Consider the following 72,089-nt stretch of genomic DNA (forward strand, 5'->3'; position numbering starts at 1 on the left):
TGTGTGTCATTTTCCAGCATCAGGGCATGCTAAATTGCCAGGGTTAGAGAAAAATTACAGGACAGGGTGCAAAGTGGTGCCTAGTAATAACATGCATTGTGATTTGACATGTTATTCATATGCCATTTCAGGAGTCCGGCCCAATACGAATAAATGATAAAAATATGAATATGGTTTATTTTTCCACACACACACACACATATATATACATACATATATATATATATATATATATATATATATATATATATATATATATATATATATAGATAGATAGATAGATAGATAGATAGATAGATAGATAGATAGACAGAGATGAGGCTTTTTAGAAACAAGAAATAACATTCTATACTATTCTCTATACTAACCCAATCAAAAGATAAATGTAGAACTCCAGACATAAATGCAGATAAGCCAGAGATCAAATGTATTTTATTAGAAAATAAGGCAACACATTTACAAGATTTAAAAGTAATAACAATATTGCATTGTTATACAAATTCTATTGGTACAATTGGATATGCCATTTATTGCATATTAACAAGTGTTATATTTTATACGAAGACCATGAGCAACATCCAAATTTAAGTCAAGTTACGTTTAATCCAATTTATTCTAGAGTGGTCAGATTTCAATTGAAATCAAATTACAATCCAAATTATTGCAAATAAGTCTGATTTAAAGCCAAAAAAGATCTGTATCAGTTGATGAAGACAAATTCAGTCAAGTAATTTATTCTGGAAAAACTGATCTTTCGTCAGAAAAGAACATGCAGAACCAGACTCAGGAACGGTGACCGTCTTCTTCAAATGGCTGACAAATACAGAGAATTTAGCGCCAAGTCAGGAGGATCTGCTGCAGGAGACAAAGAAAAAAGAAATAGTGAAAAATTTAAAAAAAGGATTAATTTAGTTGTTTTTTTTTATTCCAAAACATAGCCAACCACAAACCATGTTTTAGCATTGTATTGGTAACTCTAGCATCTTTAAAGCTGTTTCTAATCATATTTGCATTGTGAGTAAGTTAAGGTTTGTAAATGTCATCAGTAAAAATAAAAGTCATCAGTGAATAATTTATGTCGTTGACTTGGTCCTGGTGAGATTCTCAAAGTCTGAGTTAACACACTTGAATTATATCCATTTGCAAGACCCTTTTAGAAAAAAGTACAGTAATCCATTTCATATAACCAGATTAATGCTTGAATTCTTTAAGTAAATATATGTTGTTGAATTTAGCAGTGGCCGACATAATCCCAGCTCATTACTATTTTCAACTAGTGAGCCACAAAACTGAAATATTTTTGTAATATGCCTTTATATTTCTGCAACTATAGATAGCATTCTACTGTGAAAAAACCTCAAATTGAAGGATAGGTGGAAAAGAAAAATGCCTGTTGCTGAATTTGCAGTTAAGAAACTCTCAAAGCTGTGTTAAATACTATGAGGTAGGACAAGGTGGATAGGATGGTCAATTGAGGTCCTGACTATTCAAATTAAGATATTCTTTTCAAGAAACATGTTTACCTCTGTAAAAACAAATGCACCTACATCAAGGATGGGCAATTCCAGTCCTTGAGAGCTTGTTATCTTTCATTAAATAATGAGGTTACTAGCTTGCACTCACCAGATTTTAATTAATCAATCCAAATGGTGTCAGATTGAAGAAATAATTAAATTAAGTCAGAAAATGCTGCAGGGCAAAATCCAAAACACACAGGACATACTGGCCCTCAACAAGTAGATTTAGACTTTTGCTCTACATGGTTTTAGGATTTCGCAGGGAGGCGATGTAATACCAATTCCATGTCAGTAGGTGATACCATTAATAACGTCAAAATCTAAGAAAAGAACATCCTGAATATAGCTAATGTTAGTGCTTTGAAAAAAAATTATTATTTTTTTTTTTTTTATATATAACAATGCTTTGTCTGTAGATGAGATGCAAAAATACTGCTAAAAAATCTATTATTTTATGCAATATTGTCAGTTTGGTCATAGCTGCAAACCTGCTGTTGAAGTACTGTGATGTTTGTGTGTTGGTATTTAATGGGGGTGGAAATGTTCGGCTACATCAGCATGGAGTATGCATTTTCTTCCAATATTTAGATATCAGCTGACCATCTTGGAATGAAATTTTAATTCTGCGTATGTGCCCCCAAGTGTTTAAATATTACTATAAAATACTTTCTCAACTAATCCAACAGTAAGTGACAATGTCAGTTTTACGTTCAGTCTCAAGCAAATGACAATAAATTTGCTTCAGAGGAGATACAGGGTGTCCATCATGTTGAACTATTGGAACAGCACTTTGATATTTGGGTAGTAGTTGTGACTTTACCCAATTGTTATGATCAGGCACCTGTGTAGGTTATGATCAGGCACCTGTGTAGGTTCCTCATAAATGAGACTAAAATAGTTAAAGCTATATGGGGTTGCAATCGTACACCCATATAGATTGAGCTGGTTCTGAGTAGTGGTCTCATAGTAAAGTACTCAATTCTTCCTATTATGGTGTTTATTCTTCTTTAAAAGCAATGACCCTGATGGAGGCCATAAGCAGAAACACGTTGGTCAGCAGATAAATTAGTTTCACAGTATTTAAAGCGTTGCTGGAGTTTTCATTTCATCTTTGACCCTCTCTTTATGCACCTTGAGAGTCGGTGAAGTTGTGCCAGAAACACTTGTGTCTCTGTTAAGGTTGATTAATATTGTTTTTATTTTTGCTTGATTAGTCATCAGTGGTGGAGGCAATACATTTAATTATTGGTTCTTAGAAATTACCTATGAATTTTCAACTGAAGTGCTGTAGTTTAGGTGGATTCTAAATAAATGCCAATGCCAAAAAGAGAGGACCCTATGGAACGGTAAAGAACTGACCTTCAGATTGACTCTCAAAGATTAACATAATTAACAAACCTTAATATTGCTATAAATATGTGTTGGATCACTTCTCTAAGTAGTTAATTATTATGATGCCTTAAGGAGAGGAATATTAATAAAACCGCAATTTAACACACAATTTAACTTTTAATTATTTTCTAAAGACTGTTATTGTATTTTATTTCTATCCATTGTGGTTCTGATCTTAGTTTAGGAGAGTTTATTGATTGAGTCGATAGATTAAGTGGATCCTAGAAAGTTGTTTTAAATCATCGGTTGTTAAAACGGGAACCAAATGTTTGGTACAAATTGATGCATTGTTGGCATGAAATACCGTGTCACCTTTTTCATTTTCGGACCCAAAACTTATCAGGCGTGAATGGGCTAAAATTTGATTTAAAAAAAGGACATTACGACCAGCATCCATTCTCACAGCTCACAGTCCTGACGTTTCATCAGCTTGTTAGACAATTTCTTCAATCTGACTGAATTAGTGCTCAAAAAATTAAATGAACACGATGTAGAGCAATTTCTCTTGAAGTCACACATTAGCTGCCAGCAACTGTAGCTACTGGTGGTAGGAGATAGGTGCTGGTATTAAGTCCTGTAGTGCCAATGAGGGATTGGGTGACGCAGGGTTTTTACCGTGGTTCCAGGTGTTGTCGTTTCTCTTAGAGCAGCAGCGTCATTGATCAGGGGGGATATCTGGCAGGAGGAAACGTCTCGTTAAAGGCAAATATTTCACAAGCATTTCTGGCGTCCAACAGAAATTGTCTCGTAAAGACTTTCCATTCTGAGTCAGATCGAAGACAGAGTCGTTCTGTTTCTGAGATCCGTCTTTTGTCGGAGAGATAATAGCTTTCCAAGCTCAGACAGAGTAATGTTTCTGAGATAGAAGCACAGCTGGATTGTAGCTCCATTTTGTTAAAATGTATTGATTATAGTTGAGTCAGACCAATTCCTTTGACTATCAGCTGAACTGTCCTGTATTCGCCCTATTTTCGTCTTGAGACAACCTAGAAAAAAAGAGCAGAAGAAACGAGAGCCTCCAATAAAACTAACATTAATGGCATTGGGATATGCAAAGTTATGCAAATTGTATGCACACTGTCAACCTACATTGTGGCCGTTCTTCATTCGTTTCAAAAGGTGCGGCTGCAATTAGATGACAGTTGATTGAAATCACGTGCGTTTTATGATTCGGTTACTTTTGTGCGTTGACAGGGTGTTGTGCAATTCACTGACAGTATATTTTCACTGCACGCAGAGATTAACTGCTATTATTGACCCTGATGCAAACCAGCAGGTGATGCATTTCAGACAAAACCCTCTCGCAATCTCCGGGTGATTTGCATACGATGTCATTTACCATATTCCCTTTTCTTACCTAATGATTTATGCTTTAATATAACCCGCAAAGCAATATGCGTGTCGTACTTTTACAGCGACTTAACAAGACTGAGCTGGAGAATTTGAAATGATAGTTTAAGGGCTCCAGGGAAAAAGAGAAGTCTTATCAGTTAAGACTTGCTTTGTATGTTGGGACACCCCACCACCACCACCACCACTCTCCTTGGAAGGCAGAGGTGCAGTTGATGAATTCTTAAGCAGATCTTGCTGATAATTGTATTTCATAACTGTCATATAGAGAGGGACTGTCCGCTGAGAAGCTATTTGTGTCACCGCATCCCTTTCCTCCCTCTGCCTCTCTCCTTCTCCGCAGCCTCTTCAATAAAGCTCAAATCACGACAGGGATTGTTAAATCTACCTCCGAGATTATTAAATCCAAATGGAGAATTTATGGGTGACACTTCATAACAATTAATCCCAGATGCTTGATTAATAAAGTTCGCTCAAACATCTCCCCCCCCTCCCCAACCCCCTCCTCCTCCTCCACTTTATCCATGTTCCCTCCGTCGTTGTCGCCCTCTCCGTCACTAAAGTTGTCCTGTTTGAGTGGGATGGAGGAGGAGGAGGAGGGGAACAGACGTACGGGTGGCAAGATGGTTGTCAGGGACGACATGGGTGTCATTCTTTTTGATTAATGGAGCATTGTGACCCCGCCTCTAACCCCTCCACCCCACCCCCCTCTCGGCTCTCTTCTTTTTTCAGCATGCCCACTCACCTCTGCAGAGCCCCCAAGCCAACCCCCCCCCCCCCCCCACCTCCATCCCAGGTAAAAATAGATGTGGGCCAACTTATGTGAACCATTTGGATTTATGCAGGCTATGATCTGATAGGATGGAAAGCTGAAAAACAAAGAAAAGGGAGGTAAATGGAGACTAGAAAGAGGGGTGGAAAGATGGAAAGAAGAAACGTCAGAGAACAGGAGTGATCCAATGAAAAAAAAAAAAGATCAAAGATAAGAAGAAATACACGGGGCAAAAGAAAAGCCGGAATTCAGGAGAACGTCACCTAGCTAACCTTCACATCATGTTAAGTCAGCTGAGATTAATTAGCTGAGTGAGACTGAGCAATTAGGTCAGTGGTTTAAGTGTGTGTGTGTGTGTGTGTGTGTGTGTGTGTGTGTGTGTGTGTGTGTGTGGGTGTGTGTGTGTGTGTGTGTGTCCCCTTCTGTTTTTAGCTAAATTGCTGCAGTAGAAATGATATTTCAAGCTGCCTCCAAATTTATTGGTAACCCTGGTAAAGATGTGCTAAATAAATTCAAACCCGTACTGCAGCAGCAAAAGCCCAAAATGGATTTTTTTTTATACATAAAGCTTTAATTAATGTGCATATAAACAGATAATGCTATGGAATGAATGCAACCAAATTGTTTTAATACTTCTGTGTTTCAAACTTGTTTTGAGTTGACTTCCTGTCTCCCTGCGGTATAAATATGATGCGACTCAGGAGCCCATTTCTCTTAGCTAAGCATCAAAATGGAAAAGACAAAAGGAGATGTGTATGTACGTGTGTTTTTTAAATGAGATTTAAGCATCCTCATTAGGTGGCACCCAGAAAAGAACAGTAGAAAATAAATGTAAAAGAAATAATTCATAAAATGGTATCAATCCTTTTTTGAGGTGTTTAGAGTGTTTTATAACTTTAGGTCAGTAACCCATGGCTTCTGCTTTGTCTGGTTTATAGATATGACAGTAGTTGTGGGTGTGATTCCAGCGTCATCCCCTCCTTTGGGCAAGGCATGTGACCCTATGTCACTTATTGAGTTTTGGTATGAATGCATGTATCCTCGTGAGTGCGGGTGGGTGAGTGGGTTGGAAAGCATAACCCCCAAATTCCACATCCTCCCTGACTGCTCCTTTCCGTTCACGTTCGTGCACACACGTTCGACGGAGCAACTACATTTTCATTTAACTGATGAGAACGGCTCCACATTCTCCGCAACTACTCCGAATGTCAGCAGACAAGTTTTCCGTTGTTCACCATCAAAATACAGAACAAGTCGAACTTTCTACTCCGTTCCGGTCCATCGGACTCCAGGCAGGTCCAGCTCCATAACTGCAATCGTATCAAACAGGAAAGAGAATGCTAACAACATCTGGTTTGTCAAAGTAAAATAGGGTAACGAAAGATCTGTAACTATAAATTAATATTGGATACAAATTACTGGTTTTTCACCAAACAAGGAAGCAGATTTGTCATTTAATATATAGGTTTTGTATATAATTACAAAAAGATAAATTTTTGGTGGCCAATGTACTCACCCATACTTTATGGGAGTAAACATGCGCAGAGTCGATGAATCATCAGCAACAGAGAACTTTTAAAAGGTTGAATGAAATGTTTTTGTTTTTGGTTCCTCTATATATGTATCCCCTTTTTAATCGGGTGAACTCGTACATCTCGCACATGCTTTCCTCTAACTCCAAGGTAGGAAGATGGAGTAACTGCGGATGTAGTAGGCGTTGCTTTTCACAGACTCACGGAGGCAGTGTGGAACGGAGCGGACACGTACTGGAGCAGAGGATGTGGAATATGGGGGCAATGGTCCTTTGAGCACCCTGTATAACTAATGATTCTGTATAAGTTCAGTCTATTTAATATTTTAATTTAAGCATGTTTTTTCTAAACCATTTTGATACATTTTATATAACGGAAAAACAATGGAAGCTGCTTTTTCAGTTTGTAAACAGCGGTCTTCCGTGATGTGTTCAATCACTTGCCTAAGTGAAACCAGAACATTACAATTTAAAAGGGTACTTTGTAATTAATAGCTGTTCAGTAGAAAATAATAGGAAATACAAACCCGGCTCTGGGAGTTAAAATGTGAAATGCTCATTGTAATAACACAAAGCAACCATAGTTGCTTCAAAAAACAAAAAACTGTCAATTATAGGTTGTTAGTGTAAACGGGTTAATAGGTGTAGACTGTAAAGGCTTCTTACTGGTGAAACTGATGGATGAAACTTTTTCTAACTGAAGTGCTGCAGGAATGAAATTAATCATATTTGCCCTGTTCCTCATTGTGTTTTTTTTTCCTTAAAACTGTTTTTCTCCTTAAAAAAGGGATTGTTTCAAAGTTTTTTAAGCTACAGAAATAAATGTCATGAAATTGATATCGGAAAAAGACACTTGCTAAAACTTGACCATGTCAACAGTTAGAACTTTAAAACAAAAACAAAAAAGCTATGGAAACAACAATGGACCAGGACCTAAGTTTAAATAGCCACCAAGCACATAGAGTAGTTTGTTTAACCAGGTTGATGTTTCCCTCCTTTGCAATGCTAAAATGGAACAAAAACGGTGTCTAACATTTATGCTAGCCTAGTTTTGGCATGTTCTGCAAAGATTTTCATTTGCTCCAATGTTATTCTAAATATATTAATAAGGGTTTAAAGCTAGGTAATCACAAGTTAATCAGGCTCCTGAAAATAGTGTCAACTATTTTCTGTTAGTGCTCGTTTGTACCACACAAGTTATTTGCGCAACAGTAACTTTGAAGATATTTCGGTATGAAGGTGATCCTAACGTTATTATTACTTGTGCCCTCAAATTAAGGTTTGGACCCCACTAAAGAGGTAGAAAGACAACTTTGTGAGGTAAACCATATATATTTTCTGTCTGATCTGTATTCATACATTTATATTAAATCTGTTTTAAACAACTGGGAAAACCTTGTCATAGGATTTCAGTGCTCAGTTTGTACCGCACCAACCCGAACCTGCCACTGCTGTCAGTCAAACTTGCTGAAAATGAACTTATGACCGATGCACATTAAGTAGATAACTTAATGTTTCTAATTAATTACATTTTGCCAAGTGTTTGAGGGTGAATTCTGACCTTTTTCAATGTTGCCTTAGCTTACAGTTTCACTAATTAATGTGAGCGAGCCTAAGCTGCTGTTTTCCTTGCGACGTTGGACTTGGCATCTGATTCGAAGCTTCAGATTTGGCAGCTGATTAACTTTCTGGACCTTTGCACTGACAGATTTAAATCAGATGCTAATTTCAATGTTGATCTGAAAGATCAGTAAACTAATTTACTTAGGATCAGAGCCATTATTACTTGCTTGTGTAGCCTCGAGTTGACAAAAGAAACCAAAAGATTATATTTATGTTCCTATAATCCATGTGGACTGGCTAAGTGCAAATACAGTGCGAGTCTCTGCAATGCTTTAATTTCCATCATCTTCTCCTTTTTTTATATAAAAATAAAACAATCACTAAGAACCCTTCCTACAATCTGTCCCCTGAATATGTCTCGCTGTGTCGAAAAAGAAAGTACACACTGAAGAGCAACCCTTCCATCGTATAGTTATCTATTTTTGTTACATTTAATAACATAATCTGTTAAGCTCTTCGTTATGTTTTTACTGCTATTAAGTGAACAGAACGTTTACTGAACTTGAGAAGAACGGAGTTGGCCCACAACATAAATATTCTCCAGGCAGAAACCGAGTAAATTGATAAATCACGACTTTAATATAAGCGAGGAACAGAGCTGCTCTAAGTGCTGTTCGGCACTGCGCATGTCTGCTACTGAGCGTTGGATTTTTGCCGGTAGCTTTTGCACCCGAACACTTAGCAGACAAAATACAACTACAATGATTTATTTCCAGTGCATGCTCTATTTAACTGGACTGGATATTTGATATCCCAATCGGATGGCAGACATTGTGTTAAATTAGAAGAACTCCTGGAAGAATCTGAAGCTTTAGTTTACTAGACTAAACCCTTGGGTAAGTCTGGAGGAAAAGGGATGGCTTCCTGTTTGCAAAGGAGGTAAAAAGTGAGAGTAGGCTACTGAAGTAAAGGAGGAAATTAGTTACATTTTTTACACATCTGTCAGTAAATATAGAAGGCTCTGTAAACGGCCTATTAGACTTTTCTGTCTGTGGTAACAAAAGGTGACTTATAAAAGACGTTTTCATCCCCTGCGTCTGGTCTTAAGACGGCATCAACGGCAGTTTTCCCAATAATAACTGCACAAACATTTCAAAGGTCGTCTTTAGATCTCACGTATTGGTTTTTGCCTCAGCACTGTTCAATTCTGAAGAACATCTCACCTTTCACTTCGGAAACTTTTTTTATGTTGACGAATTTATTGCTAACAGCTATCATGCCTTACACCTGGAGCTGATGCTTGTCTGTGAAGCAACTAAAAGTAAAGTCTGCTGCGCGGCGTGTTCTTATAGATCCATTTAAAGCAGTACGAGGATAAGAAACCCCCTCAGACAAATCCTTGAACCAGTAAAGGCTTACAAAAGATCATATTTAACAATGATGGCTATATATTTTCCTTTTTGCAATTAAAGAGTCCCTCTGTGTAATTTAATGCTTCTTTTCAAGTGTCGGGTCCCCAGAGACTTGGCCTGTAGCTATGCCATCGCTCTTGGTGATTATCATTAATGAATGTCGGCGAGGACCATCCCTCAATGTGACTAGAGAGGAAACACAAGCCCTAATTAAAGGTTCCTATTCATAAATATACGCCTGGAACTGCACAGATCGAGCGGCGCCCAGGCACACAAGTCATGTTAATGTCAGGAAAGCACATTTTTTAAGAGCATTTTCTTCCCTAATGTGCGGCACACCAGCGGCTGTGACAGATTTCAGCAGCCGAAGCCCCAGCAAGGGGATCTGTGCAATTTGAGATCCGCAGATTTACATTTAAGCATAAAGCCCAAGATTAGGATGCTCTAATTTGACACGCTAGAGGACTGATGACAAAGGAAAGATTTGACTACTAGCTCTTGTCTTACAGCTTAGCTAAGCATTATGATACATTTTGAGCATGTTCTCGGAGACTTTTTTGATTTCCAACAAAAACAGGTTTAGCGGCGCTCCTAGAGATGAGGCATCGTGTAAGGTTTAGAAAATGAAAATGTTTAACAGGTTTACAAGACTGGAGTTGGAAATAATCCTAATTGCTTGTGTTCCCTCATACATTTTAATTATTCAAATTCTTTCAAAATGTGGATCGTGGTAAACACAATTGGTTGTATTTTGACATGTGACAAAGACATGGGTTATTCTTATGCAGAAGAGATCATGGTAACAGTGGAAAAATATATTCCACTTTAAATAAAAAAATAGAAACTTATTTGGGGGAGAAAGAGAAAAATGAAAAATAACACTTGAAAAGATAAACATTTGGCTTCTTCTCTTTCATCCTTAATGGCAAAAAATGCTAATTGGAGTGCATGTGTCAGTGAAAACAAAAGCCAAAGGAGGAGAAGAGGGGTGTGTGTGTGTGTGTGTGTGTGTGTGTGTGTGTGTGTGTGTGTGTGTGTGTGTGTGTGTGTGTGTGTGTGTGTGTCAAATAGAATTGGTGAATGTGTCACTTTGTGCAGCCCAGATGGACTTTAAGTAAAGTTGCTCCAGGAAGCAGAAATTATGTTGTATTAAAATCTTGTGCTATGGTGTGATGAACTGGAGAGCATTTCTTTTTAGTATGACTTTTCAGCAATATTTTGAAATAGTTCACATTGTTATTTAAGCTGTGAGCACTGTATAAATCACTATTAACCAGTTACAAACAGGTACAAGCCACTTTTTATATGCTAAAGAGGAATCAAACTCCAAAAAGGTCAGCTTTAACTTCTTTCACCCTGTAACTAATGCACTTTAAATGCATATTATTGGTTTATAAACTGTTATGAGCTCAATTGTTGCTGCTTTCTTAAAAATGCAGTACGACAGCATTCTTTATGAGGGATTTTTAAATAATTAATATCATTACTATAACAACTAGTCATGGGGGCCTTTCCATGCAGTAATGCAGAAAACATATTTGGGAAAAGGCAGGTAACATTTATCTCCCCTTTTGCTCTTTGAATTAAATCCTTGTTATTGGTTTATAAAGTCTTTCAAGTGTGTATATTTCCAAGTTTTATTAAACATCTATTGCAGTTAGACTCTTCAGATGCAGCCCCACCTCCTGGAAGCTGCATCTGGAATGGAGGTCCTGAACACAGCGCATTTTGATGCTATGCTCCCAACCTGTCCCGGAAAATAAGAACCATTCTTCTCGAGGTGAGATTTGTGGATCTTCCGAGCTTGTTTCTTGGCTAGATGTTCCCAGTTTAGCCTCACCGTTTCTTTCAAGATATCAGGTCTTTCCTGCAGCCACCAGATCCAACTCAGTACCAGACGGTGATCAGAAAACACCTCTTCCCCTGCTCTTCAATCGTGTCGTCAGATCTGACGACACGATTACAAACATCGACTTGGCCACAAGCGGCCTTGTACCAGACAACCTTATAAACCACCTTGAGCTGGAACAACGTATTTGCTACGGACATCCCATGCCGTGCAAACACAGTCCAATAATAAAACACCGCTCAAATTCAGATTGGGGAGGCTGTTCCTCCCAGTCATACCGATCTAGGGGAACACCATCATAGCCACCATGAACGCTCGAGTCCACATAGCACCCAGTTCAGTATACCATTGGGAAACGTAAATAAAGCAGAGTAAACTGCTGTTTAGTGCAAAAGCACAGGCAATAGTTGCATGCATCTTGCAACATAAAGCTATTAAGAGGTAACCCTTTCACTCACTAGGGTGAACCTCAACATCAAGGCCCTCAACTTGGGTGCTTGTTAGTATCCCCATATCTGCCTCTCTACGCAGCCTTCTTACTAACAGTTTATTATTCATTTACAAGTAGACTCTAATTGTGAAGTGATACTTTTCTGTCTCAACGAAAGTTTCTTGTTCCATATCTTTATCCCTCGGAGGTTTGAATATTTTAATAAACTTGCATCTGTCACTACAGCGCTGCACTTCTCTGCATCCTTTCATCCAAAGTGACAAAATAAGAAAAAGTGGTTGTATTAAAAAAAAACACCTTTGTGGGGATTACAAACCTTTAATTGGATTGTCAAACCTGCAGCATCACATCATCCCAAGTCACCTTAAACAAGTAGTGGAAAAGTAAATCTCTAGAAAATATCCAAAAAAAAAAGTCTTCTTTTTCCTTCTGTTGGTCCCCATGCTCGCTGTATATGGCACTTTAATTATGCAGCCTTTATCTCGCAGATGTGGAGATAGAGCTCATGTCAAAGTTAGAGTCTATTCTTTATTAATTTCTTAGTGTATATTCTTAGTCTATATTCAGCCTGTCAATGGATGGAATCTGATAGGACCCATCACCGATTCAAGATTACTCAAGATTAGAAAGAGAGGTATTACCACAGGATGCAAAAGGAGCTGTAAAGGAATTCAAAGTTTCTTATGAGGAGCTTTTTGAGAGTGTCAAACCTGTGAGCTGCCTTGAAAGGAAATCGGCGGTGCCGTGTTCAAAATCAGAGGGTTGATGCAGCAAAATGCTCAGGTAATTAGCCACGGGCCAACATGTCCGACTCAAGATCAATTATTCATTAACATTAAGAGGAGGGCATAAAATAGCTCATTTCTCTCGGATTTCATTTCAATACAATTTCCTCTAACTGGTCCAAAAATACATGTATTTTTAGCAAATATCTTGACAGATTTATTTGGAAATGGAAAATGTGTTTCCTAAAAGCACCGAAGAAGGTTTTTTTTTTATTATTCATTATCCGCTGTCAAACGTGGACGCAAACAAATTAAATCAGTTGCAGCGTTTTCGCTCAGGTTTGTGTTTGAATAAAAAAAAAAAAAAAAAGAACGGATCATAAAAGTAGGATAGCGTGGACCTTCTGATGAAAACTTATGTGATAAAAAGAAGAGAAAATAGTTTTAAGGGATGATGAGAAGGTATGAAAGATAAAGGGGAAGAAACAGGAGAGGGAGAACTTTGAAGCATTTTTTTTTCATTTGTCTTCATTTGAATGCGTGTTTCAGCGTCGGACGCCACACACAGTGGCAAGCGCGAGGAATCCAACAAAATGTGAGCGCACGGACATCAAGGCACAAACATGTTGGCTTTATTCTTCTGCCTTAAATGCTCGTTAGGCTTCACAAAGATTTTTGTTAGATGTTCGTAAGGTTTTGTTATTTGTCTTGAAACAAAATTCAAGACAAAATGCTGAAAACAGCTCCAAACTTGACAAAACAAAAAAAAAAAAAAAACTTGTGATTTTTATCTATTTGTCTTTTAATCACAGCTTTGCTCTAATTACCCATCAGTGTGAGAAGGAGCGTGTTTACCACAATGTGACGGTATTGACTTTTTTTTTTCTCTCACCTAATCCGACATCCTGCATGCAGGACTTCTCTGCAGTACCTTTTCTCCTTTGCGTGTTCGTGTCAGGGCTGCGGAGACAGAGGACAGAAACAAAACAGGCTCAGCTTTAATGTATGTGGATATATACATGACGAGGACACGCATGTTCTTACTCGCTCTAAGGGGACGAGGGGGGGCGCGGTGGTGCAGGAAACCAGGGCTGCGTGTCAACATGCTGTCACCGTGCCATGAAGGTTACATAGAAGGGGGGGGGGGGGGGGGGGGGCTTCATGTGCAAAAGCAGAGGGTGACGGGGATACGACCAGAACGACTGTTCAGGGTGTTTGGCTGTTGTTTTGGTCCATATGTGGACACGGACGGATGAATTAAAGGGAGTGTGTGTTTTGCACAGGTCACACTGAGCATGCTAAATGTTTAGTTGTGGAGGGTGGGGGGGCTGTTTGTTGCAGAGAACTAAAAATGTAGGTTTCAGGTGAGAAAAGCAGCGCATACAAAGACACTCTCCACTATTGTTGTGTCAAAAGCTGCCCTCCTTCGGCTTTGCTTTTGATTTAATTGTTTTAATAGTTGTTGTTTTTTTTTTTTTAAAGTTCCTGTTCTCTTAAACTTCTTAAATCGTTTTTTGACTCATGTAATTGTGCTCATGGGCAAGTTTAGACTTTTTGAAAATCATCTGACGTTTGCCTTTCTTGAATGGCATGCTCTCTCGTCTTTCCCCTTTTGAAGAGAATCTAAAGGAATGAGCTTTTATCACTTAGAAAAAACTAACCAATCACTAATTACACGTTAAAAAACACTGATATACTTTTTTTTTAAAGATACAAATTACACAAATAACAAATATGCAAACAATGTTGTGGCTGAAAATTTGTTATTATTTATTTTTTTAAAGGGGATTTCCGGATTTTTCACTGATTAAATGTATTCAAATCAAATGCTGGCTAGTTCCAAAAAATTTTCAGAGTGAATTTATGCTACTACATGGAAAGCTGCATGTATTCTATGGCTTTTTACACATATTTACCAGGGTGCAAATAAACGCTGAGCCCGGCACTACAAATATAAAGTACATAACGGCAAACCGTAGAAGCATGAAGAACATTAGAGAACCTTTGCATTATTATTTTAGTCGTATAAACTGTGCATGCAACCAAAGCAGCCCCCCTCACCACACGCACACACACAATCATTGTTTTAATTGCAATGGAAGGTCCATTGACTTCCATTCATTTTCAACCCTGACTATGGCCTCACAATGACCCTAACCCTAAACCTAATTATTAGCAGTACATACCTACACCTAATTATTAGCAGTACATACCTACCCCTAACCTAAATCTAATTAACACATTAGTCCTGAACCTAACCCCAAGCCCACAGATAGTGAGGACCAAAAAAGGTAAAATAGGGGAAAATATCTTCTCACTCAAGTACAAGCACGCATGAACCCACTGCAGACTCCGATCAGGGTTAATACATTTAATTTCCCGTCTGCTTTCTTACAAACTCTTAATGGGAGGACTATCAAATATGATTATTTGCAATCTATATTTTCCATTATTAGATACATTTGGCAGAGAAAACAATGTGTTTCTTAAAAGCAAGAGAAAACATTAGCTTTGTGATTTCTTCCTTTATTACAAGCATAAAATAAAAGCCTTTTAACTGTATACAGTAATCACTCATAAGGAGCATTAAGAGCTCAGTTACCGGTTTTAAATGAGGAAATTTATGATTCAAGCTCCGAATAAACCACTTATCGGGAAAACGCAGGTTTTGAACGTGTGCTGGACCCCCAAACCTGATCTGATCCCGCAGCTTTTCTGCCTCTGCAGGCGTTTGATGGAAACATCAGTGACGTAGCTTGGCTTCATCAATCAGCGCGCGGGCCGCTTTGACAGACACATGTTGGGGCGGTACTTTCGCCGCTTCTTTTCCTGCCACATTACAAGCTGCGGCATTGGACATCTTTCCTGTGCGCGCACGATCCGATTACGCGACTCAGACGCAGACACGCGGCGGCCAGCAAATCTGCTGAGAGGTGCAAAAAAAAAAACAGAAACTCACCAGAATTAGAATCGGGGAAAGTTTTCGACTCCGTTTCTGCACAGCGGAATCCACGAAGCTGAAGGAATAAGAAAGGGGAGGAAAAAAAAGTCCGATGCGTGATACGCACAGCGCTAGATTTCATGCCATCCAAGTGCTTATTTCAAGAGAAAATAATCTGATCTCCCCTCTACTCTTTCTCTCCCTCTCTTCTTAACCACCCTCTCCGCCTTCACACTGCCTCGTTTGAAACAACATATTACAGCTCAAGTTGGGTGCTCTTTATAAACACTTTATGGTGTATAATAGTTAGGACGGAGAGGAGGCTATTAATGGAGTCTCCAGAGGCTTCAGAGCCCCTCCCCTTCACCAGAAGCCTCGCTAAAAAGGTGTAACGAATCGATCTGCAGCCTCCTTTGTTGCTGTAAAGAGGTCACTGAAAATATACTCAATGTTTTCTTTTTCTTTTTTAAACTGGGAGGCAGAGCAGCTCTGAATAAACTCTGGAAACTCGTGCGTAAAAGGGGGAAACACGTTTTGGGATTTTCTTCTTTTGTTTGTTTGTTTGTTTGGTAAAAAAAAAAAAAAAAAAAAAAAAAAAAAAAAGCTTAAAGAATGTTCCATTAAAAGTACAAGTAAAGTTTCAGTGATCATCTCATTAGGCTTCCAGGTTAAAAATAATAACAATAAATAACGGGTCAAAATGAGACTTTACACTGTAAAAAATAAAATTTTGAAGTTTTTAAATTTTAGCCATTAAAATCGTTTAAATTCACATCAAGCATGTTAGTTTTTAAAAGTGGCAATGAGTAAGTTGCCCACAACATAAATGAGCAAAATTTGACAACATTAGCTGGTTTATTTCCTATACATTGTTAGGATTGAGTTTGGAATTACAACTTGGTATAGTTCTCTTACAAATCAATATATCAACTTAGTAAAAGTAAGAAACTGTAATGAAACTTGTGGTTGGGAAAGCTGCTGTTTTGGAAGAAGACTTTAATTTCATATCCTAGTTTAACTAGTTTAGCGACGGCGCTAATGCCAAAATCCAACTTACTAGCACCGCAGTAGTCATTGCTAGTGAATATCATAGCTGTGGTTTTCAAGGGAAACATCACCACTTTGTTAGAATATGTTCAAAAAGTTTGTTTCTATTTCAATAATGTTTTATGTGTTAATCACTGGCTGGTTCTTATATAATTTTTTTTCTTTTTAACATGTATTTGTAGTCAAAAATAGGCTTTATATTAAGCCAGAAATGTGTCGTTTAGCTGTTAAATTGACAAAGTTTCTGCCCAGACATCTTGATTAGCACATACCAAATTTAAGAACAACAATTTTCTGGGGATTTAGAATGCAGAGTATAAAATTTTGAAAGTTCATAAATATTCTTACTTCTCTGACATGTTGGTGTTGAAATACATTTGAACGGTTCTTAAACATAAACAAAATTATTTCTCTTAATTGTAAATCATTCTTAAATGTTTTGATTAGAATTTAACAAGATATTTTTTATTCAGTCAACTGTTATTCTCATTCAAAGTGGGCTGCAACTAGCAGAGAAGTGTAAGGCTGACATGTTTTATATGTCAAGTGAGTGAAAATGTATAGAAGTTATTGTCTTATTAACATGGGAGTACAAACCCCATGAACAAAATATCTTAATAAAGACCTAGAAGTTTAGCAGGACACCAATAAAATTCAACTCAATTTATTTATTAATTTATATAAATAAAGCACTAAATCAAAGTAGATTTAATGTTATTTGGACTTTACAACAACATCCAATACACAAGAAGTTCTAAAGAATTATTCTCAGTTAAAATCAGTTTATATTATAGAGCACCAATTCACAACATGTCATCCCAAGGTACTTTACAGAGTATGTTTACTGAATTATACAGACAGATTGGTTAAAACGTTCTCTATCAAAGGAAACCCAGCAGATTGCATCGAGAGTCATTCACTTGCAGCAATCACTCCTCTTGGATGAGCATGTAGCAACAGTTGATAGTCACTGGCATTGTGCCGTTGACTTTGCAGCAATCGTTCATACTGCGAATGTAGTGACAGAGAAGAAAACTCCTGAAGAACCAGGCTCCTCTGCCACAAGTCCAAGTTTAATTCAGATCATTTCAGTTCATAACAACAAAAATGTTGATAAGGCAAAGGACTTTACAGCCATGTCCAATTCACAAACAGTTCAAATCAGTTTATTTATAGAGCGCCAATTTACCAGATGTCATCTCAAGGCACTTTGCAGAGTACGTTTACTAAATCATACAGACGGATTGGTTAAAAAGTTTTCTATCTGTGGAAACCCAGCAGACTGCATAGAGAGTCAAAGATACAAAGTTATCTATTTCAGAAAGTCCCGCTGATTGAATCCTTGCCGTTGCAGCAATTCCTCGTTCTGGGTAGGCATGTGGCAACAGTGGGAAGGAACCACTCCCTTTAAACCAGAGGGATCTTCCAGCACAACCAGGCTTGGTATGAGCGGCCATCTGCCGTAACCGACTGGAGCCTGACAAGAGGAGGAACAGCACAGAAAAAATCCCAGAGGTGCTGAACAAAGAATATTTTCTTTTTTTTAAAAAAAAACAAAGAAGATAATCAGTTAGTTGCAGAAATAGTGGCTTCATAAAGTGCATTTTTAAAACCAGCTGGAATTTAATGATATCCACAAGGATCTTTTGGCTGGTAAATGTATACGTGGTTTCTATTTAGAAAACATGATTAAAATCTTAGCAAATAAAATGCATACACCAATATTATTGGAAAAAATTCTGACAGTTTGCCTGGGATTAGACATTTTATAATTGGTAGTTCAGATTAGAAGAATACCCGCTGATGCATTTGAAGTGCACTTAAGGCGAGAGGATACAACAGTCAGACATGTCAGCTCTAAGCAGCATACGCTGAGAAACATCACAGAATGCAGGAAAAACAGCAAAACTATATATATATAACCTGTGTATGATTCGAGAAAACTGGTGTAAAAGTAAATCAACCACAGCTGTAAAACTAGAATAGCCAAACTGAAACTGCTTTAGATGTGCAGGTGCAGATATCATTAAGTTAAAATAGGCTAAACGATGAATAAATCATAACGTTCCTCTCTCAATGAAAATAAATGATCCTAAATCTTTCTAAAACAAGAACTCAAACTGATAGTAAAACAAGCTTTGTGTTGTGTCTTCCGGCCCCTCGCATCCTTTTGTCTGAATGCCGGATCCAAGGTGCGCCCATGCACCTCTCCTCAACCCTGCTGAGGAAAGGTGAGCACATCCCTCCTTACAATAATTAGAGTTGCAGATTGACAGGTGGGCTCTGACTGTCAGGGTGACGCTTGTCGGAGGGGTGGAGTAAAAGAAGGCGAAGGGGCCCGGAAAGGCAGCTGGATGTGTCTTGTCTGTCAGTACGGGAGCCGTCTGAAGGCGATGTGCGCACGTTTCTCCGCTCTCTGCGTTTGCCGGAGGACGCTCCTCGTTGTTACTTTTCAGTCGAAGTGCGCTCGAGGTAAATAAAACAACAGGAAGCAACAAGAAGAACAGGCCCGCTTCTGCCCGATGAGTTTCTGAGAAATTCCAAGTGTCCGTGTTTTGACAATCGGACGCTGTTATGTGAGTATTTCATTATCCAGGTGGGGGCGGGAGTGAGGAGAGGGGAGGAAAACCAGGGGAGGAGGAGGAGGGAGGGAGGGGGGTGACGAGGGGGGGTGTCTTGGCACTCTCAATACTCGCGTTTGACTGACTGACATATACACCCCTGTCCGCTTTAAGGGTGTCACTCTTTTTTTTTTCCCACCCTGATCTCCTTTTCCGATTTTTCCTCTTCGCAGCGGAGCTCTGGAGATCGCGGAGCTGCGGCTGGAACCTGACCGGGACCGGAGAGAGACGCCACACCAGAGCCCGCAGTTCGGACTCCTCTCCTCCGACAAGGCGGCGCGATGTGCTCTCTCCCTCGGAGCGGCGCGGTAGCCCGAGCCCGGCGTTGATCGAGGAGCGCGTTTAAGTCGGATGGAAAGGCAGCTGATCCGAGAGCCGCACCGTGCGCTTTACACCGGGTGTCCAACCACAGCAGCCCTGCGTGGAGTTTTTTTCTTCTTCTTCTTCTTCTTTCCCCCCCTATTATCGGAAGAAGTTAACGATTCTCATAATCGTCCGCGTGCATAACAAAAAAAAAAAAAAGACGCACAGGTTTAGAAACTCTTTACCCTACGGGGGGGATTTACACTGTTTAAATAAAAATCACCTTCATTCGCTTCCAGCTCTGTCCGCTGTTTTGATCTCTGCATGAACAGTCAAGCGGAAAATCCCGCAGCAGCATGCCGAGGAGAAAGCAGCAAGCACCGCGGCGGTCAGCAGGTAAGCCCCGGCTCTGCAAACACACACACACACACACGCACGCACACACACCCAGAAATCCACACGGATAGTTTTCTTCACGGAACTTCTTTGTTTAAGTTTCTTATAATAAACTTTATTTCTCAGAACCTCTCATTTCACGCATTCAACTTTTCTAGTTCAAGTTCTGCAAAAAGAACTGATGTGTTTTTTTGTTTTTGTTTTTTTTTTGTTTTTACCCCATGCCAGTATAGCTACAAAGGGATGAGGGGGGGAAAAGGGAAGAGAAATAAAAGTCGCGTATTTCCAGCTCGCGTTCCGCTCTTGGATTGCCATCCTTGATTTGATGCCTGATTGATCGCCTGTCATGCAACTTGCCTTTGATCTATTCATTCCTGATAAACATCAGTAAATCATTCACCGCGCAGAGACACGCATGCGTCAGACTCTCTGTGGATTTTTTTTTTCAAAAAAGAGGCGTTTTGTGGTGATGAAGGGGTAACTTTTTTTGACCTTCCCACCGAGGAAACAAACCAAACCAAAAAAAAAAAAAAAGACCAAGAAAAGTTCTCGTGCGGGTTAAACAGTTCGCGATTAAAGGTCCATAAGAGGGGAGGTGGAGAGGAGAGGGGAGGGAGGAGGGGTGCAGGGTGCTGGGGCGTAGCGAGATCACAGGCAGATGATCCTCAGACGCTGCAGGGTCACTCCAGTGTCTTCCACTGACCTCTTGAAGAAAGAGGCGGCAACGATGCGCAAAATAGCGCAGTTTTCCTGTGCAGTGAAATGGTGGCGACAAAACTTTTTGGCTGTATCAAAATTCCAGAGCAACAACATGTGGAATTCTGCAAGTTTTGATTGAAAACGTGCCAAATAGGATGGAAAACTGACGCTGATTAGCTCTGTTTAATTACTTTTCCCCCCACCTAAACGCATGACGCCACAAGACGCCAATAGCTACATGGTTACAAAAGTGTGTTTTCAGTATGTCCCCCCCCCCCCCCCCCACACACACACACACACACACCACGACAGATGAGAGTGCGTGATTGACTGACGCGTTTCCACAACGACCAGAGAAAGAGAGAGAGGGGGAGAGAGGCGCCCTTTGAAGTTTCACGCGTAATGACCAAAGCAGAATAAAACAGCTGCAGAATGTTAAGCAGCTATAGGCGGTGGAAATGTGAGGTTAAGCAGACTTAATCAAGGTTGTGTCGGAGCAGACTTTGAACTCTGCCTGGTTGTAGTTTCTAATTGACGCAAAGCTTTGGGGAAGGATGCACGGAGAGGAGGAACAAGGTGGAAAATGAGTTGTGTTTGTGTTTCCTTTATGCTTCCCGGCCTCCTTCGTTTTGGAGGTGGCCTGATTTTTTTGGGGGTTAGCCGTTTTAAATAGTGATCTTATTTTTTCTTCGGCCCATCTTGGCATGCTTTGGATACACATTTTGGACATTCCCAAAAACTTTAGCCCTCAAAGTTAATGTTTTTGCGTAAGGCGCATTTGCTCGGATTTGTCTCTAATACAAAATGTTGCACATGCACCTCATTGAGAGAGAGAGAGAGAGCTTCTCAATAGGCCTTTGTATTGCCATTTCAAACGGGCTCTGTTTCATCATGCACAGTGATGATTTTTTTTTTTTAGACTCGTAAAGGCGCTGTACCCTATCTGCTTTATGACCAGTGACAATACATCAGTGTTCCCTCATTTGGAACCGCATTACTGCATCTGTTAGTTTTGGCGGATGGATGCAGAGCGCTGCAATCTGAGCTGCAGAGACTTCTTGTGTTCTATTGCTGCAGTCATTTATTGTCATTTCCAGCAGGTTTTGTTTCTTTTCTTTCTTTCTTTCCTTCTTTCTTTTTTTTTTTTGCTTGTTGATGTTTTCCATTTGTAAATGGGGACATAAACGGTGCAATGATATTCTGTAATGTGACAAACCTGGAGATTACGGTCTCAAGGTTAAGATCAGATCTGTGACTCCATTGCTGTCATTTCTAGTCAACTTAGTGCTAAAAGGATTCTAGGGTTAACGTCACACTAACATTCCACCATCGGTTCGATAGCTGATTATATTCTGATCCAGTCTACCTCCTGTGAGGCAGATCAGGTTTCTAAATGCTTCTTTAGGTTATGATCTCATCTGTGTTGCTTTGTCCCGATGTTTAAAGTTGCCTCATCGATTAACTGAAGAAATATACAGCAGACTTTGAAACTTTCATTAAGCCTCGTTGAGTGAAAACTGAATCTTTCAGTTTTGTGTTTACATATGCGTTACAGCAGCTTCGGTCAGTAATTACAGGAGTTTAATTAGCAGATGGGGGAAGACGCACATGAAAGCCATAAGTCGGAACCGTGGTCGCTGTTAGAAAATGAAAACCGCTGCACGTCTTGCTCGCTCTCCTAGTTTGCCAACTTCGGTATCTTAAATCAAACCCTGACACTCAGAGTAATGAATCTGTCAACTAATCATTCAACACGTCACTGTGAATACAACTTGGCGCCATGTTGAGTGTGTTCCAGGAGATTTAAAAAAAAAAATGGTTTAGCAAAACCAAAAAAAAAAAAAGAAAAAACATACCCTTTTCTGCTGAACATTTAACCGTGTGGTCTGAGAAAAAAATCCAACCACAGCAGGACGGTCCGGGTACTCTTTCCGCTTCTTACAGCTATACTTGCAGGTATTGGCTGGAGTCAGATTCTCTCTCAGAGTAAACATACCAAACAAAAAATGTAGAAAATAATCTACTTATTTATTTTCAAAGCAGAAAAAAAGAACTGTTCCTGCCCTCTAAAGTGACATGTAACGAAGTTAAAACGTCATCTCTAACTTTTATTTTTCTCCTAATATGATGCTTAGACTTAAGTAAAAAACGTAAACACCTTTTAAATGTATTTTTGCACACAATATTACATCTTTTTATGCCATGCTGCTCTTTATATAGTACCACAACAAGATGAAATAAGATGGTTATTTAGTTCAGCTAGCTGACAGGCCTGTCATAGCTTGGTTTTAAAATAGTCTTAATCAGAGTGATAGATGGTGATCATTTAGATTATAATGTAAGTGTGGGAAAAGCGCAGTAGTCTTTTTTCAGTGGCCTAACAAGCTGCATTTGTGCCTTGTCATCTGATATCTTATTAAATCTACTTTAAAGCGTATTTGGAGTATGATGGAAAATGTTAGCCATTTTGTAACTGGTGTATCTTGATACAAGTAATCCTAATAACACTCTTCAGTGCTGAAGTTGTCACCAAGGGAAGCGGCCTAAAAGAATTGCCGTTTGCAGTATCTTTGAGGTGTTAAAAGGAAAGTCGTGGGAAGCACAGAAAGTGTAGGAAGCTCTTTAGAGATCAAGAATCAGGAACCTTGTCATTATGTGTTACCACAAAGAAATTTTGATGAGACACCAGCTCAGATTGCACACAGATTACGCGACACACAGACACAACACGACAGAATAGATTCAAACTTTTTTTTTTCTTTTTTTTTTTAAATAGTTGTTGCACCAACAACACTTTCTGGGAAGCTTAAGGCATGCATATATCCTTAGCATCTGATAAGAATCTGTCATCTCGTTTGAAGCTTTTATATTATAGAACAGTATGACGGAGAATTTGAGCAGGTTTGAAACCGTAACAGCTTGAAACTCTGATATACTTGATGCTGGCAACCACCCCAAGCTTTAGTGGTAGCTCATTAATGAGGACAAAGTCGGCCATGTTCACTGTCAAGACACTAATGTTCAGTCACCGGCCAGGTTTGAATGCACATAGTTTTACACAGAACACTGATAACAATCATTTAACTTTGCCAGATTTTAAACAGCGATCGACAAAAAAAAAAAAAAAAAAAAAAAAAAAAACTCCCGTTTAGCTAAAAGCCACCTCGCTGTTTTTGTCCCGGTTATACACGGCAGCTGCGTGCCTCTCTTGATGTTCTGCCTCCAACGGCACTTCGAAAAACGAGTCTCTTAATTATGACTCGTGGGGTGGGGCCTCCCTTAATCCTGACGGCATCATTAGCCCGGGTCCCTAATTATCCAGGTAGCTGGCAGATCAGTGACGGGTCCGCAGATTACTGCTGACAAATTCAGCTCCATGTCAAGTCTGCAAGCTGCCTTGATGAAATCAACTCTGCATCACTTCCTCGTTTTTTTTCTCTCTCTCTCTCTCTCTCTCTCTCTCTCTCTCTCTCTCCTGTGTAAACTCAACAGCAGAAGTTGCTCGCTGTGTCACTTGACATTTAGTATGTCTGCTTTAGCTGCCATGCAGCAGAGGCGGTTCTGAATAGTTTGCAGCAGATGCAGCCTTAATTTCTTTTCTTCTGCCTTGCGTGACAGACAAAAAGAAGTTTGTGCCAAGCTGCGTTGAATAAACGTGGTCGTTATTTGCCGTTGTGTTGAATCGCCGGCCGCTTAGCTCATGGCACCCTTCGAGTAAGAAGCGAGCGAGAAACACGTAGTTGGTTTTATCGGGATTGCTTTTGATAAAAAAAAAAAAAAGAATTAATGACATTTGTCAGGAAGAGAAGGAGCAGCTGTGAGGCAAGAAAATATTATTTGAACTTAAAAGTCTGTGGACATCAGTGCATAATTGTGTGTGTATGTGTGTGTGTGTCTGTGTGTGTAATATTCAGATTCAGCGATACGGCAGAGTGTGTAAAGTGCCATTAACAGGTGACATTGACTGAAGGAGTCAGTGGATGTATTTGCTTTTCCACACACTCTGCTAGTTTTCATTTGCATGTGCCGTTGGAGGCAGGAGGCCTTCAGGAAATCAAAGACGTGCCCTAATCTGCGCGCGCGCGCACGCACGCACACACACGACTCCACTTTCTCTGTCCTCGCCGTCGTGGAGGTTAAGTCACAAATGAAGATCGATGACTGCTCTTATGGAAAAGAGAGGGTCGAGCTAAAAAAATATGTGGGAATTAGACGTGCCTGAGGAGTGCAGACATAGAGGTGTTCTGTGCTGCAGGCGAGAGGTAAAACTATCCCCGAGCTTGATGAGCTTCAGTGGAAGCAGGAAAAACCTGGACTTTCACTTGAGCACAACAAAAGGAGATTCGACCGAAAAAATCATGAATCAAGGTCATTTTTTTAGAGAGCTTAAACTCCCCACCTTTTTTTCTGACTCAAATGAAACTTTTTCAGCACCTTTGTAGTCGCTCTGAATTTTCAACTGCATTTGATACGCGAAGATATTTGGGGAACGTTACCAATCCGCTGCGGGGTAAAGGAATTTACGGTTTAGACACAGAATAATGGCAAAAAGAATATTTCTCACACTACCACTGCATAGGAGGGTCAGACCACCTCATAGTGACTGCACTGAGGCCTCAACACACAAAGGGGAGGTTCCCGTGTGGATAAAGCAATAAACAGTTGAAGAGAACAGAGTAAAACTTAGTATAAGATTCTCATGGTATGACTGCCTTGACTAAAAATACAGTTTTTTTTCAAGGTGCAGTTTCTACATCAGGACTGTCTGTGGCCATCGCAAATATTTCCAAACAGCTGAATTTGTCTTTCCGGTAAGCAAAAATAAAAAGTGTAGCAGGCAGCTGAATGTCAGTGCGCAGCAACAGGTGGGGTGGGGGACAGAGCTGTGTTGTTCTATTCCCAATACAGTCAAAGAGGACATTTTGGTGCCTTCAAATCAAACTGTGACAAAGTAAATCAACAGCTTCTTTAAAAAAAAACATGTCTGCTGTGTTTTTGTCCTACATTACATTTCAAAGCTGAAATCAACAGTTTTTTACATTTTTTTTTTAAAAGATGAGTAATTATTTTTGCTGACTTCAATGGGATGGCAGTTGTTTGTTTTTACTTGTGTTATAAATTATTACGCTTAATTGCATTTCATTCTTTTCCAACATAATTGATATCTTCAAAGGATTTTTCCAAACTAGGCAGAGCTGCGAGTTTTTAAACTGTCAAAAAGAAACTCAGCTGAAATTGGTTTTGAAGCGCATATGCTCTGCACCTTTTGTCAGATGAGTGTTTTCCATGCGCAGACAACAATAAAAATCGTAAGTGCAGGGAATTTATTGGAGTTTTTCTGCCTTGCACGAGAAAAGCATAAAAAAATAGAAACAAAAGTGCCGGGACCCAAACAAAATGTTAACTGAAATTGACATGAGGGTGAGGAAAAACGCTGAGGTAATGAGATTTAATGGTTAAATCAAGACTTACGGGAGGTCCCACACAGACTGTTTTATTATTTCGGCAGGATTTTGTTTTATCTGTGTGCTGGATTGTTTTTGAATCGTCTGTGTTCTTAATACGAATGCATGTTGCATCACTATATGTATTGTGTTTGTCCTTGAATGATTGACGCTGTAAACCACACGGACAACTGTCATTGTTTTCTAGGACCGCATTAGTCTAAAACAAACAACCTCTGTATGTTTTAATGTTTTGTTTTTTTCTTGTCCCTTACGGGATATGGATGACATTTTAGCAGTTCTCCCTTTTAATTACGCTGACTATAACGGAGTCATTCGCAGCGTTCAGTCAGTCGGGCTAAAAAGCCGCCTTCTGATCCACAGACGGCTCAGCGCAGACAGTGCTTCCTTGTGACTGTGTCGCGCGGCGCTGCTCGGCCTTGAAGTTGTGTTGCTTGCTGCCGTTGAGCAGCCCTGAACATCTGGCTTGCAGCAGGGCGGGTGAAGGCGGCTGTGGGTGAGGTGGAGAGCACAACAGAGGGGTTGTGAGGAAAAAGGTATTAAAAGTGACAGATGAACAAGACTCTGGGAGACGTTCGCCTGCAGCAGCTGTGACTGCTGCCGTTCCTCTGACAGGTGTCAATTAAGAATTACAGCAGAAGCCCCGTAGTCATCCCCCCCCCCCCCCCCTGCACAGCTGTCTGTCTGCGTGCCTTTTTGGAGAAATAGCACTTTACCCTTGTCACCGCGTTAGCACCTCGCCACCGTCGGCCCAGAAAATAAGTGCATGGCGGGCATTCTAATCAATATCCGGCGTATTAGCAATTATTTTGCCCATTGATTTATGCCGGGCAAGCGACTCCCAACGTGGTCTTATTAGCTGCTGATTTTATGTGCCTGTGCTGCTACTGCAAGACGTGCAGCGCGCTCACTTGTACTCCTGTTACCAGGTAGTTTAACCTTGTAGGTAGAGCCAAGTACTCGAGTTAGGGAGACACAAAAACTATTTGAAACTGTCTCGGGATTTCCACAGATAATAATGTTTAACAGTTTTGTTTAGATGCACCAATTCTTTGGTGAGATACTGGCAGATCTGGCAGTATTCATTTTTCAGTCCTTGAACCCAACCTAACGTGGCTAAATCAAGCTAGTATTGGTGCATCTTAGGTGTGGAAGTTTATACTGAGTAAACATGACTCAATATTTGCTTTTTGTATAATATTTTAGGAATTTTTTTTTAGTTTGTAGGCTGCTAAAAGAAATCTTTCTATGAATGCAAGTGTACTGCTTACTTTATTTGTCAGGCATTAAATTTCAAGTAACATTTCTTGAAGCTCTGTAATTCTACCATGTGATACACTTTTGTGTGTTGAGAATGTGGAAAATAAGCAGTTGAATTTTATTTGAATTTCTCTGTCTCATAAAGTGGACCAAGAAAGCTCTTGATTTACGGCTGTTTCTAAGTTTTACAGTTATATTCCAAAGTCAACAAGATTTTAAAAAGAGGCATTTATCAAACTGAGATGGGTGAACCCATTGGAATCGGTCTAGAGAAGTGCAATCGGTGCATCTTTTTCTAATCCCAGATGGGATTTTCTTATGTTTATTTGTTCTGAGCATCAACACTGACCAGCTGAGGTATCCAAATTCTCAGCTGGATAACTTGGTACCATGTGGGATTAAGTCCCAACTTGTAGCTCTGTGGCCACAAGTCATCCTTTGTTTGTATCAGGCTACATGTTAATCTACTGTAAAATTAAGACCAAAGGTCAAAGTTTGAGGAGAGGTGGAGGGTAAGGAAGAATTCAGACCTTGACACCCAGATTGTTTTCTTTGGATAGGAATCCAAAAGGGTGGCAAAGTTATGTCTTTGTTTCAAATTGATTAGTGTGTGTTTTGTAGCTTTATCTTGATGCTTGGTTGGCAATGTAGAGCAAAGACCTCATACATATTTACTTGCATATTTGTTACACTTTCTTTTCATTGAACACAATTTCTTGTCCTGTGCTGTTTTTGAAATAACTTTCTTTTAACAGAAATTAATGTGAAATTACGAAATAAGTACCTCCAGTCTCTAAACCTTCTTCATCTTTGCTGTGGCACAGGGGGAACTGGCTGGTAGCTATCTCCAGTGGTCATTTGTCCATAATAGGATAGCACAGAGACACATGTGACAACCATGGACACCACCACAGTCATAATTAAGTGCAGTCTATTAAAGTGATCAATTAAAATGCATGTCATTGGACCGGGGGAGGAGGCCGGAGTACCCGTAGGGAACTCTATAACTCTACATCCTGTGGGGTTTCAGACCCAGAAACGTCTTTCTGCAGGGCAACAGTGACAGCAGTGCCATGAAATAAATAGAATGTAACATGGGAAACTTTTAATTACTTGGTGTGACATTGTTTGGCCACTCCGTGGCACATTTTATACACCCACAGGCATTTATTAAGTGTCTGGTGGTTCATGGTGTAATGACATCTGATATATAGTAAGTACACAAACGATTTGCTATAAGTATTCTATTATATGCCCACTTGGCACTCCCTGCATTAATTTGGTGTGGAGTGCTTTAGATAGCTTAATCTACTAATTTATTTTTACTTTCCAGTTGAAAATTAACAAAAAGCATTGATAACACAAGTTTGGGTCCTAAAGTGTTGATCACTTGGTGAGTGACATCTATAGTGTGAATGTTCTGTATGAATGCACGTACATCTTTCATACAGGAGATCACTTTACAGTGATGAGAAGAGCAGCGATGTTGAGCTCTCCATTGTGAACATCAGGAGAGCTTTATTTTCATGCACATGTAGTAATTAGTTTACACCCCGACTCTACAGATAACCCTGTTCTTGTTTTTGCTGCATAGCGACAAGTAAAACCCAAACAGTCTATCCAGAAGTAAAAAAAAAAAAACTGTGGAATTTTGAATCTCTGAAGCAGTGCTTGACTGATAAAGTGGTCCAAGAAGCGATGGATATTATTTTTGAGACGCTAGCTTACTACAGATAAACCATCTGGGATTGGATAGAGCTAACAGATGACACTGTGTCCTTGGGAGCGGACGACGAGGAAGGTTATGCAGGAGTCCGGTGTAGTGCCATCTTGCCTCTTTTTACCTCTTCATCTCTGTCTCATCCTACTCCCTCTGACTCTCTTCTATGCTTCTCATTTTTGGGGGATTACTAACCTCCTCTCTTTCTTTCTCTCTCTCTCCCTTACCCGGTAAGCCCTCTCTCATCTTCCTATCTGTCATCAATCTCTATCTTACTGACTCAATTCTGCTCCAGCCGGCTCATACTTTCTTTCATCTTCTTCCCCGTCTCTCAGCCTCATTTATCGTTCTCTCGCCGGATGCTCAAGAGGCAGTGAACTGGCTACGAGAACATGAACTCGACATCTGAAAAGGAGACTGTAATACTCTCCTCTTTCAGGCCCGCTGGCCTTGTTCTCAGCTTTCAAGAAACCCCTTTTTTTTCTTCTTCTTCTTCTTCTTCCACAAATAGTGGGATTTCCAGCAGCCTCCTGTAGTCACACTTCTGAGTTGAACCAATCCAAAAGGTCAGAAAGCAGTAAAGTCCTGTGTCGTGTTCTTTGAAGTCCAAACACATGACTGTCACATATTTTTCCAGAGCTGTTTCCTGTCCCATTAAACAGACAGTTTATTCGTACAGCATGTTGCACGGGAATGGAATCAAAGCGCACGCTGTTAGCGCGGCCCTTTGCAGTTTCTCTTCGGGGTTAAGCGAAACAATCACTGAAGCATCATCAGCCGCACCGCGCAGTTGACGGGCAGCTGAAAGGGGGGATATAATGTTTCGGTATCCCGCTCAGTTCAACAACACCACATGTTGCCCCAGAAAATTCCTGTAAAATCTTGTTGAGAGCCGCCGTGCTGTCTCAGACTCTGACAGTCATGGGGGGTATAAGCCCAGCTCCGTCTCTTTAAGTTGTCTGGCTCTGAGAGAGCAGCGGGAGGCCTCTGTTACACCCCACCTCTCGCAGCGGGTTGCTTTTCGTCACTTCGTCCCTGACTGTCTCACTGGCTTGGATGTCTGTTTCTGATCACCTGTCCATGTTTGCGCGAGGATCCAAATGGTGGCCTGTTGTCTTGTTCTGGTCTGTCTGCGTCTCACGAGCAACTTAAGCTATTCTCTTTAAATAACGTTATCAAATGGAATCATGTATGAGGCGAACAGTGTTGGTGCTCGTACAGAATACCGTTAAACTCAACGAGTAACTTTGCTGCGAGGAAAAATGCCCTGCTTTAGGCACACCAACAGTTTTGAATTAGTTCCAAAAAATTTAAATGATCTTATTGTTCTTCTGTTTAAAGCTCTGTCATGATATATATGTGTAAATTTCAGCTTCCAGCTAACCCCGCAAGCTGATTTTTCATTTTTGTTCTATTGTTTCTGTGTGATCTGGGCCTGTTGATATTGCCGCTTATGATGTTTTGTTAATTGACCAACACTTAATGTTTCACAGTTCGCAGAAGCCCCCTGTAAAATAGATGTATCATCTGACTGAATGTATATATGATGTATCTAGAGTCCACCGAGTCGTAAAGTCAAAGTCCAGAAAGAGCCACACCTTGCTGCTGTGGAGAATTTTAGCCCTTTTTTTATTCAAAAAGAAATGCTGTGAAAATCTCAAAACCCCCAAAACAAGATATGCGATACACTCCGGACTGAAACTTAATAGTTAGTAATCCTCTTTTAAAAAAAAACACGATCTGTATATTAAAAACATCATTGCACTTTACTGCACTATGTCAATGTCCAAAGTGGCAAATTTTCTTTATATATTAAACAATTTTGTCAGGTTTTGACGATACACAACAACGGCAGAAAGAACATGCTTTTCTCACATGTAGTCACCAAGACAGCAGATGTCGGGTGGATTTGTCTGTGCTCAGCATTGTTTGTTAAATATATCATCTTATCAGCATGAGAAACTGGAGCTGAGATTAGTTTCTCACCCAGTGCACCCTGACAAACCTGAAAGCATTCTTTAAGCGACTGCACTTGCTGTAAAAAAATTATGTTAATTAAATATAAAATCTGACGTGGGGGGGTGGGTAAAGATGTGTTTCTTAACGGAGTGCTTTGTGCACGTCGGGGGATGTTTAATTAAACTTTGTCAAACTAAACAAGATCAACAAGCTGAATTGCTTGCACTGATTAACATCACGTTCATCAAGTTCAGTCAATTAGCCCATCACCTTGTTAGAGTGTCTGCTTCTCTCTGTGTTTAAACTTCGCCAGACAGAAAGAGATGAGTCGCAGGTAGCGAGGAATCCGCAGATTTAAGGTCCCTCAGCTACCTACTCTATTTGCTCTGTAGTTCAAAAACTGCAGCGGTAGACGCGTGTACGGTTATGAATATTTCATAGGTCCTGTTGTTAGAGCAGCATTGACTTTTGCTGACATTATAGTTTAAAGGAAAACAACTTTTTCACTCTGTGATTTGAAGGTGTGATTCCCAAATGACGCGCGCGGTTCAGTGTACGTGTGCATGCGCATCAAATATTCAATAAACATGTTTTTAGGAGAGAAAGAAATACATGAACGTAATTGTTCTACAGAGTGCATTATACACTTGAGGAAAATCGATTGCCTCAGACAACAGCCTCAACACTGAGGGAGCAATGCTACTAAGATGCAAACCCTGTGGACTGTGATTTCAGTGACTGGTCCATAGAGAAAATATGGAGCCTGACGCTACTTGCTCTTACTGAGGAAGAGGGGAGAACGGAAGAGTCCAGGGAGACGTTTTATAGTTTCATTTTGCTGTTGAATCTTTTTGCTCTGTGTTTCTCTGTCTCTTAGTGGCTGTAAGCAGGACTTGTATGCACCACACAGACAACAAGAGCTTGCTTGAAGGACGATCAGGGGAATGGAAGTGTTTCCATAAACATTTAAATTGACAGATTGTGTTTGGATTAGCTAGAAAATATATATTTTCCTCAAAACTGTTCATTTTTACAGGATTGCATGTGATTATTGTGCACGAAAATAGTTAACATTTTGTTTGTAATCATTTTCAAAACCAGGGTTACAAAGTGCTCTACATGCCAGGAAGGATGTAGATGCAAACAACTAAAATATCGAGAGGTGGGATTAGAGGTACATTTTTCCAGATTAAAGCATGATCCCAGTGAAATTTTGTGATACGGAATTCTTGGTTAAAACCTGAATTAAACTATAAATAAGGTCAGAGACAAAAAAAAACATTGTATGTGATGAAAACAAGTCCAATGGTTAACAGTAGTCAGAGCCTTGGCTGAAATCAAAACATAGACATTCCAGTGTTTCTCCAGAGAACAGGCTAAGGGAGGTGGCAGGGGCCGACGGGGTTAGCCAGACCGACTGACTTACGGCGTAAACATGGCATCAGTCTGGAAAGCTGCCGGTAGAGCCCGATTTCAAAGGCGGGGCTGACATGGTCGGCGGAAACATGGTAGAACCAATGGGACACTGTTTTAGCTCTTAGAACAGCCAGTTGTTGAGTTTTTAAAGATATATCCAGCTCATTCAGGACATAATAAAGGGAATAATTAAAACCTCGCTCTATTGCGGCCGCCATTAAGACTGTTATGGTTGCACAAAAGCGCTGCTGCATTATTGATGAAGAGTGAAACTCCTGCCTCCCACACTCTGATTGGGCCAGTTTAGACCGGAGAGTCTGACTGTCCAGACCGACGAGCTGTGTATCGAATACACATAACGTAAGTCAGTATGGCTGGCCAGTCTACAATATGGCAGACCACAATGTTTTTACCAAAAAAAATGGTGAAAGCAAACAGGAAATTTGAAAAAATGACTATTTGATTATGTTATTGTAAGATATTGACAATACTTAAACATCAACTACAGACTCTTGCAAACAGACACACTCTTTACTTTTATAACACAAAAAATACACAAATCTGCTTGACCCTAGGTTGAATCCTAATTAAGTAATCGGCCAGCAAATCTTAAAACAAGCAATGTAATGCTGGGCATGTAAAATTTAAATAAATAAAAAAATGTATTTTAATAAATTGTTGGTTCCTTGCAAACAAGGAACCAACAAACTTATCACTTCAAGGCCAAGGAATAAAAGCAGGGAACTGCTAGAAGACAAGGTATGCTGTACAGTACTTTGTTTGGACTATTTACTTTTTCTGGTACAGGCGGCATGTTGCAACACTTTATCCAATCCATCTTGGTTTTTCAAAGAACTCTTCCAGAGCTCTTTGGTAGTCCATCTCAGCCACTGAAGGTCCATTTATTTGGATGTGATTGTATTGTTTAGTTTTGCGTGCTGCCATATAAATGCTATTGTGGTGGTGGAGAGAGCCAATATGTATGTTTAGCAGATCTAGCTTATAAGTTTTGAAAGGAGCTTCAATGAAGACTGGTAGAGGATCCTTGCCTTGCCCGACGACGGTGGTTGCAACACACCAGACATAACATACCTGATGCCTCCCCCATACCCGGGCTTACTGTGCACATACTGTGGACTCCGCGCTGACTCTCCGCTGACCTTTTACCCCTAGTTGAGCATACCTTCTTCTTTTCTTCCACTTATCCTAAATCAGGTCGAGGGGTAGCCGTCTAAGTAGGTAGGCCCAGACTTCCATTTCCACAGCTACTTGAGGAAAGGGATCCCAAGGCGTTCCCAGGCCCAGTTCATCATTCGTATCCATCCTACCTGCAGTAGAAAGAGTTCATAAAGAGCCACGCATATTAAAAACAGCAGTAGATTTCTTCAGTATGAAGATATAACCTTTGGCGACTCCATTGGGACTTGACATTATCCTATTATCTGGACTTCTTCTTCTTTCTGCTCACTTACTTAGCTATGGCTTCTTTCGACTGCAGTTACATAACATAGTAATAATGACTTTAAAGAACAATACATTAAAAAATCTAATGGCTACAGAGAACAACAGTGAAGGCTGGTCATAACCAACTAGAATATTCCAGCTATGGTAAGCTTGAGTAAAAATGTGTTTTTAACAGCATTTTACAGTTAAAGTAATGGTCACTGCAGAATATTATACACTTACGCCATGCTATATTTCACTGAGTATCACAAGTTTAACCTGATATTAGATTGACGAAGGTAGCCAGCCTGCAGCGAGGCATTAAACTGAAACTCCACTCTTAGCTTCTCACCCTTTCCTTAATAAGTAAAATAATTACAAACAAGCTTAAATGTGAGGCAACTGGACTTTGTCTGTTCTTTCTGAAAACGTTTCGGCACCTATACAGGAGTCTTTGTCAAAAGATAAAAGCCATCACTAAACAGAGGGGGAGGATTGCGCTTCCAACCAGTGTTTTCAGCTCGGTCCTTCAAAAAATTCCAAAGAGATTAGTTTAGCAGTCTTGTCATGATTCAGGTGACCAAGTACTCCACTCACACCAAGCAATAGCTTCTAACGACCCAGGACAGCGATGGGTGGGCCATTGATTTGCATCTGACCTAAAATGTGCCTAGGAGGATGCCTCCATGTTCTTAATAACATGCACGTTGCTCAAGTTTGAGCCACCAGACTTGACAGAGACTCCTGGATAGGTGTCGAAACTATTTCAGAAAGAACTGAACGAAAGTCAGGTTGCCTCCAATTTAAGCCTGTTTGCTGTTGCGATGACCCTGGATAACTGAGAATTTGCACAGACAAGTGTTGTTTAGACAATGACTTTTGCTTTCTTTGACCAAAACCATTTTCTACCAGCTAAATTGATCTATCTTACTCCTTGAAAGCAAGGGAAAGGTGTAAGCCATTTTTGCCTCACTCTGTACTTTAGCCAGAGAAAATTCTGATTTATCTGACGCTCAGAAAAATTTCTTTAAACTATAATAATAGTATGACTGAAATTATTAGCAGGTTCAAAACCAGAACTGTTTCAAACCTCAGTTTAAAACCTGGGCTTTGCCTTGTGGAATTGCTTGCTACTGTTTTTCTGCACCTTGCTTTGTCCTGACATTGATGCGATGTTTTGAGCAGATCTGAGCTGGTCTTGCTCACAGCAGAGTTAGTCACGGAGTTCCACAGGATTCTATACTAAGACCAATAGTGTTTACTCTGTATATGGTTATAATATTAAAAACTGATTGCGTACATTTCCTTTGCTGACTTAGTTGAGGTTCACTGCAAAGCACAGGCATAAAATGTTAAATGACTGAAACAGTTTGAACCTACAGTTGTTTTGTGTGTCTATCTTTATATATGCTCAGGGGAAGTCTTTATATATTAAAATGTTGATCATATAAACTACCAATAATTTGAATAACATGTTTTTCAGGGTTTTTCTGGGAAGTATGTTTGGTTTGAATGGAAATACATATTTTTAATTGGAGTAAACACAACTCTGACAATTGTCCTTTGACAGTAGAAAATATGCAACCTTGATCTGGGTATTTGGTGATTGATTATCTATTGAGAAACTGAGTGTCTACAAGACGGGAGCCAGAGAGCCAGACAGGAGCAAGCAAAGCACCATTGTGTGAGTGTTTGTGTGTGTGTGTGTGTGTGTGTGTGTGTGTGCGTGCAAGAAAAAGAAGCTGTAGAAGGATGGTGTATAAGAGGTTGCAAGAAAAGAGAAGAAAAGGAGACTGACAGCAGACAGAAAAGAGCCAGAGAGCCAATGGGAGGGAAGAATGAGGGAGTGGAAAAAAAGAGGAGGCAAAGCAACAGAGGAGTGAAAGAGAAATGACTTGAGGGGTTGAGGGATGGAGAGAGAGGTGAATGAAGCGGGAGTGAAAAGTATCAGGGCAATGAGGAAGAGAAACAGAGTGAAAGCAGTTGGAAAGCAGCAGAGAGAGAGAAAAAGAGGGGAGGATGTCACCCATGGCTGCCACTCATCACTCACAGTTTAATGACGCCGTTTTTTTTTTTTTCCTCCCCCCTTCTCTCGTTTCTTCTCCGTGGGAGAGGGGGGAAGGAGGGGTGGAAGTTCGGCCAGCACCCAATCAAACGGGGTCAAATAGAGTTCACAACCTCCAGGTGGGACCGTCCTCCACCAGGGGAAGGTTTATGTATGCGTGTTGGCTCTGTGTGGAAAAAAAAAACTATCTTGGACAGGAGGTAAACTTTAGAAGAGATTTGAGGGAATTTAAAAAAGAAAATATGACTATTGTGGTTACCCTGAAAGTAATGAAACAGATTAACATCCGAGGAAAATGCATTGTATTTGAGTTTGTACATATGTCTATGCCTGACAGTTCTTTAATCGTTTTCCTTTTTGTTCATTTCTCAGATTCATATGTAGCAATGAGCCAGTCACTGATATTAAGGTACTCTCAGGTTTTAAATGGCAACAAAGCCACAAAGTTTTCTATGATATCATTTTTATGGTTTCAGTTCTTTCTTGATATCATTGAAACATAGGTTTAAACCAAGACAGAGCTTTAAATGACAGGATAATTATTGAGATTGTTTTCCCTGCATTTAGATAAGCCAATTAAAAATATAATAGTTAATTTAATCATTGATAGTAATAGTAATTATTACTAATCATAATTTAATTATTGATGGAGGTATAGTTTGATTTATTTTGTTGATGAGATCTGAACTAGGCCAAGCTTAACAAAATTAGTCATGGTGTTCCTCAGGGTTCTATACTAGGAACAATAATGTTTGCTGTATACATGCCGCTATTTGCTAATTATATATATAAAAAAATAAAGTCCTATGTTTCCTTTCTTTTGCTGATAACTAGCTGTGCTCATAAATAAACCTGAAATAAAACACTTCACTTTTTAAAGACAAGGGTGCTTGGATAGCTTACTTTTCAGTTTTTACAATTTTACAAGGCAGAAGTAGCTATGAGCACCGCTTATGCATCAAAGTCTAGAAAATCTGTGTACCAACATAATAGTTGTTAGAACATTGTTTTAGCAGCAGTAGGAATAATTGTTGATTTTCTGTTTTAATTAAAGTATCATTACTTTGAAAGTTTTGTCTACTGTGAAACCATGACGTTTTAACGCAGGTTATCCTACCGTGAGAACCTCATGACTGTTTGTCTACCTACAAAATATATGTTGAACCTTTGCATCTTTGTGGATATATGTGCTTGCAACGGCAACTTCTAACCTCCAAAATGTGTCTAGCTTGACTTTATGCATCTGCATCACTGTTTAGCTCCTCTTGTCATCTTACTCATTCCTGTTTCTGGGAAGCATCAGCCGTTTGAAACTCAAACGGCTGGATTTCTCTTCTCCCCACTCTCCTCCTCGCACCAAATTTGGGGAACAGCTGGGCCGGTCATGACGATGATTTGTCTCCCTCCACCCGTCCGTCTGACAGGTTGAGAGCACACACTCAAGACATACGCACTTTGGGAGACGCAGACACTAACTAATAGGCACAAACACACACAAACACACTCACTTAAACATCCTCTCTGTATCGCAGACAGACAGGCAAAAACACGAGCACACACTCGTACAGACACAAAAGTAGACACCAGAAATAAGGGGCCATTTTCTCAGGGTGCTGCCAAAACATTCAGATTTCCTTTAGCCTGAGCGACCATACATCAGCTCAGGGCCTCCCAGCCCGGATGGCAGGGGCTGACAGGAATGACATGTGTCATTTATCACACGGGGGGCGCCAGGCCTCAGGAAGAGAACAGAACGCCTCGTGACAAAGCCCTCCGTGGGCTCTCCTCCACTCACAACAAGGCGAGTTTGTCATGGGACAGACACTGACAAATCTATGGAGATGGAATACACATGGATACATGCTGACACAACACGAGAGGAGAGGAAACACACTGAGAGACCACGCTCACCCAGGGATCTCATATTAAATTCAAGCTGCCTTGTGGTTCATAACAAAGGCAGTTTGCTGTGATTAACAAACTATACATTCTCAACATATGTTTGACTGAAAGGCCAATGGGATATCCTACAATGTTTTACAGTGAGATAAAACTCACTCAAAATGAGCCAAAAAACAGGTTCTAGATTATTTTAGGTTTGACCATGAAAAGACTACAAGACAGCCCAGTAAAAATCATACTCTGTTCTAACTTGCTGACTATATTATTTTAAAAATCCTGCTGAGAAACCTCTGACTTTGATAAGCAAATTCATTATTGCCAACTATTGGTCTGGAGGGGTATAACTACAGATTACTGTTGGGCACCAAACCAAAATATACTGTAATTCCAAATGTTTGCCTTAAAAACATGAACCATACTAGAGACTTTGGATTTAAATGCAAGTCTTTCAAGCCAGTTTTTGCTACAATATTATAAAGCTCCCTCTGTGGAAATTATTGGCAAAACACAACAGAGGATGTATGAGTATGACCATGTGCACAAGAGGGTGCTTTTGTGAGTTATCCAAATTTGGATAACAAACAGCACAGCGAAGTCACTTAAACTTAGTAGGAGTGGCATAGACTATTCAAAAAACAATTACAATATCACCAATTGGGCCGGAGGTTGAAAATACTGATCTTTTATTTTTGTTAGGCAGTTAAGAAGTATGAAAGTGTGGCTTGATAACCCAAACTATATATACTAGGCCCAACGTTGTTGCAACCAGATGCATGTTTTTGAAATCAGTTTTCTTTGCACCATTATAAAACTCTCATTCAGAAAGGAGCCAAAAACAAAATGGACAAAATAAGCAACAGAAGGAAAAAAAAACAAGACTTATTTGAATAAGTTATTTCAATTTGTAGGAATTTAGCAGGATTTAGCAAATTATGGCCATGGACAATAGAGGGGAAAAAACAAACCAGTATTTTGCGAAGTTAACCAAATCTGTACCATTCCTTACTTGTGGAAGAAATGTAGAGATATGTTTTGCCCATTTCATTTGTTTTATTTGTTTTTTGCATAGAGAATGAGTGAAAAAAAATCCTTATCAACACCACTTGGTCTGGAGGGTGAACTCATATTTATGAATTGAACACTAGGGTGCCACTGACAAAAAAAAAAACAACTTGAAAATGAGAACCATAGAAACTTTTGGGTCAATGTTACAAATCAGTTTTCTTGATTTTAATGTGCTGGGAAAGAACCTTAAAATGTGGGTTCCCCACAGCCTCCCATGTTTCCTCTTGTTACTAGAAGAGCTAGAAAAGATCTTGTTTTCAGTTCTGGACCCATTCTCTTTATTAAAAGCCTTTAATGCCAAAGAGAGCTCCGTTTCTATCCTGTACCCATGCTACTTTACATCACATAGTATATATATATATATATATATATATATATATATATATATATATATATATATATATATATATATTATAGTTCATCATTACATTTACCTGATCTTCACTCTTTAAATCCCTTTGCTGTGATCCCCCTCCGTCCCCCTTTTACTCCTTTCACAGCCGGCTCATTTCTCTTCATAAGCCTAATTTATTTGCTCTGGCAGATGTAACCTGACAGCCATCAGTCTCTCTCCTACTGACACACACACACACATGACCTCCTGACATGCAGACAAATACACTAACATGCACAAATGCACAGCGCTCGCTTCTCACTTTTTATTCATTTACCTTGCCTCTATTAGACACACACACTCACACACAGCCCTTATTACCTCACACTGTTCTGAGGTAAGCTCTGCAGTCACATACCCTCTGTTTTACCCCTATCCTCCTTCTCCTCCTCCTCCTCCCCTCCAAAATAACCCTCCCATTAACATTACCGAAGATGGATGTGTCTTCATAGCGGAGATTGATTGCGGATACAGAGTTATGGTGCCATTTATGTGTGCGAGTATGTGTGTGTTAATGCTAGATGGAGGGCACTTTGGGAGGCGGCGTTGGGGGCTGAAATGTGAGGGAGGCAGGATTTTCTCCCATTTCCAGAATCTTCCAGCCGTTCGTTGTCTGTCCGCAGTCTGATATTGTGCTCTGTTGAAGGATTGCTTCCTCCCTTCCTGCTTCACTTCATAACCATTGTACACAGATACTCTCTCTCTCTCTCACACACACACACATATACACACACACACACACAATTAGGCTGAGATGTCTACTGATACAAGTCCACTTTAAGAGCCCACTTTATTATTTACTAACTCTCTCCAGGGACCTTATTTCTTGCCCTCTTCTCTGCTGCTATCTTTTGTCACTTTATTGCCACGGTAATCAGAAGAAGAAGAAGAAAAAAAAACTCCACTAAAGCCTGCATATGCTAACCTTCTGTCTGGTTCAGCATATTCCTTTAATTATATTTTTTTATTTCTTTGTTACACCCCTCTGCTATTCATCATGCTTAAATCCTAAGTCAGTGCTGAAATGAAACGGCGCAACTTTGTTTAATGGAGCGCCAAACTTCAGCTTTAACTTGTCGCCAGAGCGGGTGTAATGAAAAAGAAAATGCGGTGGTGTATAAAGGATAATGGTTTTGATGGGGCACCATTGCAGGAACTTCCCCTGGTGACACACGCAGCTAAAAGCACTACAATGTTTGGGGATGTTTGCTTGTCCTGAGCATCCTCCAGCCCGAAGGGTTTGCAGTTATAATTAATTTCCCAGAAGTGACTTTATGGTTTCTAAAGTTATTTTTTTTTTTTGTCTGTATGTGCACGTCGGCGATGGGATTTCAGTCAGGCCTCTGAGGTCGGGTTTTCACAAAGTCGACTGCGTTATTGCATTTTGGCTTGTGGGCTGTGAGTTGTTTCTGATTGGCACACAGAAGAAGAGAATAGAGAAAAACGGGTAAAAAGCTTTGTTAAAATGATTTGTGTGGGTGTATGTAATTCTAGTGTAACTCACATTATTTGCAAAAGTCTTCCGTATTTGGACAAAAATCTAGCTATTTAACCCAAATTGCCATATTTTAATGCAATTAAATGTTTTAAGGAAGTAAATTAGACTCTAGTCATGACACTGGGGGTGCACGTTTTTTTGTGGCTCTCATTATTTATTTGACTCTTGAACAGTTTCAGGCCAGAGCTTTGAAAACAGTGAAATTAGTTGTTCTGAGCAGGCTTGTCACATTCAGGGGATTTCCTTACAGGGACAGTACAGCCACTGTTTTCACAGGCATCAACCTAAGTTCCACAGTGCAACCCGCTTGATAGAACAATAAAGTTGGGCCCTATGATTTTCTTTCTTATGAAAAAAAAAAATCAACGAATTTAACAAACAAATTGGTATCCAAAGTAAAACATATCTCTGTAAAATAAAAACCCAGATCCACATATTTAAAAAAAAGTCCCTCACACTAAAAACCCAAATTACAGAGGAACTAAATTTGCAAAAAAAAAAAAAAAAAAAAAAATGTCCCTCATATCCCTCTAATTCACAAAGCCCTCACAAAGTTGGTCTTGTACTCAAATGTGTCTGAAAAGAATATTTTCTCTCACTGTTTACTCCCATTTAGAAGGTTATTTTTCTTTTTCCGTGTTAAAAATCTAATTACAGGCAGAGTAGAAAAGGAGTCTAATTTTCTAAGACTAGCGCTGCTTGAGTCACTAGTTTTTATTTTACTGTATTTTACACAGTTGCACATCCCGACTCATTTGCTAGTCCACTGATGGAGATGGCAAACAGGCACTAGAGGAGGAGGACGAAATAAATAGCCTGAGTCAAACAAAAAGCATCAACATCTAAATGCGCTTTTCCGATCACAACACCAGCAAATAAATATTTGCCATAATAATATCTCTTTCAATTTTTGCATCATCACTTAAAAATGGTGCCACTGATTCAAATCTAATTACAAATCATTCTTAATGCCCATTAAGAATGAGATAAAATGAGTTGACCCAGGCTGGGTTCATAGAAATAAATATCTTTTGAAGGGTTCTCTGAAAGGAGCAGATCGACAACATATGGCTACTTCCAGAAAGCAGTGAACCCCATCTCTACCGGTCTGAGATTGTCACAGCATAATAACTTGTGTAAAACAACCCTGTTTCACAATATGATGGTATTTACTCAAAAATGCAAAACAAAGTCCTCTAAAATTATATTTTACAAACATTTTTAACGTAGAGCCACTTAATTTAGTAATGTTTATTTATACCATTCTGCTCTTATAGGCCACAGAAGTATAAAAAACTGAAGGAAACTGTTTATTAAATGAGGCTTTATGCCCGCCTGCAGCCAATTGCTTAACTGTTGATGGGTGTTAACTATAGTTTTAAAACGTGTTTTTTTTTCATGTGAATGATAGGTTGAGCCTCTCTAGTATTTAAACTGTTGCTATGTTTCCATCCAGTTGTCATACGAATTTTGAATGAACTTTCCAAAGTGTCGCAAAAAAAAAGAAAGAAAGAAAGTGTGATTTAAGCGTGTTTCCATAATTGTTTCCCATAATTTTGTCAGAAGTTGACGTTACGCATGGCTGTAAACCGAAGGTAGAGGTTGCAAACTAGCATGGACCACACACGTCGGAGAAAAATGTTGCTATCGGCTAAGTTGTAATTGTTCTGTCACCCCCAACTAGTATTGCGATGTTACATGAAACAGCCGATCAGCCATGTGAGGTAAATGTTCGCTACATCAAAACTTATTCTGCAAATTATCAATTTTTCGCCAAAAGCCACCTCAAACAAGCATAACTTTTTCTTTTTTCTTTTTTTTTTTTTGCAAAATTGAGTAAGCATTTTAGAATTTTGCCGTTTCCATCTACTTTTTCTAATGCGATCCTTCAAAATGTGCATAAAAAGCTTTGATGGAAACACTGCTTATTGCTATTCGCGTCTTAAGCAATCGGAAATATTTTCAGCCCAAACTGTCTTTTTCGGAAACAAAGGTAAAGTACACTTGTCCGCCTAACTTGTCCGCCGGTGGGCACTTTAAAGTGTCGAAGCAGTATGTTCCACTGTTGCATGATAATTCAGGCATACCAATGGACTGCTCACATTCTGAGCATTAAATCACATTAAAGAAATACAAACTTATATTTTTCTTATATTTACTGGGAAGCAAAAAAAGCAAACCAACAAAAAAAAACCCACCAACTCTCAATAAAGGTTAAGGTTTTAAGAAAACCAGAAAACTCAGAGGTTTCCCCATGGATTAATTTTCCAAGACAACTGGCTAACATTCAATCTAACAACGATCAACGCTGTAACAGAAAACCATTCGCCCAGTTAATCTGTCTCTCAGATGTTTTTTTGGGCTCCCCAATCTCTTCCATCTATTTTTAAGAGTCAAATAGCTCATGAAGATGAGCAGATGAGAATCTTGCAGAGCCACTTTCTGTTACCGAGGCAGTAGGGTGTCTCCTTACTGCTGAGAGCTAAGGATCACATTCATGTAAGAGTGTGTTTATGTGTGTGTTTTTTTTCCCCTTTCCCCTGTGTCTCGGTTGGTTTTCAACGTTTTGTTCCTCAGCGGTGTACAAAGTGGATGGCCTTTGTGAATTGAGGGGAGGGCTGACAGTGCAGAGAACGTTGATTGATGGCTTATTGTGAAGCTGGGCTCAGCTAGACCAAACTGGTTAAGTTTTGACCCCCTTTTGGCCCCATGCCCTCTTGGTTTCTTCTCCAGGCTTTCTTTTTTTCCCTCTTCATTTTCTTGTATCTCACAGTTCTACCTCGGTCACCCTCTCGCCACAAACAAATATGTTTTTTTGTGAGTTTTTTTTTTTTTTTTTTGCTGCACTTAACTCATTGCCGTTGCCATTATTCTTTTTGTCTGCTCTTTCCTTTTTTTTTTTTTTTTCTTTCTCGACCGACTTTGTTTGTCAGAGGTCCTCCAGGACAGAATGGTCTCATGTGTCATTCAATCATGGCTCATTGTACAGATCATATACATGACCTTTCTGCCATAACACCTCCCTCTTAACTAGTTTTAACCTGCAGGCGAACCAGACAAAAAAAATATAAAAAATATGTTTTATCATTTTAAAATCATGCACACCAGTTTACACCGTTTCATCTCGTTTTATTTTTGTTTTTTGTTTTTTTCCTCCATGCAATGATTTTCCTGCCTCTCTTCACCACACAGCCATAATGATTTATGGTAATTATCCATCTTTGGGGTCATCCATCAAGTGGTTGTTGCTACGCGATGAGAGCAGCTGTTGTTTAGTGGGGAGGGCGGATGGGGTGGGGCGGTGGGGGGCTTCACTGTCGGGGTTAATGCAGGTGAATTCAGAAGACAGCAGAATGCAGAAAGCACGAAACGGTTATTTTGTTAGTGCCTCGGATTTGTGGACCATTAATGCTTTTATTTTAACTTAACAGATTTGTAGTCCTGCAGGGTCTATTCTCAATTCAGCAGAGGTATATCACCTTAAAATTGTCCCCCTTTCACCTTTTGTTACACTACCACCACAAACCTAAGTGTATTCTTGTTGGGATTTTATGTAACACAACAACAATTTGTATGTTAAAAAATCTGAAAAATGTGGTGTGTGCATGCATATAAAATCAGTTACTTTGATGCTACAAAATACATTCAGTGCAACCAGAAGTCTCCAGAAGTCCAGAAGTGTGGAAAGAAGTTGTGGAGAAGCTTGAAGCAGAGTTGGATGATAAAATAGCCCAAACTTTAAGCTTTTGTTCAAATCATCTTCAGAAAATGGAAAGGGTAACTCCGAAGTCATGTAGGGGACACAGGTCAGAAGTTGGATACAATCAGTGTTAAAATATACTGTAACAGCATAGGTCACAACATATTGTTAGGAGTGCCTTTTTTAAAGTGCACACCTAAGTCAAATTGAGAATCCGTAGCAAGAATTGATGTTAAAAACACTCCCCATTCAATCTTATTGAGCTTGAGCTATTTTGAAAAAAGAATTAACAGGCAGGAATTGTCGTCAGTGTTTGTTCAAAACTAGTGAACAGGCAACAACAGATTTTCAGCTGCAAGAGTGGTTCTACAGAGTATTTCCTCAATGGGGCAGAAAACAGGTTTTTCATTTTTGTCACGAATGTTTAAAAAAACAGATATTCTGTTAGCTCCATTAAACTATAACTTTTTGTTGGTCTGTCACATAAAACCAAATAAAATATATTAAATTTTGAGAATGTAGATTGTGAAAAGGTACAAGGGGTATGAAAATGTCTATTCATCTTGTCCATTGCTTCGGTAGCTTCATTGTTGTGCGAGATGTGAAGGACAAACTGAAAAATAAGACAATCTGAGCTTGTTTATAATAAAAAAAATATTAGATATGGTGAAGAATCTGTTGAACAAATGGCATCTGCCTACGTTGAGTCACCGCTTGGCTTAAGTTGAATAGACCGCATTTCCATCATCGTTAATTAGCAGCAGTAATGCTTTATCCATACTTTTGCCCGGAAAGTGAACCAGATGGTTTCAAAAAAAATGTCTGTGCAGCACCAGAGCAATGTTCAGGAGATGGGGGGGGTGGAATGGTGGCGGCGAGGGAAGGTTGGCAGGAGAGTTGAGCAGAAAGGGCTGGAATCTGTTGTGCCGATGATCTAACGGCTGTTGTTTCATCTCAGAACAAGTGGGCACTGACAGTTCAGGGAGAAGGTGATTTATAGACCGCAGTCACTGTCACGGGGCGTCAAAACAAGCTAGCAATTCAAGGAGGAAGAAGGGAAGTAGTTTATTTCATCACTGATGGAGTCTTTGTGTCTTTCTAATTCTATATAATTGATGAAGGTAATCCAAGGGGAATTCTGAGATGTCGGAATGATTTAAAAATGCTTTTAGCAAAATTTGCTCCCATAATTGCAAAGTTTTTTTTTTTTTTTTTTTTTCCCGGGGAGTTTTATTTGTAGCTGATAATCTTCTTGCCGCAGTGATGATGAACATAAACCCATACAGACGCATAAAATATTATATCTCAGAAAGACAAGGAGAGCAGGTTCTCGAGCCAAAAGTGGTGCAGCAACCCACAGACCCCCCATAAAAGAGACTGATGAGACTGAAACAGCATAAATGCATAGGAGGACTATGCCAAGTTCACCCCACACATTCTCATTCCTTTATGTATCATTTTTCAGAGCACAGGATGGCAAAAAAAACAATTGTGATTTTAGACCGAAGGGCACACATATGCAGTTAAACCTAAAATGATTCATACCTCTTGCGGACATTTAAGATTATTTTTATCCAAACATACATTTTTTGTCATGAAATTGGACTGAAGAAGGGAGTAAACAATGAAACAATGTTAAAGGAAAAAACAGTTTTTAGTTACATTTTTATTTCAAAAAGGGTATGTCTTTTTGTTTCCACTGTTATTTTGATGATTCATTTTTGGTGCTGAACTTCAAGTCTTTGGGGCTGGAAGGACTCTTTGCCAACACCCTAATGTTTAGCTCCCTCCACTGATCCTTCTATCAGATTTGGAATGTGACTCTTTCAGTCTGAAGATATATTGGTAAAATTAAATAAATACTTTAGACCTAAATCTGCCAGGGCTGTGAATGATTGAATAATTGTAGGTCTCACTGCATATTTTTTCTCAACAGGAATTAGAATTTTCAACCAGTCTGGAGCTGTATTTGTTATGCTTTGTTCTCTAGTTTTCTCTCTTTTGCTTTCATATCGACTAGGTTTATGTGCCAAACTTAAGGATAGTATTATGCTTTGGGGTAGAGAGACTCCAATCAATCAGCCATTTTTTTCTTGGCTCTGATCTGTGATTGGCAGGTCAGATACCAGGAAATAAAAAAAAGTCTATTCCATAAAACCATCAAAACTAAGAACTCCTAACATTTTCCTTCTATAAAAGCAACAAACTACAGTTTATGCTAAATTGCACGTTTTTGACTTCACTAAAAATCATCAAAAAATTGGAGACTTTTCATTTGTTCCACAAGGGGAACCAATCTTGTATTTCCTTTATTTTCTGTTGAACTCAAAAGTACAAGCTCTGTGAAAGAACCTGCAGCACAGTTTCTCTTTTATGTGTTGTCACTAAAAAAAAACATCTTTTGAAATAAGAATCTGCAGGTCAGGACTCCAAGAAAAATGGACGATCAAGGCAAACTAAATCTTAAAAGAAAAAAAAAACTTCTGTGTTATGTTTTGTAACGATTCAGTGATGCGACCTACAGAAAACACGATGGACATCAATTTAGCTTGTTTGACTGACAAGTTTGTTGACATTTGACATCAGGAAGATTGTGGGAGTTAAGAGGACAAAACAACCTTATAAGTGCCCTTAAAAACTCAAAAACCTGTGAATGTGTGTATTTGAGAGACTTTCAGGTGACTTAAAACAGGGAAATACCAGTTTGGACTATATTCTGTCCCTTTTTCGCTTTCTTTGTGGGGGTCACATGATATAAAACCGTTGCGAAAATCCAGCACCAATCCTCTACTGTATCATAGTTTTTAGCTTTAATATGCTGCTCAAACACAAGGTGAACTAAATCAAAGCTGCTTAAGATAGTATAATGCTCTCTCAGCAAACCACTTAAAGCATGCAAAGCATTTTCAAATGTTTCTAAACATGTATTTGACACTCACTGGGTATAGGCCTGTATGAATTACCTAGTATGATAACCTAAAAGTCATACTAAGAGATATTTAAAACAACATGATCTAATTACTAATTTTATTTGAACAAAACAAAAGCAACAACTATTCCTAATCCTGCAAAAATTGGATATTATTTATTATTACAGATATAACCCCATACTCTTTTTTATTTTGATATGCAGAATTAAATTAAAATTCAATTGGCAGCAACAGATGGAGGAGAGCAAGACCAAGCATAACCATAGACTAAACAGAGGCAGAAAAAAACATGTTGCTCTCTCTCTGGCTTCTCATTGAGACTGCTTTAATCTGTAGAAATGGTAAAAAATAACTTCACTGTCTTGGCTATTTTGATCGTTTTACCTGAATACGAACCTGAACTTGGTCGACCATTTTTATTTGCTAAATGTCTTATTTATTTTGCAATTTCAGCATATTTTTCTTTTTTTTTTTGGCTATTGTTTTACGTCATATCCATGTTTTACCTTGAAGTACCTTGTGAAGTACTCTATCAGTATTTTCATTCTATATCTTATAGGTTTTATTTAAATAAATTGCTTTCTTGATACTCGTAAGTAGCCCATTCCAACTTAACACAGACACCAGTGGGCTTTGACTGTTGCTGTTTTTTTTAATGCAGAGCAGTTTGCTAAAGTGTTAGGATAAAGTTGCAATGTTTCGATCCTGTTTTAATATGACATGTTGATAAATTGGTCCCAAAACATATTAGCGTGTGCCCATAAAATCTTATACGGACAAACAAAAAAAAGTTATTTTGCTTCAACAACATACTGCTTGTAACCCGGTTTTACAGGGCAGGGACATGAAAACTTACAGACAGCAGTTGGGTTTTTTTCAGGGACTCATTCAGCACCCTGGTTTGAGTTTTAAAGTAAAATAACTAACATGCCAAACACTGATTAAACATTTGCTTCTGCATTTTCCGTCAAACAAAATGCCCAGTGAAAAGTAGGCCTACTCAAAGCAGTGTTTTTCAGTCTTTCAAAACTAAAACAAAAAAAAAACTACATTTCTGCGTGTGATAGCTAATCAAAGAGGGTGAAAGCTTTAATTATTGTATTTATTTTTTTCTTACCGACGCAGTAGGCTCCTACAAAAATAGAACAGTTTGTCGACAGTGCAGCGACCACTGTGAGGATAAGGTTGTACTGGCTGTTTTAATTTCCCTAACACAGTGGAGCTGTGGAAACTGAGATGGTGCATTTGTACATCATGTGAGCAACAGGAAAGCCCAGAGCTGTTGAGCCATATGGTGGTGTGCTCCATGTGGCTTTCGGGGGGTGGGGGTTACTCTAAGGTAAGCTTTTACATGGCTGTTTAAAGAAACTGTGGATTAAATTATGACTGCCTCTATGCAGCTTTGGAATGAGACGGAATATAACCACAACTAAAACGTGCCCTGGAAGAGATTTTTTAACAACCAAATTTTCTTCATTTTAGATATTCTGCAGATTTTCTCTGGATTTTTCATATACTTGGTGCAGAAAACATTCAACTGAATTGACAGGTAAAAAAAAAAAAAAAATCCAGCTGAGGACAGGCTGCTGGTTTGTGCCAGTTTGCACCCTCGTGGACCATCTTCAGAGAAGTCCAAAGAGAATGTCAGGTCCGATGAAACCACAACCACAGGTTCTGCACTGAAAGGAGAAGCAAGAATGAACAGAATGAAGGGGAGAGTGGGGAGGAGACAGATATTGCCTGACATACTAAGCATTACCATAATTGGCTTTTCTACATGATAGGACAGAGGAAATAATAATGTCATTTTATTTACAGCCTTCTCTTCGCCCGAACACGCACACAGTCATGCACACCGCATAGGTCAATGACACACACTGATCAGGCCTGTCCAAAGCCATCAGAGGTGAGTGGCAGGGAATGGAGGGACCGGTGACAAAGCGAAACGGCGGAGAGAAATAAGACTGCCACGCCGGAGCTGCCTCTTTGAAGGGCCGCTAAACGCTCTGAGGGAGCCTCGTTGGCCGCCCTGCCGCAGATGCAAGCGCTCAGCACACGGGGTAAATCAGCGGGGTGAAGGCTGCTGGAATTGGACATTAGCACTGCAAATGAGAGTCGGGATTGCCCTCTTCTCTGAGACAACATGAATAAATGAGAAAGGCTTAAAGGGGAAAGCAAGTGAGTTGCGTGTGTATAGTAAAGAGAAAAGAGGAAAAAGAAGCTGGGTTGAGGTTGTCATTTCCATGTCATGGTCAGGTTATCCTGCATCTTGAAAAAAAAAAGGCATATGTCCTCAATAAATATTTAGTTGTTGATGTTTTTATTTTTATTTTAGTGCTAATACTTACCTGGGCTGTAATATTTGGGTTTGCTCGGAGGTTGCAGTTTTTAACTTGAATGGTACAGATCTGGTACTCAAAAATCTTTTTTTTCTTATTAATTATCCATGAAGGCATAGTTGCTAAGTCAATATTTTGCAGTGGCAAATAGAACGTCTTGAGTAATTAGATGTTAAATTAGTGTTTATTAAGTGAAACCAAATTAATTATTAGGTGTTAGGTGTTTTAAAATTGTGTTGTGTACAGTAGGAAGTCATGCAGGCTGAGCTTTTCCTACAAAGTTTCATCAGGCAGTAAAATAACAGTAAAATAACCTTGAGTAAAAATACAGCAATCCAGTACTTACCGTATTTTTCAGACCATAACACACACAGAATTATAAGGTGCACTGTAAATTAACGTGTCTATGTCCACACATAAGGCACACAGGATTATGAGGCGCATTAAATATTATTCCCAAGTGTGTAATATCACTCTGCCCCTCAGCATACACACATACTACCTGAGAGGGAGAGCTATCCATCTCTGTCGGAAGGACAAAGTAGTTGAACTACACTGCCCTGTTTTTAGCATAAGGCCAAAATAAACAGAACTTTCATATTGAATTAACTTACTAGGTTTATTGTTTATTGGCACGGGTTGCTTCTAGTTTAGACATTACTGTCAGGCAGTCTTGTAGACAGCTCAGGTAGTGACACAGTGTACCGTAATGCTCTGAATATCCACTGAGCAGAGCCGCTTCGTTGCTTACCAAAGTCGTACTTACACATTTTGACAGTTTTTTTGACCACATTGTACCTCATAAAATTGGCAAGTAAGCACAAAAAGTACGTTTTTTTATTATAAGGCGCACCATACATTTTTGAGAAAATTTAAGGATTTTTAGTGCGCCTTATAGTCCGAAAGATACCGTACGCAAAAAAAAAAATACAATCAATATATAAATTTTGTTTTTGTTTTATAAAATTAAATTTTTTTTTTTGGAAAGTCTATTCTGTTGCGTAGAATGTTCACCCTTTTTGTTCTGCTTTTGTGATGTAATGCTGGTCAGGTAGCCAGACTGCAGAAAGCTGCTTAACAGACATGCGGCTTATAGTTTGCCAACTAATTTTGAGAAAGGTTTCGTTTACACATCATGACTGTCCTTGTTTTTCATGAGCAGCAATATTTCTAAACAAGTAAATCTGAAGTAAAAGTGCAGTGGCCCTCTTTAATCCTGCTGACTGGCAGTGGTCAGCAAGAGAGAGGGTCAACATTGTGTTCTCCTGTGCTTCAAACAGCCAGAGAAAACTCCAGTTGCTCCGGCACTTTCTTTTGACAACTAATTAAATGGACTTTCAAGCTCAGAAGTCTCATGACAAAAAATAAATAAAAATATAATGTTTTTTGAAATGTAGATAAAACTTAATGCATACCTTGATAAAAGAAACTGAACCATGCCTAGGTCTACTTTAACAGGTGATATAAAGCCAACTACAAATAGTTGTAAATAAATATGTTATAACTGTCTTCTTACAGCTGCCAAAGCATAGTTACAATACAATCAACACTTTAACTAAAAAACGTAGCTACTTACTAGAGATGTTTTACTGATAAAAAATATATTTTTGAGAGTGCTGTTATTTCCTTTAGGTCAAGGGCTTGAAAATAATGTGTGTTGTATAATCTGGTTTAGCTGGTGAGAGCATATTTGCGTTATAGGAAATTAAAAATAAAACTGCCATTGGTGCATCTCTAGGATCCTAATACGTCCACAGTTCACTCATTGTACGATATTTCCTACTTTGGGTGGATAAAATGTTTTATTTTTTAATGAAAAGCAATTGTTTGGTCCAACTTTTATATGTGCAAATGCATGATTAGACCTGAAAGATTTCTTCCTTTTAGCGAGTAATGTAGTTTTAGGGAAGAAGGTGCGCATGTTTGCATGTGCGTGTGCGCATATGTCACTAGGGTTGGGGAGGGGTTTCGGGCTGTCCTACTGTGGGTGTCACCTGTCTACAGCAGGAAATCCTGGACTCTCTGGGCACAACAATAGTGACAGGCTCCTCTCCAAACACAGATGGCTTCGCTTTCTCCCCACCAGCCACATTGCAGCTCTGCTTGCACCTGACACACCGTGACACTTGGGATACAGACAAACGGGTGCAATGCGCACAACTGATCGGTCACACCTGCGGTGTTCAACTTAGAAAGTTGAACTCGCACTGAGGAGATGTAATTATTGTTATGATTTTATATTCTTTATATTCTTTTTAGATGTAGCCGTGATCTTATTAGATTTTTTTTTTTTTTTTACGTCCCGTACACCGACACACACACACACACACCTCTTGTTCGTAAGCCTGAACACATCTTTCGTCCTCTCTTTTCAGAACTTCTCTTTCGCCTATCCTCCCTGACAGCACAAAGTGGGCTTACGTTTTTGACTGACAACCACAACAGACACTTTTCTCCCCCCGTCCTTCCCCTCCAGCCTCCTGTTTTAATCCCCTCCCCATCCTGCTCTCCCTCCTTCTCTTTGCTTCCTCTTTTGTTCTGAGTGACGCTCGAAAGCCGCCGTGTCAGCATCTTTTCCATCTCTGATTGCCTTATTAGCCGGCGGTGGCACCCGCAGCTTTTCTGACACAGATGGTGAAGGAAGAGGAGGAGGAGGAGGCTCAAGCAGGGCTGAAAAGGGAAAAATGGCTGACTTGTGTTTGTTGTTGTTACTTTCTCCCCCACTTCCTTCCCTCCCATCGCTTTTCTGGCTTGTTTGTGTGGACACTGACACCTTGGGCTGACACTTACATACTCCTGACACTGATGCCTGTCAGGGTAACATACAGAGGATGGCAAGAAAAGAGTAGACTTTAGTGTTGGTGTGCTGGCCGTGTGTGTGTGTGTTTGTACTACTGTCAGGTTTCTCTCTCTGTTTTCTCTTTACTCTTCCCCCTTTGACTTTGACTTTGCATTCATTTCAATTCAGTGTGTTGCATATTGATAGGGAAGGATTAGACACGTTGAAAAAGTAACAAATGCTTAGGCAGAATATGAAAAGAAGGGAATTTACAGACTACATTTTGTAATCAACTCTCAATTGATGTGTAACCAGCAGTGCAACATTTATCGTCAAAGTACATGTAAGGTAAACAGAGAAACTGAGGTAAAATACACGAAACAACAAACACGTTAACAGTAATAGTAAAGATTAAGCGGCAAATTAAAAGAAAGGTGAGGTGTTTCTGCACATCTTAGGTTTTCAGGAAGTTGGCTGGACACCGCAGCAAGTGCCAGGGAATGAATTAAGCCAAAGAAGAAGTCAGATACCGTGTGGTAATAACTTTTTGTGTGTTATTTAAAAATCAAATAATTCTCCAAACATCATTTTCTCTCTTCTTTGCCTACACGCATGTGAACAATACGTCATAAGCGAAGACAGGGGGGGTCAAACGTCCGTGGCAGAGCATCACTAGCATCAATAGTGAGGGAAAACAATGAGGCAGTGCTTGTACAGCCGAATACGGCTATTGTTTTTGCGACACTTCCTAAATATTTCGCTAGTTATCGCGTGAACTCCTGGCAAGAGAGCGAACTCATGTGGTCTTCTGGTCTCGTGAGCGCCGTTGCCGAATCCAGCGCCGCAGCTGGCCACTGTTTCCGTGGGAGCAGTGTGAGGCGGGGTTTACGGAGAAGCCGCACTGGATCAGGGCCATGCCCGCATTGTAGTCCGTGTGAGCCCAGCGTAGTCAGAGTGAGCCTGGCGTTACTCCTCGGTCCATAAAAAGGCTTCTTGCATGCTATGTTTTTTTAGCTGTCTGTTTTTTTCAGTAGGAAGTTGTGTGTCAGCAGCGCATGTATGGTAAATGATGTTGTAAAACTCTAAGGTAAGCGAAGGGAAATATACAGATACTGAATGAAAGTGGTCTGTGAATGAAGCCTTAAAGAAGCCCACATGTGATCCCTTTTTGCTCATATTTATAATTGCCAAAAGAAACAAAGTGGTTCCAGTTTGCCAGATAAGAGCTGAACCAATTTAGCACAGTATCACGCAATCCCATCCACTTTTCAAGTTAATCAATCAGTATGTCATGATCAGCTATGCCTTAAAAAAAGCCTAGAAAAGCCTAACATATATGTGGGCAATAAATGTCTCTAGAAAATTGTCAAGAACATACCTTTGAAGTCTATTCTTTCATCAGGGGTCCAGATACAAGAAGTGCATCCCTAATATGATTCTCTAACTGCACAGTTTGACCAAATGTGTTAGGTTTATGTAAAGCGTATGTAATTTTTTAATGAAAAAATCCTCTGTTTATATTGAAACAATGCATATGATTGTAAAAGCAACCTTGCTCTTCCTTAATTGTGAGCGCCACTCACACCGCACCCAGAGAATTATGATGCGCACAACCGGTCGAAATGACAAAATATGAAATTTTTTGACAGGATTGTTTTTTTTTTTTGGTCCGTTTTTATGTCGAAGCCCCTCCATTGCTGAGGACACACAGGCCTAAACCAGGTGTAAGATTCATCACTGTTGAGACATAACAGTAATTATCATAACAGAAGTACATTAATTTCCAGGAGGAAAGTGGTATTGATGTTTTTTTCTTACACACAGCCAGGTGTAAGACCTAGGGCACCTCACAAACATTAGACATTGTCTATTTTGATCATGGGATAGAGGGCTACATTGGTATGAAGCTGACAGCCTATCTGTCTCCTCACTGGAGACTGATTCTGGCACTTTAGACATGCATTTTATAAAGAACAGATTAAAGCAACCCAGGAATTTTTACCCCCTTTATTAGCCTCTCTGTGTCAGAATCTTCCTCCAGAAGATTTTATGTGAGCTCTTCTTTCATTAAATGAAACTTTTTGTACCCTAGGTCATCTTAAAACAATTTTAACACAGGTATATTTGTTAAATGTATTGTCATTTATGTTTATAAAATGGTATGACTTGGCATACTGAGCACACAGGGTGCACAGGCGGTAACAACATGTATTCTCGTGTCCACTATCCGTTTCCTAACATCACACTGTGAGGACTTCCACAGCCGATGCCAAGTCGATTCCAGCCAAGCGTTGCTTGGCAAGGCCGACACTGTTGGCATTACGTTCCACTATTTCTAAGTTGTTAATACATAGTATGTGGAAATTCCAGCAAATCATTGAAGTCAGGAACAGATTCACTACAGAAAAAATAGACATCCCCACTAAGTTGTTTTAGCATTTCCATTTCTTGTGAAATTAGATAATGCAGGTTTCATTTTTTATTCTGAATGTCTGCTTATTATCCACAGTGGAAAAAAAAAACTCTTACTTCAATGACAAATTGTTTTCTTTAATGTAGAAAAATAAATAATTCATTATTCATTTATTTTATGTGCTCAGACAAGTGTAATAACTTAAAAAAGTTTTCTAATTTTTTGTATTTTAAAAAAAGCCTCCTTCAGTCCCCCCTCCCTTATTTCTTTATCCTAGCTGACTAAAATTGTCTTAGTGTTTTACAATATTTCAGTTAGGGAGTGAAGTGAAGAGGATTATCTATCACTGTCAGGTTGTGGATGTGTGCCACTTTATTATTGCAAGCCTTTTTCCTCTGTGGAGACTAATGACAAAAATCTTTTTTTTTTCTTTTTTTTTAGGATTATTGCCTCCGCCACCCACATACAGTACTCAGTGTGTTCTGGAGTGTAAAACTATATTAAAATACACATAGATTATTATCTAATACCACTCTTTCCTCTTATTTGTTTTACAGCTTACGGACCGGAGGATGAGTTTAAAACAGAGAAGACTGAGGAAGAAGAGCAACTCCTTGACGATGGCCTTTCCCTCGACGGTCAAGATGCAGACTTTCTCTTTAACGACGACGAGGAACCAAAAGAGCATTATAGCTGCCAGAACTCTCCACTCAGCAATGGCACTAACCAAGACGCTGGATACGCTTCCCCACTCAGTACCACCAGTGACCAACTGGTGGACCTTAAAAACACCACTTCCTCCTCTAGTGATCAGGAAAAGCTAGAGGAAAAGCTTGGTGAAGGTGCTGAGTCGATGGATGGCATCTCTCTTCAGGACAGTCTGACAAAAATGAAAGCCGTCTATGCAAACTTAATTTCGGATGCCTCCTGGTCCAGCATTGCTCTGGATATGCTGAAAAGTAAACCTGGGACCAATTTGTTAGCTAGCAATGGTAGTGGTAGCAACTGCAAAGGCAGCAATGGGTTCCTCAACAGTCACAGTTCAAGCAGCAGCCACACGAAGAGCAGATGTAGCGGTAATGATACCCCAGTCACCACTTACATCAACAGCAGCAGCACGACAGCAAGAACGGTCTCGAGCAACAGCAGCACCGGCATTAGCTCTGCAAGCACTGGAGGATTAGCCTATGACTGGCATCAGGCAGCTTTAGCTAAAACTCTTCAGCAAAATCCATACCAGCTCCTTCCTGAGCCTAGCCTGTTCAGCACTGTGCAGCTTTACAGGCAGAATAACAAACTGTACGGGCCGGTCTTTACTGGGGCTAGCAAGTTTCGGTGTAAGGACTGTAGTGCCGCCTATGACACCTTGGTTGGTCTGACTGTGCACATGAACGAGACTGGCCACTACCGCGATGATAACAAAGATCCAGAGGATGATCGAAGCAAGAAGTGGTCCAAGCCACGCAAGCGTTCTTTGTTGGAGATGGAAGGCAAAGAAGACGCCCAGAAAGTCCTCAAATGCATGTATTGTGGCCACTCTTTTGAATCCTTGCAAGATCTTAGCGTTCACATGATTAAAACAAAACACTATCAGAAAGTGCCTCTAAAAGAACCAATGCCAGCCCTCACATCGAAGCTGGTGCACCCAACCAAAAAAAGAGCATTTCAAGAATTGATGTCCCCGAGCTCACCAGAGTCGGTGTCTTCGGGCATATTCCTTGGAGACTCTCCAAAAGACCAAAAAGCAACTAATCCCTACGTAACTCCTAACAATCGATATGGTTACCAAAACGGTGCCAGTTATACGTGGCAGTTTGAGGCACGGAAGGCACAGATTCTCAAATGCATGGAGTGTGGCAGCTCCCATGACACATTGCAGCAGCTGACGGCCCACATGATGGTCACAGGACACTTTCTAAAAGTTACAAATTCAGCCTCTAAAAAGGGCAAGCAGTTAGTTTTGGATCCTGTCATTGAGGAGAAAATTCAATCAATTCCTTTGCCTCCTACCACAACACGTCTCCCAGCACCCAATGGTCAGCCACAGCCTGACGCCCTATTGCAGCCCTGCAGCCCTGAAGAGAAAAATGATGAGAAGAGGGATGACGACACAGAGGAAGACAAGCTAGAGGTAAGAGAAACAGAGAGAAAAATCAAAGAGGAAAAAGAAGACCCAACTGAGAAGCCTGAGAAGCCTGTAAAGACCAGGTCTTACCAGTACCTTACAGAAGAGGACTTAGAAGAAACACCTAAAGGTGGGCTTGACATCTTAAAGTCTTTGGAGAATACAGTCTCAAGTGCAATCAGCAAGGCCCAAACAGGAGCACCAACATGGGGTGGATACCCCAGCATTCACGCTGCCTATCAGCTCCATGGATCTCTGAAGTCTACTATGCCCTCCTGTGCACCAGTACAACCTTTGTTTAGCAGCTCCAATCTGAAGGCATTGTCCTCTGATATAGGCTCTCTGATCCATTCACCAAATAGTCCCTCTCCACCTCTTAGCCACAGGAGCAATGTGCTGGCTATGGAGGAGCTTGTGGAAAAAGTGACAAGGAGTAGTTCTGGAAATGATGAAAAAGAGGAAAAACCTGCTGAGAGTGAGTGTATGTCTGCAAAGTCCCCATTGCAAAATCCCAAGGCCAATGCAGAAACTCCGCCGAAAGTAGGGCAAAGCTCTACAGTTAAGAATCACATTGATCTAAAAGGTAAAAAAGAGCCAAGCGAGTCTAAAATAGAAGTAAAGATAAAAACTGAGGGTGAGTCACCACAAAAAACCGGTAGCAATGGCTGCAGTAGCCTCAGCATCATCACCGATCATTTATCTGAGCAACCTCTTGTCAGCCCTCTCAGTGCTTTGCAGTCTGTCATGAATAACCACTTGGGGAAAGCTGCAAAAGTTTCTAGACCTTCTGTGGACCCATTTGCAATGCTTTATAAGATGAGCAGCTATGCCCAGGGTAAACAGGCAGAGCCAGCAAGTCAACACCATAACGATGAAATCGATCAGCCCATTGACTTAACAAAATCCAAAACCAGCAGCAACGTTTGTTCAGCTAAAACTAGTCCTACAGCTCTAAACAACAGCAACACAAACAGTGTTAAAGCAGCTTTTAGGAATTTCTCCCAATCGTCATCCCCGCCTCTTCGAGAGAATGCTTTGATGGATATTTCAGACATGGTTAAAAATCTCACTGGCCGTTTGACACCAAAGTCTACAACCCCATCCTCTGTCTCAGAGAAATCCGACATGGACGGCTTTACTTTTGAGGACAGTATGGAGGAGCTGTCTCCCATCCAAAGAAGGAAAGGGCGACAGTCAAACTGGAATCCCCAACACCTCCTGATTCTCCAGGCGCAGTTTGCCTCCAGTCTTCGAGAGACTCCTGAAGGAAAGTTCATAATTAGTGACTTAGGACCCCAAGAGCGAGTCCACATTTGTAAATTCACTGGTCTCTCCATGACCACCATCTCACATTGGCTGGCCAATGTAAAATACCAGTTAAAGAGGACAGGTGGAACAAAGTTCCTCAAAAATATTGACTCTGGCCAACCTCTGTTTCTGTGTAGTGACTGTGCTTCCCAGTTCAGGACTCCCTCTTCCTATATAAACCATTTGGAGTCCCATCTGGGATTTACCCTAAAGGACCTCTCCAAGCTGTCCATAGACTTACTTGAGCAGCAGGCAGTGAGCAGAATTGAGGACAAGTCGTTTACATCAACTGGACTTAATGAAGATGACACTGGCTCGGCGTATCAGTGCAAGCTGTGCAACCGAACATTTGTGAGCAAACATGCAATCAAATTGCATCTTTGTAAAACACACGGAAAGTCGCCAGAAGACCATCTCATCTTTGTGAAAGAGCTTGAAAAGTTGGATAAACAGTGAAATCAGTGATAGCATGACAGATTACTGTTGCACTAAAACTCTTAAGTCTCAATCTGTCAACACAGATAGTGCCACAACTGTTTTAACACAAACATGAGCTTTAACACCTTATATTCTACTTACTCAGTGTGTTTTTGAATGAAAAGAGCTTTTAATGTAGTGGCTCTAAAACAAATTGTAAAGGTTGTGTTTTAATTGACAATTCGAGAGAGATGGTGCAACCGACATGGCACCACAGTCGTTGACTGATTGTTGCTTCATCAACGCACTGCATTTTATCTGAGCCTTTAGCGTTAGTCTGTCTGTCGTTTTGAAATGGACCCATGCTCTTGTGATCATCACTGTTTATGTTTTTTTAATGAATATATTTCACCATAACTTGCATATTATTTATAAAGCTGTGCATGTTTTCATTGAAAGCAATGAGTATATTAAGTCTGGTTACACTTTAGTAACAGTGACTGAAATGGTGTCCCTCTTTAACAAAGTTTGCAAACATCTAGTCGTTTAAAGTTAAATGGAAAAAAGATGATGTTCTAAAATGTTTCTGCACTTTCAGTGAGTGTAAACCAATGAAGAAAATTTTGATATACAAGATCAAGTTTGGTTTTGCGGCCCTTAATCAAACTATAATGTTGTTTATTGTTTGCCATTATACCACGAAGATGTTAGAGAGGTCTGCTTTTCCTCAAGTAAAAAAAATCTCCAGTTTTTTCCCCAACATGTACAATACTAGCTTAGTAGTCCATCAATTTCATCATGAAGGAGCTAAACTTGTAAAGTTAATAAAGTTGAAAACTTATTGTATAAATTATCAGAAAAAAAACAATGTATGTTGGCATACCTTGCTACTTACAAGGTCAGTATTATTTGTAATGTGTGCATTTTTACAGTGTTATTTTCTAGACCAATAGGATAGGGGATGTAAAGCTACAGAATATTGTTGGACCAAAAATGTCCTTTTTTTCAGTGAATTGTAGGTCCCTCAATGTGGTTTATATTAAATGAAATTAACGGCATCTGATGCGATGCCAGTGTCTGTATATAAGCTTGAAAGATTTGCTCAAGAATTCCAGGTTTTTGTCATGACCAGTTATTCTAAATGGCATCCTTTTATCCTTAGTTGTAAAATAAACGTCATGTCCTGGAATAAACTACAGTGTGGTGTGTTTTTTTTCTAACAATATGATAATCAAATGCATATAAAAAAGGCTTTGATTTCTGTTTTTTGTCGGCCACGGTGTGGATCATCGGCTGTCATCTCACCGTCTCTAACATTCTCTTCTGTCACACCAACTCCTGAAATAACCTGATTAAGTGTCTGTTATCCCTCTTATGCAGATGTCCAAAGCATCTCAGCCATGCCTCAACAATTTTGTTTCAACAATATGCTCCAGGTTCTAAACCTTTCCATGTTGGTCATTTTAATGCATCCACTTGTCTACCTCTCAGTCCAACCCCACACACAGTACGTATTCATTTTACAGACCTTCGTTCCTCTACCCTCCAGAGCATACATCCAACTTTCCAAGGTCACTCACTTGTGCTCTCTACTTGTAGCTACAAATCACAATATCAGCAGCGAACACCAGAGTCCATGGCAATTCTTGCCTGGTCTCATGAATCAACCTAATACAACTCAAACCAGCCTGTCACTCCATTGGCTGACACATCCGACCACTGTCTCACTATCTTTTCACATATCCTGCACCCTCACACAGTTGCCTGCCACACCACAAAGACACTGCAACTCCTGGTCTTCTGTATAATTACCAACCAACTCCAACTATGTGTAATTACAGCTCCTAGCTACTGTTCCGTGCACCTGTTCCTTGACCTTTCATGAGGTCAACAGTAAGAACTCTATCGTGGGGAGGAAAGGAGCTTCAGACTGCTGAGCCGATATCGGACAGCCTTTAACTCTGACATCATTACGCAACAGAAACGCACACAGACAATTCTAGTCAAATCCGGGCATACGGTCTTCTGAAAATGAACTACAAAGTGTGCGCTGTCTTCTCTCCGGACATTTTCGATGATTTCCATGAGGTGGGCTGTGCTTATACATCATGTCATGCAAAGGATTGTGGGATTTCTTATAGCTCCTTAGCACCGGTAAGGGACATTGCGAGGTCCTTATGCTAAAGTAGGTGTGAGAGGAAGCATGCAGGCTCTTTTTCCCACCGCCTTCCTTACTGACTGCACTATTCAGAAAGCACTTATTGTGATGGCTGACGCACTTCCACTTTGGCTAAAGAGTCCTTACCCAAAAGTTGTATTTGGATGGAGCCCTGGACTGTTCTGAACCCACACATACGCAAACAAGCCCTGGCATGATTTCACCATCTCACGCTGCCTCCTTGTTTCCTGCTTGTGGCGTTCTTCTACTGTAATGGCAATAACTGGCTTACTTAACAAATTCTGATCTTCAAAGGTACGTAAAGAAATACCTATGAATTCAATGACCAAATAGCTGAATGCAAAATAATCATTATATAAGTCATGGCACCAGTTTTTTTCATGAAACACTCTTTCACCTTCCTCTGCGCGATAAAAAGTTATTTGGTACTGCTTGTATATAAAACATCTTTGGAGCCAGTTTTGAAATGTGGTTTATGTTTACCCCAACTTTACGGCATTCTGGAAAACATGTTTGGTTACACAGATTATTACAGCGAACTGCGTTCAACTATATCAAAGTTCACAGTCTAAAAATCCATATTCTCCAGATGTATGTCAGATTTAGCTGTATTATTTTGACATCTGAAACATTTTCTAGTTGTGACAAAAAGACCTGTAGCTTCTTATTTTATTTAATCTATTATTATGTTACATGGTAAACAGAAAAAACTAAAATTAGTTCATATTCTACACAATTAGCATGTATACTTAAATATTGTATGCAGATTTTCACTATTAGAAAAACCACAACTAAATCTATTAAAACAACCTAATATATTGGCGGATATTTTTTTGTTTGTTTTTTTCTCCCACTACTTGGGATTGATGTAGAAATAAACTTGATTTTTTTAATAAATATCTGAAGCTGAGAGAAAAAAATACTACGTGGAAATTTTAAAGCAACATCTTAAGACAAGCAAGAACGGTAAAATGTTGGGAAACATTGGCTTTTAAAATAGATAAACTTACAAAGATAACATACTTAAGAATGACAAGGTCAGTGACCTGAATTCCAAAGAAAAATACATGTTAGAGCTGAAAAGATATGTGAGAGAAAGATGCCCTTCAAACCTGACTCAGTTACACAAGTTCTCTTAGTACAAAAAACTAAGTAAATGTGTGTAAACTTTGAATTGGAAAAAAGTTGAAATAAATGATCAAGTCTGGATATTAAGGTTGGTGATCCTAACTGACCTAAAACTGGAAAGTTTGGTCTGATTTAATTACAGAAAGTAAGAACAGAAGGTACTCTGCCTATCGCCCAATGACAGCTGAAGATAGGCACCGGCCCCCCCCCCACCCCCAGCGGCCCTGCACAGATAAGCGGATATAGATGGAGGGATGGATGAAGAAACAAAGGTAATTTCTATTAGAATGCAATGTGTGTGAATATCTGGATTCAATTGTGTGCACTGATTTACTTTATCGTCAGTTTTTAGTGAATTTCTGCCAACAGTGTTAAGCTATAGAACATGCAGAACAATATTCAGTGACGTATCCAACTATGTCTGTTTCTAACACCACTGTATATTCCTAATCATCTTTTTTTGCAAGTTTTCAAGACTTAAGTTTAGCTTGATGGTTAAAAAAAACGGGGGCATTGTGCTGTCGCTAACTAAAAAGGCAAGTGTCACCTTTAATTACATGACTGGTATGACACATATTCACTATTTAATAAGGTGAGGGTTTTTTTTCCAATATAAGCTTGTCTGTGAGGAATTGAAAATTCCAACATAATCCCCCAAATACGAAGAAGAATAAAACGTTTATTTTTAAAATTCAGCTTTTGACTTTATACTTCAACACAGAGCTGAGCTTTATGTTTCAGCTAGCGAGACACCTGATAAAAGAGGCCATGACATGTCTTCACTGAAGGTATTTAAGTCGACATCCTCCCACCCCACACAGCTCTTAAACACTAGCCTGAGGCATTTCTCTCAAGAAACAATGGAGTTCTGGTGCCTCGCAGCATGCTTTTTGTGTCTGAGGTGGCATGGGAAGCTGCAGCAAGACATGAAGAAAAATGTATCACTCCTGTATATAATACTCAAAAGTTAACCCATGGGAAACGGAGATGTCTAAAATAAATAATAGACATAGTTTGATGAAATTGTTTTCTGCATCAAGGACATTTTATCACGCTGAATCATTTTGAAATCATTTGCTACCTACTTTTTTTTTGTCACATTACTTCAAATCTTTGGTGGCAAACTGCAACCTTAGAGCTGAAACGTGAAGTGAAGAAGAGTTAAGCCTTTTAAATGCCCACTCAGTGGTGGCTTAATAAGTAAATAAACTCTAGAAGAGGTAATGTTGTTACATTGGTCATTGAAAATTTATTTAAAAAGCTTGAATCTTCCAACCTCTTTTTAAACAATTTTACAAAATATAAATCTGTATAGTTGGCCATTTTTGCTCTGATAACCCCTAAATGAAATCCAGTGGTCCGAGGTTGCCTTATAAGTAAATAGAGTTCACCTGTGTTTAATTTAATCTCAGTACAAATCCAGTTGTTCTATGATACCTCAGAGGTTTGGTTTAGAACATTAGAAAAAAAAAATTAAAAAAATAAAATGCATCATGAAGACCAAGGAACACAGCAGACAAATCAGAGATAAAGCTGTGAAAAGGTTTAAAGGGGCCTATGACTTTAGGAATCTCTTTACCAGTAGCTCGCTCTGGTTGCATACGAAGGGTTTCCGATTGAATTATTTCATCCTGTTGGCTTATTCTATTTTATTTGTGTGTTTTATACTTTTCTTTTGGTTTTGTTAGTAAACAAAGCACTTTGTGCATATTTAGCATAACAAGACCACGTGACCGGAAATACGATACTGTGCATGCATGCAATGATTAAACAAGTAGAAGGAGCAGAGCAAGTCTTCCCAGCGGAGGCATGAAAAGAAGGAGTAACCCAAACCCTGTAGATCTGGTTGGTCTTTGAACACGCCAAGCTGTCTCTTTACTACATGCATTGCAGGACGTCTGCTGGCTCGTACCTGGTGCAAGATTCTTTTCAGGCTCAAAAAGGACTGAGTAAACACAATCAGGGTGAACACTTGGTGTGTATTTTTTTTTATTTTCATATGAATATATGTTTTTGTGTTTTCTTTTCATGGTCAAAATACATGACTAGGCCCCTTTAAGGTGGGATTAAAGCAGACTGTTTTATGCATTATCTGAAAATTAAAAGAGTTTAGCACAGCAAGCATGGAAATGGCTGTCTACCTAAAGATACTGGCCAGGCAAGGAAGCTTTATTTAAAGAAACTTGCAGGATGCTCATGATAACTATGGAGGAACTGCAAATATCTACAGTTTAGGTGGGTCAATCTCTCAATAGAACTGCCATTGTTTATAAAAATTAAAATTGTACCATCGTTGAATGACAGCCATAATAGGTCCTAGATGCAATGTGCCCAAAGCTATGTATGGGACCCAGCAAACAGTCTGTAGAAGGTGATATGGTCACATAGGATCAGTGCAGTGGGCTGTTGTCAATACGGGGTGCTCGGGCACCACCCCCATCTAAATTGCAGGAAAAAAGTATAAAGTTAGTAGTCATAAATTACGAAATAAAATGATCACATCTGTTCCGATTAGTCATCCTTAAAGACTCTCCTTAGTGCACAGCTGTCCACATCCATGGCCAATCAGTGCTTTTTGTGTCATTCTTCCTCCAGTCAGATTTATTAATGATGCGGGTCAATCAGGGTCACACTCCTGGAAGCTTAGCTAGGCAGGTTGAACTTTTTTAGCTTATACGCAATATGCTATGTAGTGTGAAAATCATCCTGAGTGCAATATGACCATTGTGAAACACGGCGGTGGCAGCATCATGGTGTGGCGTTACTTTTCTTCAGTGGGAAGAGGGACGCTGGATACAGCTCCCTTTGTAACCTGAGTTTGATGTATTTTGCAAACAAAATGGTGAAAAAACTTTGGCCTCTCGATATGCACAGCTGGTAGAGGCACACAGACTCGCAGCTGTACTTGCAGAGAAAAGTGGTTATTGACTCATGATGGCTGAATACAAATCACACTTTTTAGATTTTTTTCTGTATAAAAATGTCTCATTATTCTGCTACTTCACAACTATACACTATTTTGTCTTGATCGATCACAGGAATTAACCACCAGAATACATAGAAATTTGTGATTGTAGAATGATAAAATTTGTGAGTTTCTCAAGGGTTTTGATTACTTTTGCAATGCATTTTATAACACAGTCTACATAGCTCTGTTTTGGCATGACCAGGGTAGTTTAAAAACAGTCAACATGACTGCTATTGCTATTGGATTGGGAGTATAACAAGTGAAGTTTACTATGCTGTGTTGGTTAAAACAAAGTACACCTTCTAAATTTTTATGAAAAAACAATCTCTACCAGGTTTAAATCGATGTATATCTACTAAGCTGTACAAAAACCTATATGTCCAATTTTACCCAAGAATACAGTGGGCTTTAAGTCTTTAGGATGACTGTGGATGAAAGCATCTATCTATTAGTCATGAAACCGGTTCCTTTTTTGACTCAAAATTAATTCTAGACTTGCAGGTAAGAAAGTTAGAAATATTGAAGTTAGCTGTGTTCTCTCGCTAATGCGTCAATGGCAACGGAGACTCAACAAAGTAGTCAGGTGAACGAGTGCGAGCAACGCGTAACACCCACACATAAGGCCAGAGAATGCGACCCGAATCACTTTCTCATGAACTGACTAATGGAGCCTATAGAGACAACTGTTGGAAAATAGAGGAAAACTCATTTTCCACATTAGGCAATTGTAAGGTCATATATGGGAAAGACAGAGAAAAAAAGAACCTTTAAACTTGCGCAATGCTCCTTTAAATAGAAATTTAATAAAAGAGTCAATTCCAAGGTCCCTGCATTGATCCAGGATGGTCTTAGTACACATTACAGCCAATACAGCACTTTGACCTTGATGTGAGATTATCACCAATAAATTTAAAGAGAATGGAAAGTCCCAGCTTTTAGACATTACTTCCATGCCTCTATATGTCTCTATTAAGACACCTCTGCTTTTTGCTACATAATTCGACGTGCATACACAGAGCATTCACAGGATTAAGAATTACTAACAGACAGAGTGCAGTGCAGTATTCAGGCAAAAAACTCAACATGTATTTTCACATCCCTAATACCTTACTTCAAAGCTTACCACACACTTAGCAGGTTTGTAGATGCACCACGTTGTATGTATTAAAGGGTCACTAGCCTTTACACACATGAACTTAATGATACTACAATTTAATAATTCCTTTTTTTAACATTGCCATTACTTATTTGTCAATACTGTATGTTATATTCTATAAAAAAAAACACTCTGTGTTGCCCTCATAGTTTATGAAAAGTGCTCGATAAATAAAGCCTTCACCTGGAGACATTTTTATAGACCCTAAACCTTTTATTCTCTGAGAAATGTTACCTTATTTGTTTTGGCCAGTTTTTACATCCCACTACAAGCCTGTAGGTCAAGATAAATTGGACTACAAACTTATTCTAATGAAGTTTCAGCTGAACTACAACAGTTTGAATAGAACAGTAACATTTTAAGGCAAATCTAAACAGATATGTTTCAACCTTTATTTAAAGAAACTCAGTGTTTCCACACATCTATATAGTTAAGGGGACAATATTGGACAAATACATGTAATGAAATAAATAAATGTAAATATCCCAAGAAATAAATAAAAGTACGATGAAATAAATAAATGTAAAACAAAATAATGAAATGTAGAATGAAAAAATACACCATTAAATGTCCCATTAAATCATTAAATGTAACAATAAATGTGCCATGAAATAATGAAATGTAAAATGAAATAAAAAATATATAGAAACTTTTAATGTTCCATTGAATAAATGTACAATTTCTATATTAAATACATAATTAAACAATTAAATATCTGTTAACAAGTATTTTGGCCCTATCCTCGTGAGTAAACTGCTCCAGTTGTCTTAAGTGTCTGAAGCCATTTGTAGCCTCCTCCAGGTGGTATGTTTCAGCTCCTTCTACAGATGTTCAAAAGGATTTAGATGAGGGTACATGGGAGGCCACCTCACAATGGCCGTAAAGCCATTCTTGGGTGGTTTTAGCTAAGTGTTTTTCATCATTATGCTGCTGGAAGTACCCATGACCTACAACTGAAGCTAAGCTTTCTGACACTAGGCAGCACATTTCTCTCCAGAATGCCTTGATAGTCTTGTGATTTCATTGAACCCTGCACAGATTTGAGTCACCCAGTGCCAGATGCAGCAAAGCAGCCTCAGAATATAACCGAGCCTCCTCCATGTTTCACAGTAGAGGCAGTGTTCTTTTCTGGGTAAACATGGAGCTGATAAGCCTTCCCCAAAGCTCCAGTTTCGTCTAATCTGTTGAAAGGACACTCTCCCAGAACTCTTCTGGCTTTACAATATGCATTGTGGCAAATCCCAGTCTCGCTTTTTATGATTTGCTTTCAACAGCAGTGCATCCTATGAAGTCCACTTTGGCTCAAACAGTGACGGGTGATGCGATATGACCCTGATGTACCTTGACCTAGGAGATCACCTTGGAGTTTGTTCTGGCCTCTGTGGTTTCCATTCATATGATCTTTCTCCTCAATTTGTCATACGTTGTCCTCCAGCCACATCTAGGGAGGTTGGCTTCAGTCTTGTGGACCTTAAACTTCTGAATAATCTGTGCAACTGTAGTCACAGCAGCATAAAGCTGCTTAGAGATGGTCTTATAGCCTTTACCTTTAACATGTTTGTCCATAACTTTCTTTATAATCTCCTGACACAACTCTCTCTTTCACTTCATGTGATCCATGTGCAGTGTGGTACACACCATGTCACCAAACAACACAATGACTACCTGTAGCCAGACTGACTGGTTGCAAGCTTGAAGACATCTGTAATGCTAACTAGAGGTGTCAGCTTTTGACCAGCAGAGCCTCAACATTGAATATAGAGGCAGGACCATAAATTACATTTGAGGTGGCTTTATATGAGAACTTGCACCCACCTGACGGACAACAATGTCTACCTTTTATAGCAGTGCGCCCTAAGTGTCTTGCTGAAAGGACCCAAATGAAGGGGATGATCAGAAAATAAGAAATAAACAAAACTAACACGCAACACAATAAATGAAACTTACTAAATATTTACATAAATACAAATCTTTCCAACCAAAAAAAATCTAAGGTCAATCAAAAGAATACTTCAAATTAAACATAATTCCTTAAAGTTCTACCCTCCAAATGGTTTCCTCCAAGAGCCTTTCGCAACCCCTGCAGATTGTTCCTCCCTTTTGCTGCCACACCCTGCTGAGGAGCCAAACCAGGAAGAGGTAAGTCCTTACAACTAAACAAGTGTTTTGTCAAAGCAATAAATGAAACATCCAGAAATTTAAGGAAACATAAGTTAATAACAATAATAATAATGTATTTTATTTATAGGCGCCTTTCTCAACACTCAAGGTCACCTTACAGAATCAACAATAAAACACTCAATCCAATAAACATTGAATCAAATTTATCAATTGACATTTATATATCTACACTTCCTTTACAGAGAATGGATGGCTAGTCCCCCTGGCTCCCAAAAAGGTATATTTAAATGTCTGAACAAAAATGCAATAAGAATAAAACAACTCAACTGCTTGGTCTGTAACTTAATCAATAATCTAATTTCCTGATGTAATGGAACCTATCTCAATTACAAGAGGACACACCTCAGTTTAACATGTTCCTTTGATCAAATTATTTTAAATCTTTTCTATTGGTGCCATCATTTTTGTCTAGACCTGTTTGATTAGTTTGTTTTTTTTGTCTGTTTCATTGGTTAATTGTCAGTAATTTTTACTTATTATTACTTTTGTTTGTTTTTTTCAAGTTATTTCAATGTCAATTTCGGGATTTTCTTTGATTAAAAGAGGGGTGGCAACAATTTAGTCCATGACTGTATATAGAAAACATAGAGCCAAAGTCAGATTCCTTGTTCGTTTTCACAATCTTGGCCAAAAAAAAAAAAAAAAAAAGAAGCTGATTCTGATTTTGAACTCTAAGCTGGTTTGAATTTCCCTGGACTGACTGAAATTAATGAGATGCTGAATGAGCTCTGCTAAATCTATATAAATACTACTTAGGATTTGCCGGTTGCAGGAGAAAGGTGGTGAATTGTTCAAGGTGGCTGGGGGGTTGAACCGCTGTGGTAAGGCTGTAAGGCTTGTTGCAATGAGAAAACAAAAATGTAAATAGGGGATGTGAGGAGAAGAGAATCATGTGGGGAAGCGCAAACTGTCAGACTGGTAGGAAATGGAGGACGAGGAAGTCCTTGAACGGGTAGGCTGATTAGGATGAGCAGGAACCATAAGACATGATGAACCAGGCTCTTGAGAAGTTAAATGATTTGAGCATGAAATAGAGCAGGTACCGTATTAACTTTAACGGAAGAAGACATGCACAGGGATTTTGTGAAACCTGCAAAGACGGGGATGAAAAAATAACGGCGCCCGTGGAAGGATGAGGCTGTGTCATGGATGCGTTGATGGTACTTGGTGGTGAATGCCTGTAGGCACGATGCGGCCTGATGCAATGGATGGTTTGTCCTCCACCTCTTAGAGAACACCCGCCATGGGGCTTCATGAAGGAGGAGAGGAAGCCTGTGAGGCTGAGGTGGAAGTATTCTTTGTGTGATTGAGAGTGAAGATCATAGATCAAAGAGCACAGACTGTTGCGGTGAGAAAGCGCCGATCGGATTGTTGAGCTAGTCGACGTCTGAATCGGAAGGATTGAACCAATTAGCAAGATCACCATCCATGGTGAGTAGGAGTCAAAACTGTTGTTTGGAGATCAGGTGAAATGTGTCTGTTCAAGGAACATGATGGACTGTAAAGGATGGGAGAGCTGGGTATAAATAGACTGCTAAGTAATTAAAGGTCCGGATGAGGCATAGCTCTGCTCCCGAACCCAAGTTAACATATTAATGTCATATGTTGGAGAAATAAAAAAATATATGTTTTCAATGCTGTTAGTTTTGGTTCCTTTACAAAAATGCAGAATCTGTCTAAATGAAAACTGTCTTTATTGGACCTTTAAAAAATCAAAACTGGCCTCCTGCATCATCTATATAAGTGTACTTCAGAATCTAAATTTCTATAATTACAACAAGGGAATTTGTTCTGCAATGTCTTCTAACAGAACAACTCCTGCTCTGTTTCCACATCCGCATCAGTCACTCAGCACATTTATCAGTAGGTTGCGAGTAAACAGCGCAGGCATGATGCTGCATAGCTAAAACAAGTCGTCTTGTCACAACAGACTCAAAAGCTCCACGTACGACTGCACGAGACAGTCAGTCTTTTGTTTGTTCTCGCATGACTCTTGTTTGTGTTAAGAAATAAATAAATAACTAAAATAAATTGGCTCCGTGTCATCGGCATTATGAGACACACGGAGACTTACAAGACAGCGGCACAAATCTGATGTTAAAACAAAAGGCTGTTTTTGACATGAGGCGTCATGGCGCAGCCTGTTATCCATTTATAATAATCAACGTGGAGGGTTTGGGGTTACGGTAAGCTGTTCTGGTACTGAGTACAAACATCTGTATCTCCATGCAGAGCGTGTTAGAGAGAAGTTGGTGTAGGCAGCGTCTGAATCCTGACGACACAAACTCATCCGGTACACTGAAGTTGACGGCAAAGATTCAGTGATTTAACCTCTTCCTCTCCTGCTGCTTTTAGGACAAAGTACTGCCGCTAATGTTGTTCGTAAAAACACCTCGGTTTTATGAAACATGCGTAACACAAGGAAGAGGAAAAGTCCTGTTGTGAGGGAATTGGCTTTAGAGAAAGCAGCAGACTGTGGAGCCATATAGTAAATGGTTTTATAGTAGGACTAAAAGCAGGAGTGACGCTCTGTGTTAGGGGTGTCCAAACTGCAGCCCGGGGGCCGTTTGCAGCTCTCGGATTAATTGTGTGTGACCCCCGACTGACCGCAATTCAAAGATGGTACAAATCTGGGGCTGACGTAGATGGACACTTTTTGTAATTTTCTTACGATGAGATTTTTAATTACAAATTTATATTTTCTGAAATGCAAACTGTTACAAAGCAAAGTCTTTTTTTTTTTTTGTTCAATTAGCCATGTTTTTATAAACATCTTGCAACCTTTCACTCTTAGACAAAGACCAGGTGATAAAACGTTACAGGAAAGTTCAACCGAAACACAGGAAAATAAAATGAAACATAAATGTTTGACCCATAAACATTTGATGGCCATAGTTTGGTCACTACTGCTCTAAATGTCACAGTGAAGGGAAAAAAAACTGTACTGTTGAGATTAAGCACATTTTTTTCTGTTGGGGTTTTAAAAAAAAGCTTTGACCTTCTCATTCTGATTTTGTTCAACTCCAAGGCTAAAAGTGGTCAAATTGCCAGCAAAACAAATGAAATGTTTTGTTTCTCCTAATTTTCAAAGTTAAATTGAAACTTTGTGTTCATGGTTAAACATTTACAAGAAAAAAAACTATCAAAAAGATATTTACCTGTTCTCCTAAAACGATACTCATTTGTAGAGCGTTCTCTTTTGATGGAAATCTGAAACTAAAAAAACAAACTTGTACACAGCGTTCATGGGTATTTATAATAGATAAAGGCAGTGTTACATCATCTTTTACCCATATAAATAGGCAGGCAGGTAGGCTGGCAGGCCCATCTATTGAAGAAAAAGTGATACATTAAAGGCAGACAAAAGTTTTCCCAGAGAGAATGTGGAAGTAGACATGTAGCTCTAAAGTAATTTTCTTTTGACATATCAGTGTAAAATGTAATTATTTGGACACCAGAACAGAGGACCTGCTTGGCATGAATCATTCCAGTTAAAGGACATAATACCGACTGTGAAGCACAAGGCTGGAAGTGTCATAGTTTGCAAATGCTGAGAGGATAGAGTAGAATATGCCGTGAATGCTACAGTGAATTTGAAGGTGCTTGAGAAAAACATGACACCAGCTGTAAAGAAAATTAGGCTGAACTGGGCCCTGCAAACCGGACCCGAAGGATACTGGGGTCACTGGATACTGGGATACTTTTGGATC

At 39.5% G+C, this 72,089-nt stretch overlaps 1 protein-coding gene and 1 long non-coding RNA gene across 3 annotated transcripts; one reads left to right on the forward strand and one right to left on the reverse strand.

Annotated features, from left to right (window-relative positions):
* Positions 1–415: 415 nt before the first annotated feature.
* Positions 416–15,975, reverse strand: LOC105935099. Its single transcript, XR_004932263.1, has 4 exons — positions 15,522–15,975; positions 13,455–13,522; positions 3,525–3,584; positions 416–855 (listed from the first exon to the last, which is right to left on the reverse strand). It is a non-coding gene; the product is annotated as an uncharacterized LOC105935099 (long non-coding RNA).
* Positions 15,976–18,175: 2,200 nt separating this feature from the next.
* LOC105935154 (teashirt homolog 1) lies at positions 18,176–59,960 on the forward strand. Of its 2 annotated transcripts, XM_012875432.3 has the most exons (3): positions 18,176–19,126; positions 19,345–19,870; positions 55,475–59,960. In XM_012875432.3, the coding sequence occupies exons 2-3, from the start codon at positions 19,831–19,833 to the stop codon at positions 58,804–58,806; spliced, it is 3,372 nt and encodes a 1,123-aa protein (XP_012730886.2). In that variant the 5' UTR covers positions 18,176–19,126; positions 19,345–19,830; the 3' UTR covers positions 58,807–59,960. The 2 variants fall into 2 exon arrangements, with proteins under 2 accessions (XP_012730886.2, XP_036001068.1); XM_036145175.1 differs by lacking the exon at positions 18,176–19,126 and having other exon boundaries at positions 19,217–19,870.
* The last annotated feature ends 12,129 nt before the right edge of the window (positions 59,961–72,089 follow it).

Source organism: Fundulus heteroclitus, chromosome 13, assembly GCF_011125445.2.
Source record: "Fundulus heteroclitus isolate FHET01 chromosome 13, MU-UCD_Fhet_4.1, whole genome shotgun sequence".
Lineage (NCBI taxonomy): Eukaryota > Metazoa > Chordata > Actinopteri > Cyprinodontiformes > Fundulidae > Fundulus > Fundulus heteroclitus.

Coding starts and splice junctions, on each gene's coding strand:
- LOC105935154 (XM_012875432.3), top strand. CDS start 19,831: ATGCCGAGGAGAAAGCAGCAAGCACCGCGGCGGTCAGCAG. Junction 19,871..55,474: donor AGCACCGCGGCGGTCAGCAG/GTAAGCCCCGGC, acceptor TTTGTTTTACAG/CTTACGGACCGGAGGATGAG.